The 72089-nt window shown below is 45.9% G+C and overlaps 1 protein-coding gene across 3 annotated transcripts; it reads right to left on the bottom strand.

The window, feature by feature from the left end:
• Positions 1–42290: 42290 nt before the first annotated feature.
• LOC133900968 (protein ACCELERATED CELL DEATH 6-like) lies at positions 42291–50340 on the bottom strand. Of its 3 annotated transcripts, none has more exons than XM_062342265.1 (6): positions 50253–50340; positions 49935–50161; positions 46469–46736; positions 45513–46028; positions 43286–43812; positions 42291–43126 (listed from the first exon to the last, which is right to left on the bottom strand). In XM_062342265.1, the coding sequence occupies exons 3-6, from the start codon at positions 46674–46676 to the stop codon at positions 42434–42436; spliced, it is 1944 nt and encodes a 647-aa protein (XP_062198249.1). In that variant the 5' UTR covers positions 46677–46736; positions 49935–50161; positions 50253–50340; the 3' UTR covers positions 42291–42433. The 3 variants fall into 3 exon arrangements, with proteins under 3 accessions (XP_062198249.1, XP_062198250.1, XP_062198251.1); XM_062342266.1 differs by having other exon boundaries at positions 42291–43123; XM_062342267.1 differs by having other exon boundaries at positions 46469–46670.
• Between the last annotated feature and the right edge of the window lie 21749 nt (positions 50341–72089).

Genomic DNA, 72089 nt, shown 5'->3' with positions numbered 1-72089 from the left:
TCATTATCTCCTTAAAAAGTTTGCAATATCTACACTGACCACAAAAGGTTCAATTATATCTTTACTCAAGCTGATCTCAACATGTTGCGCTGAGTCAAGGGAGCCCGGGATGCCCGATCCACTACCTTGAGCGATCAAGGGCCGGTCAGCCTCCGCATCCTCACCGGTCGGGGAACCAACCTAGGCCTCCCGACACTATAAATGGTGGGGGTCACCCCCCCCCCCCACAAAGCATCCAAATTTTCCACTCCAAGCTCTTCTGCTTCGTCCAAGGCTAGTTTAATGTAGGAGTAGTGTAGGCGATGCTGAGAAGGTTAGAGTCTAGACTCGGGCATCCAAGCCCTAGTTCAAGAGAAGTCTTCTTTGGAGTATCGGTACGAGTTGAATCCCTTGTATCTCTATGTTTCTTATGTATGCAATACCTTTTCTTATTTAATAAAGTGGTCCTTTAAATATTTTATTCTTGTCAAGTAACTATTTTATATCCCTAGCATTTAATTATGGACTTAAAGAGGAATATCATGTACATCTTCACGGGTAGCTCTTTGGTTCTAAGTTGTAGTCTGGCTCTTACTCCAACTAATAGTAGTGCCTTGATGTCGTATAAATGGCCTTGTGCTATGCGGCGATGCTTAAACGGCGATGACATCAAGGGGGGTAGCTTAGTTTGTGTCTCCAAGTGAGTTTATGTATCCGTGGACGGTTCATCCTGCGCTATGAGAAACACAAGGTAGATGTATGTCACAATGCTACATGGGAGCCATAGTGGCTTTGATCATTGAAATACTATTAAGGGCATGTGTCAATGTCGTGGTGCCAATACCATAAAGGTCCTCATAACTGAAAGTGCCCTGCTCCTTAATAGACATATAGGCCTGCAAGTAGCTATTCCGGACTAGATAATTAATCAAGTTTTGGCAATGCTTATACAAATGCAGTGGGCTCGACTGCATGTCATTTACGGTAAGTCTTCTGGTAATCGAGAGGCCTTTACATCTGAGGGTGAAGCTAAAGTGGTGACAACCCTTAGCCTAACTTCCATAACCGATTAATTCCTATGTCACTTCCACAGCTTGACATGCAAATAAAATATTGTGCTATTTGTATGACCACTAGTTTAGGAACCGTAATACTCTGACTCAGGTGTTATCTCCCATCTAGCCAGCTCTCTGAATCTATCTTGTAAGCTTAGACATGGACATTGGTGTTGGATCCCCTGTACCCTATAATCGTTTATTCTAATCCCGATCAAGAATATTGGTAATATTTAGATACTTGTTAAAATAATTATCGTAACCCATGATATTGCTTCGCTGTGAAATAAATATGATACCATGGAATACTCCAAGGTGAAATGCTACAACGGTGATTCCATATGTTTGCAGATATAAATTTGTGATAGGCATGGAAGGCCTCGTGAAACTCCACCAATGTGGCATGGTCAATGCCTGGCAAGTTACATGGTGCGAAAGTCCGTCTATCATGCATCGACCACACCTTGGAGTTGATGGGAGACATATAGGCCCTGTTTGGTTCAGCCTTTTCTGATAAGTTGACTTTTCTAAGAATCAGTTGTCTAGAAAATCTACTGGCTGGAGAAGCTGGTCGTTTGGGTACCCTGATTTTCTCTAGAGAGATTGTCCGCCCTTTGTGTGTAATGACTAATATGCCCCTAAATACTATGATGACTTGTTTGTTTACTGATTAATGTAGATATCGTTGTTTTTATTTTTTATTTAAAGATGAAACCAGTTTAGTATTATTAATTTCATATAAAGGTAAAGCTCATTCTCACCCTCTATATCCTTGTTTCCCAGTGCCAAGGTTAGCTCGTCCTTCTCCCTATCTGCCCTGAAAGAACCTTGGGGACTCTAGGCGTGGGCATCCACGATACTTTACATTACCTCTTGATCTTTTTCATTTGAAGCATAGTTGGCCTTCTTCCAAAAGAGAAACCCCCGGAATATGTATGATTGCCCCATATGAAGAACCAATTGTCATGTTGCTGACTATCTAAATGTACCCATTGCAACTCCTGTAGGAGGCTATGCCGCTCATCGTAAGCTTGTTGTGCAAGGGGAATATTGAATAACAAAATGATGTCATCCTTATCAAGCACAACTTTAATAGAGAGCCTATCATCCTTTACAAAAGAGTGTAGTCGAGGGAATTTTTGTTGCATGGGTTCATTGAGCCAGACATATTGCCAAAATAGAACTGTGTTTCCTGCACCCACTTCACATCGAGCAGTACCTCGGTAGATGACATTTAGTCTTAAGACATCTTTCAACTAGAAAGATCCAACCTCTCTAGATGCATGTGGAACTTTTGATTGGTAATATTTGTGCCATATAAGCTGAACCCATGGGATGTTTTCATTTCGATAGAATTTGTGCAAATGTTTCAAAAGAAGGGCATCATTCTTCAACCTAAGATCGATGACTCCAAGGCCACCTTTCTGTTTCGGCAGGCACACTTTGTTCCATGCTGCAAGATTGCTACTTTTCTTGTTAATATTATTTCCCCTCCACAGACACTGCTTTTGTTTGTTATCTATATATTCAATGACCCCAACTGGCAATTTCAAAGTGCACATAGCATATGTTGGCAGTGCTGATAAGGAGGTGTTGACTACTTCCAGGCTCCCAGAATACAAGAGAAGAGCTGTTGTCACAGTTAATCTACTTTCCACCCTGTCCATGATAGGTGTTAAGTCTTGCATTCTTGGCTTCGTTGTTCCCATGGGAAGACCAAGGTATGTGAGAGGAAGTGAGCCTACAGCCAAAGGTCAAAGTGAGCCTCTAAATTTTATCTTCAGGCATGTTTATAGGGATCATGAGAGACTTATGATAATTCACATTCAACCCTATAAACTCCGAGAAAGAGTGTAGTAAAGCCTTAAGGCAAAAGAGTTGTGGAGCGCCAGCCTACATAATTAGTAGAGTATCATCTGCATATTGAACAATTGGAAAGTCCAATTCACTTGGCTGAGGTATTGGAGCTTTTAGCAGATCCTGCCTAAATGCCTTGTTCACAATGCTTTGCAGTAAGTCAGCCGCAATGACAAATAAAAGAGGAGACAATGGGTCTCCTTGTCTCACCCCCCTTTTGCAGTGAAATTTCTTGCCAGGTATTCCATTTAAGAGAACACTTGAAGTGCCAGTGCTCGAAATGTTAGTAATCCACTGTAACCATTTCATAGGGAAGCCCATATGCTGCATAACTTGCAAGATGGCACTATGCTCAACAATATCAAAAGCTTTGGCAAAATCTAGCTTTAAAATGATAATCTCTCTTTTTGATCGGTGACATTGGTGAATAAATTCAAAAGAACAAGCCAGACAATCTTGAATTGACTTTGATTTGATGAAGCCATATTGGTTAATGTGGATTAGTTGTAAGATCAGTCTTTCTAATCTATCAGACAAAATCTTTGTCAACAACTTGAGATTGCAATTGAGGAGGGAAATGGGTTCGAAGTCATTCACTATTTCAGGATTATGCATCTTGAGCACTAGGACAATAAAGGAACTGTTGCTGCTCTCTAGATTGATTTTTCCCTCATAAAAATCTTGACATAGAATACAGGAATCCTCTTTGATGATATCCCAACACTTTTTTATGAAAAGCCCATTAAATCCATCTAGGCCGGGTGCTTTATCAGAAGGCATGAGTTTGACAATGGCATCAATTTCCTCCTTGGTAAAAGGTGCAATGAGACAATCCAGATTCTAATGAGAGCATGTCATAATAACAAGATCAAAGTGCATGGTGGGATTGGTTGTAACACCCATCCTATTTTTAAATGAGGTCCAAAAAAGGGTAGCTTTATCCTCATGAGCAACTATCAGTTGACCATAATTGTTTTTTAGTTGTGACACTGTGTTTCTCCTATAGAACTTTGTTGCCATGGCATGAAAGAATTTTGTGCATGTCTTCTTCCAATATATCTTCTGATAATGCAGGAGTAGTAGTAGATGCTTTTAATAATTGTTCTGAAATTCCATTATGGCCGTAGTAAAGGCCTAAGCTCCTCCAAAATGTCCATGAATAAAATAGCCTTGTTGCAGTTTTGAATTAGCAAAGACATGTTTGACAATTGTCTACTCCATTGTTTTAAGCTCAATCTTAAAGACTTGAATTTGGCAGTTATAGAATGTGATGAGTCCTTTCTTTTTCCCTTGTTCAACCATGCCCCTTGAACATTTGACACAATTCACATCTTATAAAATCATATCTTTTCGTGCGAAGGTGATACAGCTCGACCGAAGCCCACAAAGAAAACAGGCCTCACCAGAATACTACAGGGGTGAAGTAGAGGCAACTAGGGTAGTGGCAGGGCGTCGAGGAACCATGGTGGTAGTGGGGCGGAGGCCAGGTGATGGGGTGGCGAGGCACTAGGGTGGTTAGCGTCAGGGTGACTGGGAACCGAGGCATCGAGGCTGTGATGAATGGTGATGTCCTAAGAGAGGGGGGGGGGGGGTGAATTAGGACAATTAAAAACTAATGACTCCAAAAACTTTTCACAAGATAAACCTTTCTCAATTTCTATTTAAATGTGTTCTAGTTTTATCTAGTGTGTCTACTCTACCGCTCAAGAGGATTGCAACCTACTCTAGCAAGGTAAATTGTAAGTATGTAAATGAGAAAACGTAAAGAAGGTAGAGAGACAAACTCAGCACAAGGGATTTTTATCCTGTAATATTGGTGGTACATAAGCCATCCGTAGTCCACGTTGGAGTTTTACAAAGGATATGTTCCCGGTTGCCAAGTCTCTTTTGGTCTTGGCTCTTGAGTTACCAAGTCATTAAGACAAGGCCTCAAACACAATGAGCCACCAAACCACCAAGGTAAACTAACTTCTCTTTCAGTCACTTGTACGCCGTCTTCACTTCGAACCTTTAGTCACAATAACAAGGGCCTCCGTGTCCCCGCATAATCTTCTTGCCATCACTCCACACCAAGTCGGAGGGTCAACAAATTACCGGCGAGTCACCAAGACTCCAAGGTGCTGGCGTACCTCTCGGTATATGGTTGGATCACTCCTTGATCCACTCACTAGGTTGCACCACCTAACAACATTTCTCTCTAGGCCTAATAGCACTAATCACTCTTCTAATGGTGTGCTAATTGCCTTGGATGAACACTTTTAGCACTTTCATGGCTTTGATGTATTCTCAAGTGTATAAGGGATTATCTGAACTCCAGCAGCTTCAAATGAATGAGTAGAGGGGTATTTATAGCCTCAACCCCATGAACTAGCTATTGCTCCAATGGCTCAACTTTACTGTGAACATCGGATGATTCGGTGACAACTGTAGTACAAGCACCGGACCATCCGGTGTGTACATCAGTGGATACTAGCTATTGGAACCCCACTGAAACTTCTTCCGAACACCGAATTGTCCGGTGTATCCTTCACTTCCATCACTAGACTATCTGGAGTGTTGTCTTGTGTCAAGCCAAGCCACTTCTTCTTTATGCAATTAGTCCGGTAATCTTCAAATCACTACACTGGATCATCTGGCGAGTTCTTATCTCCTTCATCGAGACACTAAGTAAAAAATACTCCTGTGTGTTGAACTCCTCAACACTGGACCATTTGGTGCCTTGAACTTTGTCTCCCTTGAAAAATCCAGTGTTCTGTTAAATACTCCGGTGTTCACACTATCTTTAACACCGGATCATCCAGTGTACTCAACTTCAGTTTCCTTCAAAAACCAACCCTTCTGCTAAATACTCCGATGTGCTTTTGCTCCCATCACCAGACCATCTGGTGAGGTCAATTTACTTCTGCACAAAATATTAAATTGCTCCGGTGAGTACAATTCTTTCTACACCGGACTATTCGGTGAGAACAATGTCTCTGTGACTTGTCCAATTCAGTCCAAACTTTGTCTCGGTTGCGGTGGCTTCTTCATGTATTGCATCCATGATACCTACTAACATATATTCTTAACAAACATGTTAGTCCTAATGACTATGTTGTCATTAATCACCAAACTCACAAGAATAGCCTAATAGGGCTATTTTTGTTCTAATCTCCCTCTTTTTGGTGATTGATGACAACACAACCAAAGCAAAAGACAAATGATATCAATTAAGATAATACATGATTTCAAAATTTCACAAGGCCATATCTCTTTGCTTGGATGCATGGTAAGAACAAATTATGATACCAATTGTAAGGACAACCATGTTCTTACACATGATATCTCTCTTTTTGCTACAATTTCCTTCAACATTATGTCCCCCTTTTAGTTATGGCTATCATATAGATAGTTCTTCCTTTTTCTCCATTGCCACTATCTCCCTTGATCTACCTATGCAAGAGTTTCTTCACCTTTGTCAACCTGAGATGCATCCCCCCTTGTTAACAATCTACTCGATATAGTTCTTGCATCTTGCTTGCTTCTCTTGCATCTTGCTTTGGTCTCAAAATTCTCCCCCTCTGTCAACAATGTCAAAAAGTTTACAAACACATGTTGAACTTAAGGGAAAACATTAGAGCATTTGAGAGAGAGCTTCATAAAATATGATCAATATGAATGATACCACTTATGAAGAATTATGAGGCATTGATACCAATTGAAAAGATATACCAATTCTAAGGATAAGAGGTATTGATATCAATTAAAAAAGACAAACAAGGGTCATGATTCATGAAACTTACATGATATAATCTAAACTCCACAAGATAAACCTATTTCAATTTCTATCTAAATATTCTCTAGGTTTATCTAGTGTGTCTACTCTACCGCTTAAGAGCATTGTAACCTACTCTAGCAAGGTAAATTGCAAGTATGTAAATGAGAAAACGTAAATAAGGTAGAGAGACAAACTCGGTACAAGGGATTTTTATTCCGTGGTATCGATGGCATACAAGCCACCCCTAGTCCATATTGGAGCTCCACAAAGGAATGCTCCCGGTCACCAAATATCTTCTGGTCATGACTCTTGAGCTACCAAGTCACCAAGACAAGGCCTAAAGCACGATAAGCCACCAAGCCACCAAGGCGAGGTCTCACCACAAATCTCTCTTCCAGTCACTTATACACTGTCTTCACTTCGGAGCTTTAGTCAGAATGACAAGGGCCTCCGTGTCCCCGCACAATCTTCTTGCCGCCGCTCCACACTAAGTCGGAGGATCAACAAGTTACCGGCAAGTCACCAAGACTCTAAGACGTCGGCGTACCTCTCGGTACATAGTTGGAACACTCCTTGATCCACTCTCTAGGTAACAGTACCTAGCAACACTTCTCTCTAGGCCTAATAGCACTAATCACTATTCTAATGGTGTGCTAATTGCCTTGTTGGATGAACACTTTTAGCACTTTGATGGCTTAGATGTCTTCTCAAGTCTATAAGGGATTCTCTGGACTCTAGCAGCTTCAAATGAATGAGTGGAGGGGTATTTATAGCCTTAACACCGTGGACTAGCCGTTGGTCCAATGGCTCAAACTTACTGGGAACACCAGATGATCTGATGACAATAGTAGTACAAGCACCGGACCATCTGGTGTGTATATATCAGTAGATACTAGCCGTTGGAACTCCACTCAAACTTCTTCTGAACACAAAATTGTCTGGTGTATCCTTTACTTCCAACATAGGACTATCTGGTGTGTTGTCTTGCGCCAAACCAAGCCACTTCTTCTTTGTGCAATTAGTCTGGTGATCTTCAAATCACTACATCGGATCATCCGATGAGTTCATATCTCCTTCACCAAGACAGCAAGTGAAAAATGCCCCGATGTGTTGAACTCCTCAACACCGAACCATTCGGTGCCTTGAACTTCATCTCCTCTGAAAAATCCAATGTTCTATTAAATGCTCTGGTGTTCACACTCTCTTTAATAGCAGATCATCCGGTGTTGAAGTTTCCTTCAAAAATCAACCCTTATGTCAAATACTCCGGTTTGCTCCTATGTGAGGTCAATTTACTTCTGCATAGAACATTAAATTACTCCGATGAGTATAATTCTTTCTACACTAGACTATGCTGTGAGAACAATGTCTTTGTGACTTCTCTAATTCAATCAAGCTTTGTCCTGGCTATGGTGTCTTCTTCATGTATTGCATCCATGAGACCTACTAAAATATATTCTTGACAAACATGTTAGTCCCAATAACTATACTGTTATTAATCACCAAAATCACAATCATGACCTAATAAGGTCATTTTCGCTACAGGGGCAGCGGAGCACCTGGGCACTATGGAGGCATCGGGTGTTGGGGTGGCGGGGCGACATGCATCGACGTGATTGGTTGTTTGGGTGACGAGAGTTAGAAATTTTGGGTGTTGTGGCTAAGGGTTGGGGGTGTCAAATTTATACTCAAAAGTATCACTACCGGTTATATACTAGAACCGACAATGATACCCCTAATATCACTGTCGGATGTGAAGGGTATAACCACTGGTGTTAGTATAGAACCGGTAGTGATACTAAAATTGGCAGTGATGCTAGTTTTTTTACAGTTTATTAAAATAATATTTAGAGGCATTTGTAAGTTTATTCATGTAGTTTATTAAATCATAATATATATATTAAATCATGTCCTTAATATTCTGTATAGTATTTTTTACATTGTTCATATATTTTATTGAAATAGTATTGTTGGGGCATGAAACGTGCCCCAGATAGAGCGCGATGAGAGCCTCCCCCAATGGGGGCTCAAGCTTGGAGATGACCAGTGAGCCAAGAGGAAAGGAAAAGAGAGAGAATAAGAGGGAGAGAGTTTGTGGGAAAATGAGTGAATCAATTGCGCCCCCTTGAATGCCCCTTGGTGGGCTCATTTTATAGAGAGAAGTGGTAGGGAAAATTACCATCCTGCTCCTAAGGTTATGTTACAATATATACATGTGAGGCTATTTTTGGTAATCTTTTCTTCTCTAACATGGCTATATCAATTTGGGAATTATAGTTGTCATAGTATGCCGTTGTACATCATCGGGGTATCCATGGCTGGGGCATTTTCCCCAATAGCACCTCCTCATCCGCTGGTCTCGAGGTCTCGAGGGGCAAGAGGATGCACAGAGAACTAACTCTAGCCCCATCTCAGGGCCAGGATATCACAAATTGCTTCCCATCCTTGTAGATCCTCTCAGTGATGGCCGCAAGAGGCGACAACGAGGCTCGACAGAGCCGGTGTGGTCTAGAGGCCCACGAAGGTTGTTAGAGAAGGAGTCGACGACAGATCCAAAGATGGAGCTAACATCAGAGCTGAGGGGTGGCGTGGTGCAATGACCCCCTCGGTAGTTGCCAGAGGCGAAGTTGACATTGGAGACAAAGGCGGAGTCAGTGTCAGAATGAAGGAGCAGCGAGGCTCGAAGGAGCCGGTGTGGCCTAGATTCCCGTAGCTCTAGCTGGAGGCAGAGTCAATGGTGGAGCTGGAGGTAGAGCTGATGATAGAGCTGAGGGACGGCGTGGCACCGTGACCCCCTCTGCGGTTGTCAGTGTTAGAGTCGGTGTTAGAGCCAAAGGCGGAGTTGACGTCGAAACCTAGGACAGCGAGGCTTGACTGAGCCGATGTGGCTCGAAGCCCCATGGCTCTAGCTAGAGGCAGAGTTGACATTGGAGCCGAAGCCAGAGTCAACATCAAAACTGAGGGGTGGTGAGGTTCAACGGAGCCAGTGTGGCCTGGAGCCCCACGGCTCTGGTTGGAGGTGGAGCTGACATTGGAGACGAAGGGCGGTGACGCTCGACGGAGCTGGTGTTGTCCGGACCCCCACGACTCTGGCTGTAGGCAGAGTCGATGTTGGAGCCAAAGGTGGCAATGCTCGATGGAGCCAATATGGTCCGAAGCCCGTGACTTTTGCTGGAGGTGGAGTCATCATTGGAATAAAGGGGCGACAAGGCTCGATGGAGCTAGAGTGGTTCGGAGCCCCGTGGTGATGGCCAAAGGCAAAGTCGACATTGGAACCAAAGGCAGAGTCGATGTTAGAACCAAGGGGTGGCAAGGCTCGATGGAGCCGATGTGGCTTAGAGCCCTACAGCTCTGGCCGAAGGCAGAGTCGATGTTGGAGTCAAAGGTAGAGTCAACATTAGAGATGAAGGGTGGCTTGGCGCTGTGACCCCCTCAGCAGTTGTCAGAGGTGGAGTCTTCATCAGAACTGAGGGGCAGCGAGGCTCGATGGAGCCAGTGTGGTTTGGATCCCGGTGACAGTGGCCGGAGGAAGAGTCAACGCTGGAGCCAAGGGACGGTGTGGTGTTGCGACCCCCTCGGTGGTTACCAGAAGTGGAGTCGATGTTGGAGCAAAAGGTGGTGATGCTCGATGGAGCCAGTTTGGTCATTACCCCGTGGCATTTGTCACAGGTGGAGTGGTCATTGGAACTGAGGGGTGGTTAGGCTCGATGGATCCGGTGTGGTCTAGAGCCACACGACGGTGGTTGGAGGTGGAGTCAATGCCGAAGTCGAGGGGTGGCATGGCACCATGACCCCCTCGATGACTTTCAGAGGCAGAGTCGACGTTGGAGCCAAAGGCGGCAATGCTCGATAGAGCTAATGTAGTCTAGAGCCTATGGCTTTTGCCGAAGGTAGAGTCACCATTGGAATCGAGGGGCGGAGAGGCTCGACAGAGCCGGTGTGGTCCGGTGCCCTATGACGGTGGCTAGAGGTGAAGTTGATACTGGAGATGAGAGCAAACATGGCGCCATGACCCCCTTGGTAGTTACTAGAGGCGGAGTTGATGTTGGTGCTGAAGGCGAAGATGCTAGACTGAGCCAGTGTGGTCCAAAGCCTGTGGCTTTTGTTGGAGGCGGAGTCATCATCGAAACCACGGGGTGGTGAGGCTCGATGGAGTTGGTGTGGCCTGGAGCCTTGCAGTGGTGGTTGGAGGCTTGGTGCCGTGACCCCCTCGGCGGTTTTCAAAGGCGAAGTCAACTTCGGAACCCTGATGGATGATGATGATGCTCGACAGAGTCGTTGTGGTCAAGAGCTCCACAACTCTGGCTGGAGGCAGAGTTGACGTTGGGGCTGAAGGGTGGTGAAGCTCAATGGAGCTGGTGTGGTTTAGAGCCCACGGATTTTGCCGGAGGTGGAGTCATCATTGGAACCAAGGGTGGTGAGGCTCGACGGAGCTAGGGTGTTCTAGAGCCCCATGATGGTGGCCAAAGGTGGAGTCAACGTTGGAGCCAAAGGGCAGTGCAGCTTGACAGAGCTAGTGTGGTCCGGAGCCCCATGCTTTTGTTGGAGGCGGAGTCGACATTAGAGCCGAAGATGGAGGCGATGTCAGAGCCGAGGCGCAGTGTGGTGCCATCACCCCCTCAGCGGCTCCGCAGTAGTGTGGCCGTCTGAGCAGTCTATCTAGCGGCAAGTCTTTTGGAATCTGAACCGTCGCAACAGAGATTTTGTGTGGTGGTGAGATATTCTCGTATTTTTCTAGTGCAAGTACATGATGACGCAAGGTAATGGCAATGCGTCTGATGGGGTAATGCACCTGTTCTCCTAGGGTCTTGTGCCAACTGCCCTTGCACACATCGAAAGAAATCCAAACATTAAATGCAACATGACATGCGTGATAAAAATTGGGGCATCGAGTGGAACTTGGGAACATCACGAGGCTAACTAGGGTGTCGCCATGTGCCCTCAAGTAGTAATCGGAAAAGTTGAACCATCATTGCGATGACCCTGTTTCCTTCTCGAGGCACATGCCTATGACTAGAAGAGCTTTATAAATATAGGTTCACCTCACGAGCCATCTATTGCTGAGCAAGATTGAGAAATTCTCCCTCAGGTATCATGGCGTCTTCTCCCACTTCAGGTGTGAGTGATCCGTTTGGGTCACCACTGACGCCAGCGCCCGTTCCGCTGGCGTAGTGCCACTGGGAGCGGGCGATCCAAGGGGGGCATGTCCAGGGCTGGAGCCGGTTCCAGTGCTAGAGCCAATTCCAACTGCCTTGCTCCCACCATCACCGAAAGGGCCATCGCCAGCCGCCCCATCCCTTCCTCTGGCCCGATCGGGCTCCCCGATCGAAGTCATCGACGTTTCCTCAGATGATGAGGGCGAAATTTATTGTGACCTCCTTGAGGAGGAGATCAAGGAGGAGGAGAAAAAAGAGGAGGAGGAGACCAAGGTGGCAAAAAGGAAGGCCTTAGAGTACCCTAGCTCCTCTTTGTCCGATGGACATGGCGGTTCGGGGGCTGGCTTCTACCTTGTCCCTCACGGTGGGAGACACCTGAAGCGTAGGCGGCCACCATTAGGGACTTTTAGTGTCATTTTTCTTTGTTCTCTGTTCTTTCGAGTTGCTTGAAAAGCTAGGAACTCAGAGAGGTGACTTATGCAGGTAAGCATCTGTTGGATGTAAAAACCATTGGTTTGATGATTTTTATGAATCCTTGGCCATCTCCTTATGATCATCTTTTTCTATGCTCATGATGCTTTCCCTTAATTGAAACGGTGATGAGTGTTCGGGAATGACTTTTATCCAGTTGGGGAAAAATATCATCCCAAATCCTTAGGATAGGGAAGATTGGCTCTCCAGGATTCAAGTTTATCGGGATCTCAACCCTTGCATTGGTCCTGTAAATGCTTTGAAAATAATGCATTTTGACAGAGTTAGCGAAATCTGACAACTTGTGCAGAATCGGCCAAGCCTTTTGGCACGGGGATGTTGAGGCAGCGCGTCACACGACTGAGGCTTATAGTCTATGAGGTGTGGAGCTAATGCCACTGTGATAGGCTTTTTCCATCATCGTGGGCTTTTGCTGAGGAACGGGGCCGTCGAGGCAGTGCATCATGCAATCGAGACTTATAGCCTATGAGGTGCGGAGTTAGTGCCACTGTGATAGGCTTTTGGTATTGTTGTGGGCTTTTGCTGAGGCACGAGGCCATCGAGGTAGTGCGTGTTTTGCGTGAAAACATATGCAATGTAGGTTAGTCAGGTATATTTTCAAGGTCACATATTTTTTGCATGAAAACATATGCTGTAGCTACAAAATGTTCTAGCTTGACTAATGTTGTATTAGCAATAGCTGGACTGATATGGCGCATGCGGGTCTAAGCGAGGAGTGCTTCGGCAACTCGGCCTATGCGGAGGCAAGTGCCACACATTTTTGGTTGCGTGGCAATCAGCTAGCAGCAGCATGGAAGTATTTAATTAGTGGCCATCACCTTTAAGCACATACCAGGCAAGGTGTCTTGTGGTTAGTGGCACGGGGCCTCCGCTACAGAGGCGACTTGGGGACTCAGCTGGCCCAATTGCGGAGGGGGCCTTCAGAGGCAGCCTGAAGCTAGGGGAGGCTTGAAGCCGTTGGGTACCCTCGGAGGTGGCCTGATGCCAGAAGGGGCCTTGGAGGCAGCCCGAAGCCGACCGGGGGGTCGGCCGGATGGCTGCGACCCACCTGCACCTCTGCAACCCAGGGCGCCCCCATCCGCTACCCACACACATGTGAAGTGAGTTACTGCATTTGTGGTTAGTATCAAGGAAAAGGGACATACTAGAATAGAATAATCTATAGGATAATGTTGAGTTAAATGACTTCTGTACTCATGCCAGCAGAGGTTGCTCTACCGATGCATGCTAGGACACATCTAGCCGATAAAGGTGCAGTGAGCAGGCTCCACCGTGTAGTGCCACACCATAGCAAATGCGACATCTTTTTGATCAACAGCTTGTATATTGTCATACGTGTGCCTCATGACTGGTAAAGGGGCTAGCCGGCCAACAATTTAGGCAAGTAGGAAATAGATGTCACAGAGTGAGGCAACTGATACCTTGTAATTTTAGATCTCATGCGTCGCGGGTATGTCCCACTGCCAGGCACATCACAAAGGAACACCGCTACAGGCTAGCATTTGTGTAGGCAGCCAACTAGCTTAGATTATGGAAAAAGGAATAGTTATCTGTGTGCCAAGTACTCGGTACTTGCTCGATGATGCCCTCTGTTGGTGCTCTAAGCCACCCCTCATGTGGGCTGGAGGCATGCCTAGCAAGCATGTTGATAGTGTCCTTGCACGGAGGATGCGGCTGCGACCATGATGAAGGTAGCCCCGACCATGTCTTGAGCCTCCAAAGTGCAACGGAGCTTGGCCACTAGAGTCCGGCACCCTTCCTCCTGGGCCTCCAGAGCGAGGCCAGCCCATAATCTAAGGTGTGATAGGAGCATGGCCAGGGGCTCTGGTAGTCATGGTGGCTGTCGCAGGCCCTACTGTGGAGGTGGAACGGAGCCTTCCTCCAGTGCGAGGAGGCGGCTCGAGCCATGGAGGGGGCCTCTGCCCCTACAACAGAGATGAAACGAAGCCTTCCTCCGGCTGCAGCATGAAAGTGCATGGTCATGGTGCTGTTCATGAACATACTCGGACGAGGCCAAAGGCATATGATTAGTGCAATAGTAACACTTCATATTTCTTATAGCCTTGTCCCATGCTAGCAGAGGGTTGTAATAATGTCGCAAATATGATAGCTACCTTTGCACCAGTGGCTTGCTTTTGACCATGCGCTTGCTACATAAAACTTGACAGGCCTTTGGCCATGCCCCCTAGCTCAAGGCACGAAAGAAGGTGCACAACAGCTCATATGCATGCCTATGCCCATGCCCTGCCATGTCAAGCGTATACATGCCAGAGTCTAAGCATGCCAACCCACATAAGGTGTGCTGACAGGAGGACATGGCAAGGCACACAACGCATCCTTGTGCTTGATGCTCCATGCATGGTCAGTGTAGAAGCAAGTAGGTGCTAGCAATAAATAAATTAGCAGTACTAGCTTCCAATGTAGCCATGTTGCATGACCGGTCTATTGGCATAGAGATGAACAAATTGACAAGACATGACAAGCTGATGACACCACACTATGCAGAGCATGGCACGCTAAGGTAATAAATATGTCATCGTACCTACCGTGTGCAAGCTACTGTAAACACAATGGACTTCCTTGACCATGCCCATAGCTCATGGGTCCCTAGAATTTCAGCCTTGCCTATTAAAAATAAAACTAGCTGGTAGCTAGCACTATGCTCTCAGACCCTTCAAGCGATGCACATGAAGTGATGAGTGCTACAACCTTTTGCCTCCTGCGCTTGAGCAGTGCTACCCCGTGATGTATGCTGCACCCTACTGTGGGCAAGGACAGGGAGCAACAAATACATCTAGCTCTTTTGTTTTAGTTTATTGGTGTATGGAAGCATGCTATTCAGCACCTCCTGTGCAGCTTCGTGCGGACCAACAAGCCCATGAGCAGGCACGATGGCAAGCTCCCCATGGCGTGGCCTCAGTAGATTGGCCTGCCCGCATGTGAGGCAGTGAGTTAGTGGCCTCCTACTCATGGAGTCGGGCAATGGCAGGTAGCCATGAGCCCACGTGCGCACGAGGCACGACGCCCCCCCCCCCCTGGGCAATGATGTGGTCGACTGCGAGCCAGCATGCGTAGAGCCACATGACAACAACTTCCCATCATATGATTGGTGGTCTACTTTGAACAAAAACTTCAGATGTTCACACTCTCCTCTCATGGAGTGCTCTAGCCTCCCTTCCTTACACGGCTTCTTGTGCCGATGTCCCCACAGACGGTGCCATTTGTTGGGACATGAAATGTGCCCCGAAGAGAGCATGGAGAGAGTGTCCCCTAATGGGGGTGGGCCCAAGCTTGGAGATGACTAGTGAGCCAAGAGGAAAGGAAGAGAGAGAGAGAGAGAGAGAGAGAATTTGTGGAAAAATGAGTGAATCAATCGCACCCCCTGCACGCCCCTTGGGGGGCTCATTTTTTAGAGAGAAGGGGAAGAGAAAATTACCATCCCACCCCTAAGGTTATGTTACAATCATGTACACGTGGGAAGCTATTTTGGATCATTTTCTTCTCTGACATGGCTATCTCAATTTGGGAATTATAGTCACCATAGTATGCCGTTGTACATTGTTAGAGTATCCATGGGGCATTTTCCCCAACAAGTATTTACATTAAAGCATATATATCTTTTATTAATTAATACAAAACAAAATATCATTAATTAATAGAAATTTAAGCAAATCCTTAATGAATACATCAAATATTTTTTTTTTGTTAATGTTTAGACCTTTGTTATGATCATGGCATATGTAAGTAGCTTCCTCAGTGTCTTATATTTGACTTAGGTCGATGTTCTCTCCAAAAGGAGGGAGATCATCTAATTTATTATAGACTTCCTTGTCGATGACATTTTCAACTCTGACAATCCTTCTTTTTCCTTGAAGAACCATGTGGCATTGCTTATCAGCTGGGTCTTTTACGTAGAAGACTTATGTAACATTATTAGTAAGTACGAATGGTTCTTCTCTGTAACTGACGAGTTTGAGGTCCACGGTAGTCATACCGTACATGTCGATGTTAACTCCTCCTAGGAGTCTGACCCATTGGCATAAAAAAAGAGGGACATTCTGATGAGGACATCGCTCCTTCGGATACACACAATGTGAACCCGTTCTTCACTATTCATACTTTCTAGGTAAAGAATATGATACTACTAAGTTTTTATGTTGTTTTGTTGCTTAGGTACATGGGAGAAGCACAACAACCTTATCTGGGCATTACCCCTCAAAGGTCAAGTCTACTCAGACTCAAAGTCGAGCCCTAGTCAGACTCCAAAGTCTACTTGGAGTTTTATGATAGAACACCAATAAAATGGGCATAACTTTCACATCTAGAGTCCATTTGAGGTGTTCTTCGACTTGATGGAAAGCTTCTAGTCTCACCCTCAAATTCCTTATATATTAATCAGATTCATCGAAATAAAGTGTTGTATCACTGTTTTGGACCTTGTCGGGTTTTGTAACCATGTCGGGGTTGGAGTCTAGGTTATGGACATCTCTCCCCATGGTTGCACACCCCTAAGTCGACCTCCTCAGTCCCCCCTATATATATACATTAGCCATCATAGTTTAGGCTTGGGTTTTTGCTTAGATTATTCTGTTTTAGATAGTTCCGTTGTATATCGGATTGTGGAACCCCAACTTTGAGTTCTTTATTGGTAACCAGTAATATTCATGTTGCATCTATTGTGTTCTTGTTTATGTTCTTGATTCTCTTGTAGGAAAAACCTTCTTGGCGAGGTCAACCATCTTTTGGAACAGTTGATAACCATGAAGTAGTGGTGTAGTAGTTGCGAGGGTTTTTGATCAACGTCGAAACTCCACCAATCGACTTATCATATTACCTTCGAAAGATCGGGCATACTCCTATGAAGTGGTATCAATTATTCAGATGCTCGTAAGGTAATATTGTCTATCCCCTTTTGTTTAGTCATTTTCCATTACCTAGAGTCTAGAAAATTGCCCTACAAAAAGATTTAGATCTTAGTTTCTTCCACTATCCAAACCACTTTTTGCCTTTTGTATCAATTTTCATGTTGTAGAGTTTGAGTCCATCGTCAGTGTCTTCGTTGCTGGTCTAGTCATCATGTTCTAGTTTCCAGCATCGAGTCTTATCTGGTTTAGTTGTCGTGTATCTCTCTTACTCTTTACTGCATCCGTTGCAATTAGGGTTTTGTCTGCTATAGCCGAAATTGAGTCCATAGCCACCCATGACCACCTACTCGAGTTCAACCACTTAGTTAGATTTGGCCATCTACTAGGGTTCAACCACTCACTCGCGTTGAGCTCCACAACCCAGTCAGAGTTTATCTATTTCTAGTTGCCCTTGTACACCCCCACGCTTCCATCGTATCGTTCCTTGCCAGACAAAGTCCGAGTAGCAATTCAATAGTGAAAATAGAGCAAGCCAAAGTTCAGAGAGAGTTTGTGACCCACTCATCTCACTGGACCCATAAAAGGTAGTAGAAGAGTTTTGAGTTTGTGTCACATTCGCAAAAAAAAAAAGAAGAGAAGAGAAAAAAAAAAAGCAAGAAGCAAAGAGTGCCAAAAAAAGGAGAAAAGAAAGCAAGAAGCAAAGAGTGCCAAAAGAAGAGAGTACAAAAAAATTAGAAAGAAAAAGAAAGAAAGATAATTCAGTTTGTATTGTGAACTTTGTTCCATTGTGCTTGTATCTATCCTATTTTTCGGCTTGCTTGAGCTCGTTCTAGGAACGTGTTCGGGCTAGCAACTGTGACGAGTACTATAGACTTTTATTTAGCTTTGCTAATCTGATTTCATTATTGCTATTCCTTGCTACTAAATATTGCTTGTCCGAGCTCCACATTCACTTGATCATAAGAGTTTTCCCCTTGCAACCACCTCACTCACACCTGATAAGGAATCACGAACCAGTCACCGGTTGTGCCACCTATTGTGATTGGTAAAAACACTTGCAAGAGTGTGGTAAGATGGTTGAGAGTTATTGATTCCACCTCTACCTCCACCACCTAGTAGTTGATAGGGATAATAAGTTTTTGTTTTCTCTTGTTTGCTGCTAACCATGGCAGGTAAAACATTTGAGGAGGAGATGTGAGAGCTCATGAGGATCCAAGAACAAAATATCATACTTTCGGAGGAGAGCTACAATGCATTTAGCCACGACGTGCTGATGGAGGAGGAAGGATGTGATATTCGGCATTTTCACTCTCATTGCATAGTGGAGGAGAGAGCCATTGGATTCTCCATGGATGACAAGAACTCGATCAACGCTACTAGTATCGAGCTTGCCAATAAGTTGATGCTAGAGACGATGCCCCATCCTCAATCGTACCAGTTGTTATGGTACGATCATCCAGATCAATTCTAAGGTGAAAGTGTTATTTTCATTGGGATCCTACTCTTTTGAGGTGTCTTGTGATGTTATTCCAGTTCTTATGATTTCTTGTCATCTTCTGTTGGGATATGGTGTAAGGAACAAGCTGTTGTACAAGATTTTCACACCATGCAATGTTGTTTCCACTGGAAAAGGAAACGATACCATTTTGTGCCTATGGACACAGAACTATTTGTCATTGACCATGAGAAAAGATTGCTGGAGAGGAAAATATATGAAGAATCCAAAAATAAAGCACATAAGTTTCTTACTTATCAACAAGTTGAAGGCGCTTTTGAAGCAACTATGAAGCCACGGACGGCTCTGTTTCAAGCAAACTCTTCTTATACCATTGCTTTGTCTGATCCTATGGTTCAAGCTAACAATTTGCAGGATACAAAAGTCAACAAAAGAATGGATAAAGAGAAGTTGAACAAGGAGAAAGAGGAGACATCTGCCGCACCATGCATGCTACAAAAAGGTACAAATGCTAATGCACCTATATCAGCTGAGGAAGAGAACAATGGTAATGAAAAATGTGCTAAAATCACTCATGGTGAGAATTATTTTGATATGCATAATTGTCCACTAATGATTCTAATGTAGAACAAATGTTAGTGGAACCAAATCTTAATTTATCTTTATTAAATGATGATTTTGCTTGTTGTTCCTTGTGAGAAAAAAGAGTTGTATGATAATGCTTCACTTATATCGCAATCATAACTTGATCTTGAACGTGTTAAATCTGTTTTACAAATAAAAAGTGGTTTTTAAATTAAACATGTGAATTGCTAGGAAGCAAGAAATTGCTATCTTCTCTAAATACTTTAGGTTATATTGAACTTGATGTTCTTTGTGATCTGAATAGTTTAGAGGAGAATTTAAAACTTAATTCTGACTTGCTATGCTTGTCACAGAATACTTTTCATGTTATTGTCAAATACAATGATAAATTAGAATGTATGGTGCATCGAGTTTATATTTGTTCAAATCTGAAACCTTTTATTAATGTGCCACAAAGTGATCATTTAGATAACTGCAATAGCACTATTAATTTCATAGCAAATTTTTCTAGTTCTATTTGCAAACCACCAAATAGTTCACAAGAATGGGAGTGCTGTTAGATGCTACCATACACCACAACTATTGCTGCACTTTTCTTTGTACAAAATATGCAAATTGATAATAGGATGCTATGCAATATCACTTGTTTTAAAGAAGGGGTTCAAGAAGTAACACATGCATACATTGTACCAATGCTGTCCATTATGGAAAATTATGATTAGGTACAATCGTTGTAAAGAGAATTGCAATTGCTTGATAAAGAACTTATGATATTACATAACGAGAGTTCCTTGCGCATTTTGTTGCTTAGGAATATGGGAAAAGAATCCCAGCCTTATCTGGATGTCACCCCTCAAAGGCAAAGTCTACTCGGACTCAAAGTTGAGCACTAGTTGGACTCCAAAGTCTACTCGGAGTCTCAGGACATCACGTCAATAAAATGGACATAACATTCGCATATGGAGTCCAATTGAGGTGTTCTTGGATTTGCTAGAAATCTTATGACAAGACTTTTCTAATGGATCTAGTCTCACCCTTAGATTCCTTATAGATTAATTAGACTTAAGGAAATATGGTGTTGTATCACCGTTGTAGGCCTTGTCGGGTCTTGTAAGTGTGTCTGGGTTGGAGTCCAGGTTGTGTATGCCTGTTCCCACTGTTGCGGAACCCTAGGTCGACCTCCTCTTGTCCCCCTATATAGAGTAGTTGTCATATTTTATACTTGGTTTTTGCTTACATTATCCTATTTTAGATGGTTTCACCGTATATCGGTTTGTGTAATCCCAACTTCAAGGTAATATGATAAGTCAATTTGGTGGAGTTTCGACGTTGATGATTCAAAGGCTCCAACTAGAACAGGTCGAGAATCCTCGCAACCACTACACCACTACTCCGTGATTATCAATCGTGCCAAGACGCGGTTGACCTCACCAAGAAGGCTTTTCCTGCAAGCGAATCAAGAACACAAGCAAGAACAGGTAGATGCAATCTGAATATTACGTATTACCAATGAAGTACTCGAGTTTGGGGTTCTACAAACTAATAAATAGTGAAACTGTCTAAAATAAAATAATCTAAGAAAAACCTAAGCCTAAACTACGAAGGCTACTAAGTATATATAGGGGGGCGTGAGGAGGTCACCCTAGGGTTCTGTGGACCTGAGAAGAGGGGTAAACAACCTAGACTCCGACCTCAACTCAATTACAAGACTAGACAAGGCCCAAAACAGTGACATAGCACCTTATTCCTTCAACTCTGACTAAACTATAAGGAATATTTGGTCAAGCCTAGATTCATTGGAAAGGTCTAGTCATATGCTTTCCAGCAAGTCCAAGATTGCCTCAATTAGACTCTGTATGCAAAGTTATACCTGTTTTACTAACGTGTTGTCCTGAGATTCCGAGTCGAATTTGGAGTCCGACTTGAGCTTGACTTGTTGTTTGAGTAGACTTGGCACTAGAGTGATTACATCTAGGTGAGCTTGTGATGCCTCTCCCATATTCCTAAGTAATAAAACATCATAAGAATTTAGTAGTAATCCATCCAAGAAGGCATGAACGGCAATAAACTAGTTCACCTGGTGGTTTAATTATTGCGCACGTGCTCTTATAAATGGCCCTTGTATGATTTGAGTATTATTAGCAATGTTGCTCGTATCCAAAGGAGCCATGTCCTAATCAGTAGGTCTTCCTTTTTCCATTGCTATCGTAGGCATTGATACGTACACCCCTATTTTGGTATGTGCTCTTGTCATCTTGTGCTCTCATATAAAATGTATATCCATTGATGTTGTATCCTTGAAATGTAAAAATTGTAGTTGATGGTCCATGAGCAATCAGTTTCAACTAAGCATCCTCTGTATCCTTACCCATTATGTGTCTACATACCAATTACCGAAATGATCACTGTGCTCTCTTGCGATCCAATCCTCCGACTTTGTTAGGCTTATGGTGCATAGCAAGTTCACGTGCGTATCGACATATGGGGCCACTACAATTGATTGTTGCAAAACTATGAAATGTGCTTAAGTGAAGGAAACACGGTCTGTTGTATAGAATGATTTCACACCTATTGTCCCCATCCTCTGTAGCCTCCCCTCATGGCGAGATACAACCACACCAATCAGTTTGACATTCATATAGTCAACATGGAACTCAATGACCTCCTCAGTTCCCCACCCCATGGCAATGTGACCTTCTTGCCGACCTTAGTTATGAATACATTTTTTTAGAACCCTCACCAATCACTCGAAAGGATACATCTGATGAAGAAACACGGGGCCAAGGATCTTTATCTCTCTTACGATGTGAACAACAAGATGGGTCATGATATTAAAAAAATATGGAGGGAAACACATCTCAAGCCGGCATAGAGTATGGATCACATCATCCTACAGCTTTTCTAGTTTTAATGGATCAATGACCTTCTGTGAGATCACATTGAAGAATAAACACAACTTTATGATCAGGTCTTGGACTTTCTCCAGCAACGCCCCTTTATTGCAACTGCAAGCAACTGTGTGATCATCACGTGGTAGTCATGTGATTTCATGCCAACTAATTTCAAATGTTTCTTTGATACTAGTCTCTTTATGTTGACGGAGTATCTAGATGGAACTTTGACTTCATGCAAGCAACCACACATACTGCATTTCTGTTCCTTGCTTAGAGTGTAGCAAGCCATAGGTAGCCGCTTTCTCCCATTGTCCAGTTCTTCAGGATTTAGGTCCATCTTGAGTTTCATATCTTTCAGGTCTATTCGTGCTTGGAGTGTATATTTGTTTTACCTGGTATGTCTAGTAAGGTACCAATCAAGCTATCAAACATGTTATTCTCGATGTGCATGATGTCGAATGTGTGTCGGACCTCTAGATCTTGCCAATAAGGTAGGTCCCAAAATATTGATCTATTTTTCCACATAGGAGCTACTTTTTCACTCAAGAATTTTGTACTTCCTCGCCCATTTCCAAGGACAACTATAATATTCCTTACCATCTCAAATACTTGTTTTCCTATGCGAATCTTCGAAGCTTGTCTAGTCACCCTTGTCCCATCAAAAGCTCTTGCATTGATGCGGTACGAGTGATATGGGTGAAGGAACCTACGGTGTCGCATTTAAACCATTTTCTGAGACTTCTTCAGCCACTGGCCCATTGTATCTTCTAACACTAGACACATCCATTGTATCATTTTACTGGCTATCCTGATAGGTTACCAAGAGCAAGCCAACCTTAGATTGTTACAAACAACATTGCGCGTAGGGTGAAGTTCTCACTATTTGTAGTCATCCCATACCTGTACGCCATAGTTTGACGTTATAAGAAGATCTTCAACCAACATAGTTTGAAGTACAGATCGATATCATTACCAGGTTGACTTGGCCCTTCGAACAACAATGGCATCATAAGGTACTTCTGCTTCATACACATATAAGGTGGAAAGTTGTAGATACATAAAGTCACGAGCCAAGCGATATGACTATTGCTCATGTTGCCGAAAGGATTCACCCCATATGTACTCAACTCGAACCATATATTCCTCACATCGTGTGCAAATGTCTTATTGTATTTTCTATCGATGTTCCTCCATTGCATGCCATCATCAAGGTGTCTGAGCATTTCATCTTTCTTGTGCTCTTCGACGTGCCATCTCATTAACTGGGTATGCCTTTGGTTCGCAAACAATCACTTCAAATGGGGGATTATAGGGAAATACCACACCACCTTAGTGGAGGGTCTTTTCTTCATATGGTTAACCCCCACGTTATCATCATTGTTGTTCCGCTTGTACCGTGCTACTCCGCACACTGGACATCCATCCAATTATGCAAAATCTTTGTAATATAGTATGCAGTCATTTGGACATACATGTATTTTCTCTACATCTAATCTCAACGGGCAAACAACCTGCTTGGCCTGGTACATGGTTTCAGGCAATATGTTCCCCTCCAGTAGCAAGTCACCTAAGAATTGTAACAACTTGTTTAAGCTCTTATCCGACCAACTATTGTTAGCTTTCAATTGTAGCAGTGTCAACACTGTATGCAACTTTATGTGCTCATCCTTACAGTTTGGGAACAAAGGTGTTTTAGAGTCCTCTATCATACATTGGACTTTTGATGTTGTCTCTCACTGGTGAAGTACCCTTACCCATCACGCAAAATCATCTATGTCATATTTATCAATTATTATAAGTCCATTGATTTAATATGAAATACTTTCAATTTAATTAATTATTATAAAAATAAAATATAGTGATAAATAAATTCATACCTAGAAAATGAAAACCTAAAATCGATTATCTTAAATTCACTAAGTCAATTTGAGCTCTAGCTCCTTGAAAATTCATCATCATGGAACAAGTACCTATTTTCAAAATCTAGAGCAATCTAGCAAGTAAATCTAAGTACAATTAAAATGTAGATAAACTTACTAACCTAAATAATATAGATCTAAAATCAATTATCATAAATTCACTAAATCAATCGGAGCTCTAACTACTTCAAAATTCATCATCATGGAGCAAGCACCGATTTTCAAAATCTATAGCAATCTAGCTAGTAATCTAAGTACAAATAAAATGGAGATGAACTTACTAACCTTGCAGCATCTAGATCACATGGATTCTACCAAATTTTGAAGGCTTCCCACGCAAGGTCGCCACAAAGAGCCACCATGCACCGAGCAGAGCCGCCGTTCTGCTCGGGCTTGGGGGCAAAAAGAATGACTATATACTATGAAACATCATTGTCAGTTTTAGGAACCAAACGACAATGATACTGCTGGTCCATGACACCAACCGATAGTTATTCATCACTGCTGATTCTTGGAACCAACCAGTAGTGATAATGAAATAACATTATCGGTCCACTACACTAACTGGCAGTGTTATATCACTACCAGTTTGTAATAAAAACTGTTAGTGCTTGTGTGTATCACCGCCGGTTCTCAAAGGCTCAATGATTAATCGACCGTTGGGCGTTGTGAATCAGCAGTGATACCTTATCATTGCTAGAATTTTTTTAACCGGTAGTGAAGGGGGAGCACGTATAACCCTTTCTATAGTAGTGTATCAGCATGCATGTTCTATGATCGACCTAACGAATATTGAATGAGAATCTTCATGAAAGCAAATAAAATATGATTTACACATGTAGCAAGATGTATAGATTGAGTGATTGACTTGATGTGGAGATAACTTCTTACATGTGCCACTATACTGGTGGATTAATCGCTCATCAACTTTGAGTACTTGGAAGAATACCCAAAGCCCCAACTACCACTACTACAGAATTGTCTTTATATGCTAGCCCATCACTACCGGATTGCCAAAAACTGATAGTGATACTGGTATCACTGTTGGTTCTAAAAAACAACCAGAAGTGATAATGACTTTTCACTGCGAGCTCATACTAAAAACTGGCAGTGGTAGTGTCACTGTCGGTTGTTAATTTGAACCGGCAGTGACAAGTCATTTGGACTAGAAATCTAACTTCAATTCATTTTTGGCGAGCAATACTCATGTCTGGATCCAACTCCCTCTCTCTTTCTCGCTCAGCATGTGGCCACTATCTCTGCCTCCCTTGCTCCCTTTCTCTGTCTCTCTCGCCCTCCTCCCACCCCACCACCCTCGCCACTCCTCCTCCTCCCCCATCGGCCTCCCCATCGGCCTCCTCCCCTACCTCCTCTCCCACTGGCCTCCTTCTCCTCTTCCCCTCGCGAGATCCACAGTAGGATCCAGTAGGGATCTGGCCATGGATCTCACTAGGGGCAGAGATAGCTGGCGGTGGCGATGGCAAGGATGGCAAGGAGGATTTGGAGGCTGGCACACCATGCAGCTACCCCAATGGCGGTGGGTCCAAGGATGGGGCGGCTTACTAGGGCACAACAGCAGCGATGGGCAGTTGCAGGTGACCAAGAGCGGCACCCATGTTGTGCGCCTCAAGGGTGCAGAGCGCGACGGGCCCACAGGCTAGCTCACTATGGCCACCTAGATCTTCAACATGCCACTGTCCATGCTCGTAGTCGATGTCAAGAAGGACGGCGGTGACATGCTCGAGTACCACTCCTTCTATAGCAAGGAGCTCCGGCCGGCGCTCAGTGTCATCTACTACCTCTCGTTCGCAATGGTCTTCACCATGCAGGGCGCAGAAGGCGACGACAAGCAGGGCATGACTGTGTGTGCTGTGGTGGCTGCCTTCATGCCTCTGTGTTTTCTTGTGCAAGGCGGAGTAAGGCAAAGTTGGCATAATAGTGGCAGTGGAGCGCGTGGTGGTGGCAGCCGAGCTGGCTCAATTTTGACCCGGCTTGTTTCCTTTTTTGGCTCCTAGAACCACTTTCACTGTCGGTTGTACAACTGGTAGTTATTGGGGCATGACTTTCACTGCCGATCAATCACTACCGGATGCAAAACCGGTAGTGAAGGCCACTTTAGAGCCAGCAGTGAAGGCACTTTTTGTAGTAGTTTACACCATGATCTATGGAAGAACTAGGTGATTATGGCTGAATATGTTCGTATCGTGAGAGTGCGTCGTGATCTGTTACCTTACCTTTTACTAGGTTTCACCATTGCAAGTGTGGAGACTCTGGGCCGACGATGATATGTAGCAGATGAAGTTTGAGGAGCGAGTGAAGATTTGATTCATCAGCTGGCTGCGCAACCCATGGCTATAAATCATGTACATGTGAGGCGGTTAATTAGGAGATGTGATTAGGGCAAGTACATTGATGCAATCTTATAGGCTACCTAATACATTGACATGTTCTTAAGATGATTTGACAGATAACCTCTACAATTAAGGAATAGGTGTTGAGGGGAAAATAAAGCAGCCTGAGGGTAATGATCGAAGATCACCATCCAGGTCCCTCGAGAGCCTTGATCTCCAAACCCCCTGTTAAAAGCCCTATCTCCGATATCATCAGATCCTTTTACGGTTCCCCTTCGCGCCTACGAAGCCCTCCCTTGGCTTCGCTGGTTCGACCTCCCGAAGCCTTCCAAAACATGGCCTCTGGGGTCCCACTTTCCAACATCTTCATCTCCCTGTTCTATGCCTCTCGAGGCCCCTGCCTCGGGATGATCGGGCCACCTTCCCGAAGGCAGCGGGGTGAGTCAGCAGGCCCTGGGAAGATCTGCTGAGAGGGGAGCCTCGATCGCGCTTTGGCTGCAAAGAAGTGACCGGCATTAAAGGCCTAGGCTGAATAGATGCCACTCGGACACCTCGACGTGATGAGGGCTATCCTAACACCCCTGACAGTGCGGCGCCGAGCCGCAATGGGTGACCGGATCACCCCCTTCAGGGGGCAGGCACCACGATAATTACCACGTTGGATATTTATCTCCCGACAGGATAGAAGGTAGTTATCCGGGATAAGGCTCAATAATTTAGCCGGATCTCGAATAGTTGTACATTATGATAACTTGTACGCCAAGCTACGCATGGCCTTATAAATAGGAGGCCATGGTCCTCTGGGAAGAGGGAGACAATAGCAAAAAACAGAAACGCATCACAGCGAACACTGTGGTACTCCTCCCAGAGTGATACATTTTTTCTATCATTAATATATTTATGGTGTTCCTTCCTCTCAAACTTTGTCTCAAAGCTTGAGTCTCCTTAGAAAAAACTCTCGCCGTACTTGCTGGGGCAAGACGAACTCTTGCTCCAACAGCACGCCGTCCGTGGGGACTCGAACACAGAAGTGCTAAGAGAGGTAGGAATCCACCAAGAAAACCATGAGAGGATCAGCTAAAACTGCCATACCCACCGTCGCGAGCATGCAACCATATGCATGGCTACCTCAGCCATACGCACCGTATGCATGCTCCAGTCCTGCTGCCGTATGGGACAGCGTTCCTCCGACCTTGGCCAACTCAGAACCCTGGGTCGACACAGGAACTCCAAACGGCGCAGAGGCCTTCCAGCCTTTGCGCGACGAAGACCTCACCGCCTCAGGAGAGGATGCGGCCGAAGCCATAGGCAAGAAGGCCACCTTCCAATGGTTCTGGGCGGTCCAACCTAGGAATGCTCCTACCTGGGCTTGGTCCCTAGGTGTCCCCTTCGACCACACCTAGGATACCCTGAGCGAGCCAACATCTTTAGAAAGTCTATCCACCCAGCGCCCTCCTTGGGCCCCTCAGGCAAAAGAGGGTTCCAAGGAGACGGAGGGCTTCGGGGTGTGCGGACCTTGCCAGTGCCTCTGATGCCGCCCTCGCAATGCCAACCGCGCACATGGAACCCCAAGCCCACCTCGTCTGGTGAGGCATAGTCAGAATCACTTCGGCTCCAAATGCCGATTCACCGAGCAGCCCCGATGGTCTCCCAAAGGGGAAGGAGCCCATGGGGAAACCATAGGCTCCGGGACACACCGCCTTCGGGAGCGACCCCGACGACAACTCCAAGCTTCGGCGCTCCCGGAGGCACATGGGTGCATCCTTCACGGACCAGGGCGCAACAACAACACCAACGACTGCCGCACCCTCATGACCTTCCAGGAGGAATACCTTGGAAGGCAAGCAGAATACCTGGCCACAGAAGGAGCGGACGAGGGATGACACAGGGTTTGAAGGCCTGGGGCAAACTCCCGAGAAAATCCCCGGCCCCTCAACCTTGCACCGTCACTACCAACCCTACTACCAACGGTACCACATCCAACAACGAGAACTGAGTCATGGACACGCTGTCACCAGGCCCCAGACGGAATATCTCCAGAGCCGGGTAGAGGCCAAGAGGTCAAGCACCGCCTCTCCTGACTAGCCTTCTGTTACGCCTCCAACATGCCATCGCTAGGCTCCGGGCGGTATACCTCCGGGGCCGGGCAACGGCCAAAAGGCTGAAGGGGTCAAGCACCGCCTCTCCTGGCCCAGCCATAGGGTTCGAGTTCACCAAGCCTCACAATAGAGGCCTTATTCCTACAAAGATACGCTCCTGTTAAAACTATCAAATAGTTTACCTAGTGATCTGTCTTTCATACGACAAGGTCAGAGTCTGTTGGAGGCCTCCAACCTTACTGCTAGGAGTCTTTTTTCAATAGATAGCCACTAGGTAGAAGCAGTAGAACTTAAGTTACATTTTCACTTAGCATGAACAGTTATATCACTTAGCTTTGTTTTACGCTACAAATAGCTTCTTATTGCCAATAGTAGATTGCAAAACTTAGCTAGTATAACCATGCAAAATCCCTACACTCCCGCAGACGCATCATGCCTAGGCCGCCTGGGGAGCGGGTCTGCCCAGGTTTCCTGGAAGGCATTATGCGGCCTCGGAATCGTAGTTGCCACGTATTAAGGGATTTCCTTGATAGACCGTGTTGCGGCGCCACCCGTAGGACATCTTCGGGTGGCGTGACAAGCCCACGTACCACGGACGTAGCATGCCTTGGTCAACTAGAAGGCAAGACTGTCTAGATTTCCTGGAAGGCATTGCGTAGTCTCAGTAGACAGTGAGGCCCACACACCGCGGGCGCCGCTTATGCCTAGGTCACCTGCAAGGCAGATTATGCCCAGGGTGCCCTGGAAGGCATTTGCATAGCCTCGGGTGTTGAAGTCACGCCCGGGGGATGTCCCCGGTGGCGGAGTTGCGGTGCTTCGAGGAATGCTGTTGCAAGGAATCCTCGTTGCAAAACATGCCTACACACTACGAGCATAGCATGCCTAGGTCACCTGGAAGGCAAGACTACCTAGGTTTCCTGGAAGGTATTGTGTAGCCTCGATAGTGTGTAGATGTCGATTATCAACGGACTTCCTTAGTAATGTAGTTGCGGCACCTTCGGGGGATTTCTCCAGAGGCATGACAAGCCCACGCACTAGTAAGCATTGCTTGCCTAAACCCAAGGTCACCTAAAAAGGTTTCCCGGAGGGTAGGCATTGCCCTGGTAGGAAGTGGAGCCCACACACCGCGAGCGTAGCATGCCTAGGTCACATGGGGGGCAAGACTGCCCAGATTTCCTGGAAGGTATTGTGTAGCTTCGATAGTGTGTGGACACTGCATATCAGGGGACTGCTGTGCTGTGAGGATGCGGTGCTGTGAGGAATGATGTCGCAAGGAATCCTCTCTGCACGACATGCTTATATATCGCGGGCGCCGCTTATGCCTAAGTCATCTGCAAGCCAGATTATGCCCAGGGTGCCCTGGAAGGCATTGCATAGCTTTGGTCATATAAATGCCACGCCCTAGGGACATCCTTGGTGGACAGTGTTGTGGTACACCCTGGGCGTTCCCTGGGAGCACGACATGCCTACACACCGCGGGTGTAGCATTCCTAGGTCACCTGGAAGATAAGACTGCCTAGGTTTCCTAGAAGGTACTACGTAGCTCTGATAGTGTGTAGGACCTACGGCATTAATACATGCCAAGGAGTCTTACCAAACCTTCGATAAAAATGGAGAGTCTTACCAAAACCTCCGACAAAAATGGAGAGTCTTACCAAAACCTCCGACAAAAACGGAGAGTCCTTCCAAACCTCCGGCAAAAATGGAGAGTCTTACCAAACCTCCGGCAAAAAGGGAGAGTCTTACCAAAACCTCCGACAAAAATGGAGAGTGTTACAAAAACCTCCGGCAAAAACAAAAAACCTTACAAAACCCTCCGGTAAAAATGGGAAAACTTTACAAAACCCTCCTGTAAAAACGGAGAGCGTTAGCAAAACCTCCGGTAAAAACGGAGAACGTTACCAAAACCTCTGGTAAAAACGGAGAGCTTTACCAAAACCTCCAGTAAAAATGGAGAGCTTTACCAAAACCTCCAGTAAAAACGGAGAGCTTTACAAAACCTCCGGTGAGAACGGAAAACCTTATCAAAACCTCCGGTAAAAATGAAGAGCTTTAGAAAACCTCTGGTGAGAACGGAGAGCTTTTACAAAACCTCCAGAGAGAACGGCAAAAAACAGAAACGCATCACAGTGAATGCTGTGGTACTCCTCCCAGAGTGATACATTTTCTATCATCAATATATTCGTGGTGTTCCTTCCTCTCAAACTTCGTCTCTAAGCTTGAGTCTCCTACTTAGAAGAAACTCTTGCCGTACTTGTTGGGGCAAGATGAACTCTTGCTCCAACAATAGGTAACAAGGATAGCTCATTCATTCGAATAGATTCTATACCAATTACAACCTGACAAATTATATACCGACACATGCAACTCGACCTACATAGATAATAGCAATATCCATCCTCAATGCATTAAAAAAATAATAGAGCAATATGGTAGATGCTTATGGAACGTTCCCGTTCGCGTGCATCCAGCAGTTGCCTTAACTTCATTTGCTTCACCCTCAAAAGCCACCTTAGGTTCATCCTTAGGCCCACCCATGTCACTCTCTGGCTCCTTGCTCTGTAAAGAATGAAAATGATGCATCACAATGAGTATGAATGAAATTCCATGAGATATGCTCCAAATTCCATGAACATTGGTACAGATGCAATGCACAGTTATGATAGCAATGCAACAAGGATTACCTAAATTTGAGTTCACATGCTCCTTGTATAATCGTTTCAGCACAGGTCTGTCCAAAAGGGTAGCATATAATTTAATCGGGAAAAGAAAATAACTCATGTTAAGAATAATGTTTTCATGCTTTATAATATTTTTTCCTGTAGGATGTAACTATTCAAGATTTTTAGAAGTGATTTCATAATATTTCGGTTTTCATTAATGTCTGAATGAATTCTGCAAGTTGGAAAGGGCACCAATGGCTTCAGCATTCGACAGGGAGTCACCTAGGTAGCATGCAGGCATCGGTGGCGAGCAAGGTGAAGTCGATGCACTACTATAGAACCGGCCATATATACCGGCCCATTACTGTCGATTCAAAAGTCGCGCGAGAAAAATCAATCATCGTGGCTTATGAACCGGTAGTGATCAGGGTCATCACTACCGGTTGAAGCTACCAATCGGCAGTGATAGCAAAACATTACTGCCAGCTGGTTATATGAGCTGACAGTGATGTCTCGGCTATATAAAAGTGATCCTCTCCTTCCCGCAGCACGAGCACAACAGAGAGGAGCTTTGTTCTTGCTGGATGCCAGTCATTTTTGGTCACCTAGTTCTTTGGGGCTTCAAAGTTTTAAGGAATCCTCATGGCCTAGGTGTTCCAAGGTATGTAACTTCATCTCCAATCCATTTCTAGTTGAATTTTATTTGCTAACTTACTCTAGATTTTGAAATGATGGAGATCAATCTATGGCCATGATGTTTTAAGACAATGTAGATGCAATTATAACTCATTTATGATATGGAAGCTTCCATTAGTAGTTTATGGTGGAAAATGTCTTTATTATTGATTTACATTAGCTATAGGTATAAGAATATTTATTTTTAATTTTTAATGAATTAGAAAAATTACCATAAAATTAAGGTATATATCAAGCTCCAATTATATTTTATATTTTAATTAATTAGCAAGTTCCAATATAGAAACTTTAGGTATGATCATATTTATTTATAATTTTAATAAATTAGAAAAATTAGCCATGATATTTACGTATGTAGCAAGCTCCACATATATTTTTTTATATTTTAATTAACTAGCATTCTCCAATATGGAAACTTTAGGTATGAGCATATTTATTTTAATTTTTAATGAATTAGAAAATTTTAGCCATCATATTTAGGTATGTTGCAAGATCTAATTATAATTTTTATATTTTATTTAAATAGCAAGCTCCAATATAGCTTTATGTATGAGCATATTTATTTTTTATTTTTATTTAATTAGTCCTACATAAGGGTTGGATAATAAAAAAAAATTCTAGGGATGGTATAAACAAACACTCATCGGAAGTGGACGCGAAAGCATAAAAAAAATGACTCCTCCAACCCGGGCCAATTGTCAGTAGGAGATAGCGAGGTAATTTATCTATTGGTGATTGCAAGATCTTCTAGATATTTTGAACATGGATTTACAATAATGATATAATTGTAGATGGATAGAAGATGAATGTATGATGTGAGCCGTGTGAGCATAGAGTACAAGGACAACATGGAGTATTTTCTGGTAGTAGCTGCGGTGCACAAGTCAAATACACTGTCTCAATACACGTGTTGTCCATACGTCAATTGTGAAAATAAGAAGCAGTTTTCCACCACCTAGCAGATACATTCCCACTTGATGCCAAGGGCTTTATGCCTGGCTATACCCGTTGGACCGAGCACGATGAAGCTGAGATCATAGAAGAAGGGCAACACATTCTCAGAGAAGATGAAGACTTGCACACCGATATGCCGGCTGACGAATACACCGATATGCCGCCTGTCAGAGATACGTTGGTTGATTATGATCTAGAGCAAATGTTGGCTGATGACGACAATGATGATTTGGAGTAGATGTTGCACGATGGGGAGGGGAACTTCACCGATGAAAGAGAGTTTTAAAAGTTTCATCGTATGGTAGAGGACTCTAAAATACCGTTGTTCCTGGGCTACAAGAAGGAGCGCAAAAAGTTGCATATCGTGATTTCACTGCTATAATTGAAGGCAAACAATGGGTGGTCTGATACAAGCTTCATAGAGTTATTACTGTTCTTGAAGAAATTACTTACAAAGGGAAATATGCTGCCAGAAAACATGTACCAGGCCAAGCAGGTTATGTGCTCATTGGGGTTGGGAGTACAAAAAATACATTCATGTCCAAACGATTGCATGTTGTATCATGAAAAGCATGCAGACTTGAAAGCATGTTTGGTCTATGGTGTAGCACGGTAAAAGCGTGATGGTGATGATATCGATGGTGAAAGAAAGAAGAAAAGTCCTCCCGTCCAGGTGATGTGGTATTTTCCTATAATCCCTCATTTAAAGTGTTTATTTGTGAACAAAAGGCATCCCGAATTGATGTGATGGCACGTCGGGGAGCGCATGGATGATGAAATCCTGAGACACCCTGTTGATTCTACACACTGGAGAAACATCAATAGGAAATACAAGCCCTTTGCATAAGATGTGAGGAATATAAGATTTTGGTTGAGTATGAATGGGATGAATTCATTCGGTAACATGAGCAATAGTCATAGCACTTGGCCTATGACTATATCTATAATCTTCCTCCTTGGTTGTGTATGAAGAAGAAATGCATTATGTAGTCTCCTCCTCACCCCTTTGCTGCCTCCTCGCCCTCTCACCGTCGTCGTTGAGCCCTCCTCCTCACCATCACCGTTGTCGTTGAGCTGTCGAGCCCTTCTCCTCGCCGTTGCAGTCGAGCCCTTGCCTCCTCACAATCGTTGCCCTCACCCGCCTGACAGAGGACAAGGGACCCCGCCAAAGAGGGACCGTCGGACGTCCTCGTCTCCATTGAACCCCCAGTCCGCATTGTCAAGCCTGCCATCCGCACTATCCAATCCGACAATAATAAAAGAGAAAATACATGGTGGTGGGAGCGGCATCTGAGCTAGCTTGGAATCGAGCCATTCTGAGCCAGCTCAGATGCCGCTCCCGTCGTCGCTGCCGCTGGATACACAAATCCACACAAATATACATAGTCCAACACATATCCACACAAATTGATACACAAATCGACACAAATTGATACACAAATCCGATGTTTTGTTGGCTCTTCTTCTCGGAGCAGGTGACCGGTGGAGATGGCGAGCGCCGTGCAGACGCCCTTGCCGCTCCCAGACATGTCCTCACCGAGTAGCAGCATTGCGAACCTCTCCTTCATCATCTCCATCTCTGCTAGTCGAAACACAAGGGACGCACACATTAGACTACTTCACCACCAAGATGCTGCAGTTAGAAGAAATCACACACTTGAGGCTACTCTGCGCTTATGCTTGTGCTGCTGCTTCGCCATCTCAGTGTCGGAGGCGTAGCAGCCCAACTTCCTCGTCGCCACTAGCAGCCACTCATCGGTGGAGGCGGTGTCGGAGATAGAGCTGCTCCCGTCGACCAAGTCTGTGAACGAGGGGCGATGGGCGGTGGCCGGTGGGGAGGGCCGATGGGGAGGGGCTGGGGAGGGGCGATGGGGAGGAGCTGTTGAGGGGCTGTGGCCGGTGTGGAGGGCGGTGGGGAGGAGCTGGGGAGGGGCGGTGGCTGGTGGGGAGGGCCAGTGGGGAGGAGCTAGGGAGGGGCGATGGCCGATGGGGAGGGCGGTGGGGAGGAGCTGGGGAGGGGCTGGGGAGGGATAAAGTTAGACCGGCATGGGGAATAGATAAAGCTGGAGCCGTACTTGAGCCTGTGAGCCAAAATAAGATCGATGAAAGGAATCGAGTCTGATCACTTCACTGCCGGTTGGTTCTGGAACCGGCACTGAAAACTAACTATCAGTGCCGGTTCGTGGCTGGAACCGGCACTAATGTATCAGTGCCGGTTCTAGCCATGAATCGGCACTGATAGTTGGTTTTTAGTGCCGGTTTTTAGGAGTTTAATCATTATTCACATACAACAGATTAAGAACCGGCACTGATAGCTTTTCAGTTTCGGTTCCGGTACAACCGATACTGATGAGGCGCTACTTATTGCATGTTGTATAGTAGTGCCAGTGGAACTAATAGTGGTGTGTAAAACCATAATGTACATTGTTGTGTTGTTCTGTATGAGTCAATTTTTCCATGTCTGTAATATTTGTTGTCTTGCCTTTTGGCGTTTCATGCCATGTAGGGTGGATAAGCAAGTTCACTTATTTTTTGGGACAGAACATTGTGACTACCTCATTAACTAGCTTGGGCCCTCTATTTCTGTGTAAAGACACAATAGTTATGTTTATGCACGAGCATATCATGCGAAAAGGGGATTGCAGCAAGTACTGAATCACAAACCTCAATAGAAACATTAGCGTAGACTGTACATGAAGTGAAATTTTCCTGCTCAACATGTGCGTACATAATGGTTGTATAGGTATCAGAAGTGTTGGCTGCTTGATATTACCAATCACTGTTCTGTTTGTTCACCTTTATGTTTATCCTTAGAAAATCATGATCAAAACTGATTGTGCTAGTACATATGGAGGGGAATGAACTGCGATCTTGGTTTGTTCTATTTAATTTAACTCCATGGAAGAGAATGCCCAGCTAGAGGTCTTTGTTTTACGTTCGTGCATGCCGTCGTTCTATGAAACCTTCTGTGAAGAAGCTAAAGTCTGCGAGGGATGACTAAACATGCTTATAAGTTTTCAAGAGCTTACATGCTATTGGAAGAAGTTTGAGGCTTATGTAGTTTGGTAGCTTGTTTGCCTCATAAGTTTAGTCATAAGGTAAGCCTAATCTAGGGCTGGGCCATGCAGCCTAATCTAGGGCTGGGCCGTGCTGCCCTATTTGCCTGATAAGTTTACTCAAGATAAGTTTACTCATAAGGGCGATTGACCGATGAGCTATGCCTTTGTGCCACCAGCCCAAACTCACGATTGTTGTATTCACACTAAAACATGATGGATTGGAAATGCTATTTTTTGTATTCTTTTAACTAACCAGATAAATACGTTTAAATATTGAATTTGATCTTTTTATATATTTCCTTGAATTATTCTAGCTTTCAACAGATAGCTGTACTATGCACACAATTATCTTTCTTTGGAATTAGTCAACTTTTTAGTTGAGATCACCTTGTGTTCTTTCACACATATACCAAAAATTGCATCCTTATGGCTCTATATCAACATTTATGCGATCAGTAGTTGTCTACAGGATCAAATGACTTACATATATATACACAACTTGCCGTACATCTTCATCATTCTAGTGTAGTTTATACTATTTGCATCTTTGCATGATTCTGTATCTGTAAACAAGTAGCGCGTTCATTTATTTGATACGGCAGAAATGAAATAACAACTAGGCCAATTGATTACGATGGGTGAAATTTTTTGGTGATACTTTTCTAGACTACTGTGACAACTCAACAATAATGGGAGTAACAAATTAACTTCAAAATCAATTGGAACATACAAAGTAGACAAAATAATCTACAAAAGTACTGACTTCAATTTCAAATCTTCACTTCATTTATCGCAAAAAAATCAGTTCATGAGCTTTCCCTATGCAATAATTTAAATATTTACATGGATACATGACAGGTGGTTGCTACAAGTTTTTTTGCAATCATTTTTTTTATATTTTCTAAAATTTAGGACTGCTATAATATGGTATGTTGTCCACCGTGGTCGGCAAAGTGGAGTGTTCTCCAGTTAGGAGGCATGCCACACACAAGTTAATGGATTCAAATGAGCATGTTACAAAGGATATAAGTACAAACATGAAGTTGTTGCGGCATACAACAATCAAGTTATCTAAGCCAAGCTAAAATTGGTTACCTTTGAAAATAAGGAGAAGAAGTGTGGTTCACTTGTAAAGATGTCGTAATCCTAGTTCTGGTTGTAACCATCATTATTTTGCTATGTAAGATGATATGAATTGTTAGATCAACGTGTCACTTGTCAGTACCTTTGTACCTATTTTGCTATGTAAGCTGACTTTTTTGTTAAATATGGTCATAATGTACTCAATTATAATATTGTATTTGCATGCATTCTATCTATCAACTCCTTCCTGGTTATCTCACTCTTTCGACAGCCTCTCTCCCTCGCTCGTTGGCTTTCTCTCTATCTACCTCCTTCCTTAGCCCTCTATCTGTGGAATACTCAACCGCTCATCATCATTGTATGCAAAACTCTCAGGAATAGATGGCACTACCAACCGTCGATCCGGCCCAGATACCAGAAGAAGATGTGTTGCCGTCAAACATTGAAGAAGATCCGAGCCACTACTTCTGAGTGAAGTTCAAGTGCTCGTATGAATTGTACCAGGAAGATACCATCGCGTGTCCATAGTCAGAGCATGGACTCTGTAAGTGACTTATATATATAATTCATGCTATATGATTTTGTAACTTGAAATTGCATAGCTAACTTCTCTATTTCGTAGAATGGAGATCTGCACATACAGATAAGAATTAGGTAATAAAGTAGAATTCATTGATCTTGAGCTTGTCAACAAGAAAATGTATGGACGAATCCAGATTTCACTAACGACTGCTTATTAAAGTGCCTGCTTCACCACCAATACAAGAAATTTGTACTCTTACCCTACAACTTTGATTACATGTTTGTGCGCCAGTGCATTCTTCTTTTATGGGCACCTCAATTCTAGTACTAATTTGCTATGGTGTGATATATTTCTGCAGCTTTCATTAGATCTTCCTTGTCATCCACCCAGACTTTAGCAAGATTATTGTCTTGGACTCACAAAAGAGAAATAAGACAACTAACCAAGACCTCATAGACATACTAAACAGGTAAACTCAATCATTTAATCTTTACGTCAATTGCATCTAAGTTTAATTGGTATTTATATTCATATATAGGGCATACACAAGATACTAAAAAAGAGTATAGTCTACTTTCCATATAGGAAATAGTATGATGTAAAAAAAAACTGATTTTTCGGTACGCAGGGAATATTCATGTCTTGCATTTTCTACTAAATAAAAAGGTTCAATTCATTCCTTGATGAATCATTTCCTCTTGAAGTGTATAAGGCAGCTAGCCGACAACAATCTCTGCGGGTTCTATATTCTTACTTTCATGCACGCATTTAGTAGAGACGAAGACACTGTTAGTTTTAATGATTACAAATTGATTCCTTCTTTTCAATTTCTATACGTGTTCAAGGACTAATTCTTCAAATTCTTCAAATGTAGCGCTTCAAATAACACGCAAGTGCGATACTCCCCATAGAAATATATTTCATTCAAGATTAGATCGTTGGGTTCTTTATCAAATATGTTATCAACCAAAATAGCAAGTTTCATGAATTGATTGTGTCATCGACGCGTGAGAGACTTTTAGATAAAATCATACCTTCTAGTAGAGAGTATGCGATAAGTAAGAAGTCTATCAGGGTGTTAGACAGTATATATTGTTAAGCCAGATTAAGTAGCTTTATTTGCATATTAACGAAGGACATGAATTACTATGTATTAATGAAGGACATAAATTAATATATATTTATGAAGGTGTCTTTACTATTGATTTACATTAAATATGTGTTTCATTGTACGCATGCATTGAGAGGGAGAGAAACAGAGAGAGGAGAGAGAGGAAGGAGAGGAAGAACAATACCGACTCAAGGATTCAGCCAGCAGTGATTCTACATGCATCATTCTGACCAAAATCACCAGTCGGCAGTGATGTTAGGGCATCATTGCCGGCTCAAGCCTTAACCCATTAGTGTTCACCACTTTTATTGTCGATCCCCGGGCCAACAATGATAGTGTGATACTATCACTGTCCGTTGCCCACCGCCAACTCTAAAACTAGTGGTGAATGAGGTTTTGGAGCTAGCAGTAATAGCACTTTCTGTAGTGGTGACAGCGACAATGGAGCCACGGCGGCCGCAGCTATGGCAATGGTGCTGCACAGTGAGGGAGAGAGGAGGGGCACCTGAGGCTTACTTGATCGCAATGAAGCTTGTGGCGGGATTAGCCAGGTCTGGGAGGGGGCGAACATAAGAGATTGTTGCCTCGTTAGCATGGCAGTGTTTGTGCTCCTGGTCGGCAATGGATGAAGGAGGAGGCGAGCTCGGCTCTCCTGGACGGTGGATAGCGACTATGACTGGTAGAGCTCATGTGGAAGCTTTCTCTTGCGGATCCAGGGGCGGAGAGAGCGAGTAGGAGGGAACTTCTACTTCAGCCATTGGTCGGGTGGGAGTAAGAGAGAGAGAGAGAGAGAGAGAGTCAGTTATTTTTTGTTGCTGGTCTTGACGGAGGTGGCGATGGAGCACACGAGAGGCAGAAAAGGAGCGGCTAGGGTGAGCTAAAGGTGTCGGACTCAGCTGTTTTGCGCGACAGCCAAGCTCGGCCGAGTGGGGATGAGTTCCTGCGTGCGTTCAGGAGGGTAGCAAGTGGGCCCTGTGGCTATAAAGAACAGGTAGATATTTGTTTCTCTCCCTCTTCCCTAATTCAAACGGAGGTTGTCTACGGCTTTAAAATTCAAGAAAAATATTTTGAACTAGTGCTATAGTCTCTAAAATTATCTTCAGCCCTAAGTTGTATGCAAATGTTTGAGTGGCTTCACATGTCATCATTTGTTTATTAAGTCACTATTTGAAATTGAAATTGAATTGAATTTAACTATGCTCAATAAATTTAAACATGATGTCCCTAATGAATATGAGTGCTCAAGTACATGATATGCAAATTTGGGATAGTGACACAAGACCACCATGCCAACTGGGCCATTACAGGGCCCATCCAAATCGAGCAGCCTAGCTGGCCTGGCTCAGTGTCGTCTTACTTATCACCAACCTTGCAAGGGTACATGGGTGGCGGGGTGAGAGAGGAGCTGCGGCCAACCGAGAATGCTATAGGCTGCTTATGCGGATCTAAGTCCACCTGACACAAACCTCACCATCCTTCTACATCCCTTCTATCCGGCCTCCCCTCCCTCTCCCTTGGCCTCCACTATTTGGGTCACTACACTTCCACCCTTTTTGCTCATTATCATACGATCACTTATTTTGAAATCTTGTGTGGGCCAGAACTCATCGGCACCAGAGAGGACGCTGACAAGAGGAGAAGAGTGGTTTATTTTGTGGTGGGAGGTCGTGGAGAGGTGGACAGGTGTGACAACGGAGTTGGCACGATAACAATGGAGAGAGCATGCCCCATAGCATGCCCCATAGCCAATGTGGTTGGGGATGTGTGATGCATCCTCAATGTGGCATATAGCATGCCCCATAGCCAACGGCTCCCAGCCCTAAGCACCTAGTGCACGTAGGGTTCTAGAGGTTAGCTGCCCTGGTGCGGCATGCTCCCCCACGCCTACAAGATGGAGCTGAGATCCCCTTTTGATCCATTTTCACACACGCTACTTCTTCTCCACCCAACTCTGGTGAAGTGCCGGTGTGCTCCTCTGTTTCCCTTGTTGCCTTGCATGGCGTTGCATGCCCGGCCATGCTATGGCATGAGCAGTGGCAGCAACTCTGTGTGCAGGGTCTCAATGCTGCAATGGTCTTCAGTATGGTATTGAGTTACTATGCACCGATTTGATGTAAAAAGATAGAAAATTAATTTATACTTCAAACAGGAGATACATATAGTGTTTAACAGACAGCTGACAGCTCGCGATGGAGAGACTTTCCAGTTGACAGAAGAGCGATTGCAAGAGATAGGGCACAGCTAGACGGATGGCACACAGATTTACTTATAGCTTAGTTTCCTATCGTGGAAACTTAGAAACTAGCTTGCAAGAAAAGCTAGAAAAGGAATTGCGGCCGTAGACAACACTCCCTCACGTGCAAGCTACCTCAAGCCTAAAATGTGGTACATGAGTCGTTTGTTATTTTTTTTTTAATTTGCGTCAATCAGAACTCAAACTCCATCTTTAGCTTCGATACCACATTGTGTTACTGTGCACTAACTAGTTTACCAGAAAAAACCTGAGCTGGCCGGAAAAGTAGGATAATTGACTTATACTTTAATACATGGCACTCTCGTCAGTTGTCTTGGTAGTGCGCTCGGTGTTGTGTTGCGTGCAGTCTCGCATTGCTGCTCCTGAACGCAATCGCGTATGTGCGGGGCGGTTTGGTTCTCTTTGTGCACCGGCTTGCCGACTGCTGTGGTAGTCCTGTGCGGGCGCTCGCGTGCACAAATGCGTTTTGGCGGTGTTGGCCGTGTTCGCGTGGCTCTTCTCGCCTGTGCATCTGCAGTGAACTTGCTCTGTTGCTGATCCGTGTGTTCTGTGTATTTGAGTGCTTTGGTGACTCTGTCCCTTGGGCTGGGTGTTGGGATCCCCGCTGTGCAACGATCCCCTGATCTTCAGGTTCGTTCTATGGTCGTCTTCTCAGTGCGATTAGTGGCATTGTATCTCCGCCACTGATGCTGGTGATCCTTGAATGAAAGGGGCATCTAGATGTTCAAAGAGAGCGCCATGTGTGTGTCTTGCCTGCTCATGTGGGACAAGTAACATGTAATAAGCTCATTTACATTGTTTCTTATTTAATCATTGCAGGTTGCCACAGTAGCATGATTATATGGGCTAAGAGAGGTGGCATTATGACTGTCTAGATCGATTCTATGGTGGTTACTTTGCTAAATTGTTGTTGTTCAGTTAATTTCCCTGATTAGTGCTGTATACTTGTTTGAGAATATTATCCTGTTTTAGGGCTGATTTAATTTTCTTCATTAGATCAATTATTACTAGATAATATTTCTGTAGTCTAAGCACTAATTATTATGCTAAAATCCTAAATATGGTATAGTCACTATCACATCAAGCTCAAGGATCATAGAAGCCATTTTGGCGTTGGATGGTCTTCAAGTAGGCAATCTGCTCTGAGAGCACTAAAATCAATTAATGTTCAGCTATGTTGTTAGTCTTAGTCCATCTTGTGTTGTCAATTGAAATATTTTTCTGTGATTTAGATTTGAGTAGCTTGATGCTACTAAATGCAACAGAAATGCTCATGTCTTTAGTTACCGTGTTATTTGTTTATCGCAATTATGCTTTAATCAATATAATCTATAAACTTCTTAACATGCATTTCCTACAACAAACACTAGGATTAATAAAAAATGAAAGCCATTAAAAAAATATGATACACTTAGTTTGCAGTGACCCAAAACCCGGAAGGATACTTCAAAGCGACGCGCGGGTGTCGTTCTGCTATAATCTCTTGTTGGTAAAAAGGAGTATTGTTCTACAAACTACATACGCTCATGATTGAAAACAGATAAGTCACCATACAGTCGTGATTGAAAACAGATAAGCCACTGCTGACCATCACACCTAAAATATCTTGATGCCATGGCCTCACATCAACTCAGATTACCAGTTGTGTCAACAGCAGCAAGTGCTATATTACTTATGACTATTAACAAAATTATGTTGAAGGAATACATTACTATAAAGGGATACTGCCGATTGATGCGCCTCTTGACATGCCGTTGTTGTTCTGAGAAACCTCCTAACAGAAACTGCAAAACTCCTCTAAGCGATCCAGGCATGAAGAGGCTTGTGAGCACCGTTATCAAGATGTACGTCCCAGAGTAGATCAGCCTAGACAATGCAGTCCTCATATATTTCTTATCACTCGTTGCGGCTATAGCTGTGAAGAATCCTAGCATCATGCTGAGAAGTGACAACCAAAGGAAGTGCATTGAGACGATGAAACTCAACCAAGAGCGCTGAGACCGCGAAGCTCTCCCGTAAACAAGTAGTATTGTCGCCATCACAGCGGTGGTCACGGCAATTGTGTCCAGCACAAGGAAGGCAGTATACATGCGATTCCCATTCAGATTTGCCTTTCCATCTGATCCATATGAACCAGGCACGTTGAATGCTGCTGAGAAAGCAACTGTGGCCACAAGAGTGGAAACAATTGCGAGATTCTTTGATGTTGCCACTCGCCATTTCACAATGTCCTGACCAGCCCATTTCTTTATATGGTCTTGCCTCTGTGGCCTGAATTGTGCTCCATAGACATATAGCTTCACCAGTAATCTTACCTGCTGGTTAGCGAATATGTCATATGCAAGATCACGAACTCTACTATATCTAACTTCATTCAATCAGTTTCCATTATTAGCAGCGTATACATTATTACACATGGAAGAAACTGCATTTTTGCTACTGTTGATTTAAGGACAAAAGATCGAAATGTTACTTACCATTGAGTAGAAACTTGTTGAATTCTCTATAAGGTCTGATGGGGTAAGGCCTGCATTGTTCATAATGTGAGCTTGCACTTTTCCACTGTACAACAGCTTAGAGACAACTTTGTATTCCCCTGCCTGCACAGCCAAATGTAGTGCCGTATTCCCTTGCATGTCTTGCTCATTCAAAAGATGTTCGAGCATTCGGTTCTTTATAACATGGGAAACGATGGAGGAGTGGCCTTGCATAGCTGCAGCATGCAGAAAGCTTCTGCCATTGTTATCACGGATGTCTGCGGAAGCAGGGTAGAATTGCAGCAGCAAACGGACAGCAGGTCCATTGCCCATTAATGCTGCAGCATGCAGTGCTGAGAGGCCTTCTCTATCCTGCAAGTACGGGGTGCTGGGTGGTGCATATGTTAAGACCTCTTGGACGATAGAACAATCGCCGTCAGATGAAGCAAAATGTAATGGGCTGCTCTTGTTGCTGTCAAGGTCAGTTGCAAGTGTCGGTCGCCATCGCAATAGCAAAGAAACCATTTCTACAAGAAATGAAATCTTCCATAATTATGTTGGTGAGCTTGGGACACATAGCTGAACAAATGTAGGAGGAATAGGAGAAGAACAAAATCCATATGAATAATTTTGTTTTCCAACAGCATACATGTTGCTAATTTAGGGGAGGATGTAGTATGGGAATAAGAACTACTACAGTTGGTAAAGGCTCAAGAGAGGAGCCGGCCGGCTGGGGCTCAAACCCCGGCATCCACAAAAGCCTCCAGAGAAGGTTGGGTCAAAGACCCTTTTTTAAAAAAAATAAAAAATATAGTATGGGAGTGGGAGTGGAAAGAGATAGTAGTTGTTACAGGTCCAAGGTTCCTAGATTTAAAGATGCGATGATATGTGTCTAACATAAAGACCTACTCTCAGTCACGTTTTACTTTGCAGGGTGAACACTTACCCAAGCGGTTTCTTCTATTTTTGACAAACGAATAAAGCAATTGTGGCTTCTGCTTTATTTGGAGGAAAACACTTTAAACTTTGTAAAACCAGTATCTTGTGATTTATGCAAGTCGATGTTGAACAGAATTATCTGGAATTTTATATATGGCTTGCTAGCATCTACGAGTAAAGAAGGGTTTCAGCAACGAGCGCAACCTCTATAAAAAAAAACTGTTAATTTTTTTTTTCAGAAACGAGACCCACACTCATCCATTTGCAGAGGAAATGAACGAGCACCCCGGGGGAGCGCTGGGGATCGAACCCGGGTCGCCCCCTGGAGCTGCCTCCAGGGACCAGTCGGTTCGACAGCCCCCCCTAAAAAAACTGTTAATGTTGAAGTATTAGTGAATTTCGTGTCTTTTCCCACCAGCTGGTGCATGCAACCCATAGCAAGATGTCTTGATTCGAGTCCATGTCGGCGCCATTTAAATAAAAATTTGTTGCCTAGTTTTGTTGCACGTTTAGAGGCCAAAGGAAGCCTACACCTAATAGCAGAGCTGATCTCTCTCAACTTATATTTTGCTATCCCGCCAAGCCAGTCTGTGTCCACACCATGAAAGCACCGATTTCAGATTATAAAGTGACAAGATGATTTGCGTGGCTCCGCTACTTATCTTTTCATTACTTTAATTTAAAACCAACCTACGCGTGGCACATCGAAAATCGTCAACTCTTCAGTGTTGGGATTATTGTCCATTCTTCAATGTGAACAGATCATTGTCAGTCCCATTCAAGGAATTTGACCAAGGATCCTGACCGGCTCGTTCAGCCAGTTTCCTTGTCCAATTAACCCACTGTTTCGATAAGAGGAATTGCATCAGTATTTTTCAGGATTTGGTTCAATTCAATATAATACGCCATCACAACTAAGTTACATGTATTGAATAGGTTGATCCCGAAACGTTGAATTCCTTCGACCATGATAAAATTATATTTGTGAGATCTAACTCTGGGTGTGAATCATGGCCCTATACATTGTAAAAATAAATTGCCCACAACTTTGTCTCGCTTTTTATTTTTGAGATCAAACTTGGTTGTCACCGAAGAATGTCCACATGGCCCGCTACATTGTCAAGAACAATGGGTACACACAGAATTGTTTCATTTTACTTCAATAGTGGAGAATTCAAACAAACATTCTTCTTTTATATTGGGCTTAGTCTTCTAATGAAAACTGTGACCGGAATTGGCCTTAGGTTCAAATAAAAAAGAAAAAAATAATAAGAATCGACGAACTAACCTGAACTCTGGAGAACAGCAGCGTGCAGCGCGTTCTGCGACATCGGTCCCGCGGCAGACGCGTCCCTGTACCAGACAATAGCAGCGATGCCGCGCACCGACCTGCTCATCACCGCCAGGTAGAGTGGTGACACACCAGCAGCGTTCACTTCTGACGCCAGCTCGGGCGCCAGGTTCATCAGCGTCTCCACCGTCGCGCCGTGGCCGTGCCTTGCAGCAAGGTGCAGCGCCGTGTCTCCGGCCTGGTTTTTCCAGCCTAGGAACCCCCGCAGCCTATCCTCTTCCACGTTATCCAGGGCCAGCCGGATGATGGCCTCGACGGCGTCTGCCTTCCCCGCCCTTGCCGAGCAGTGCAGTGGCGTGTCCAGAGAAGAGTTGACCAAAGAGAGGAGGGCGCTGTCCCGGAGACAGAGCTCGGCAATGAGGTCGACGTGCCCCTGACCGGCGGCGATGTGGAGAAGCGTGCTCCGCTCCGCGGTAACCTCGCGGGTGCTGCAGCAGGGTCCCGGATGAATCGCTGAAATTGAAGGTAAATTGCACTTCCAGCATTCACGATTTCCACTTAAGAGTCAAAGAAATGTAGAAGAACAGCATTTTCAGCATTCACGATTTGCTCCATTCAGGTGGGAGCAAGTACTAAAACTTTTAATTTTTTAGAACTAAAAATCACATCACCTACCCTCCTTCATCTTCCTCACCAACCCTTCCATCTTCTCCTCTACTCCGCTAGTCATTTTCTGTAACGAATTGTTCCATGGACATAGTATCTCTGGGAACAGACAACTATAGTTCTAATCACATCGCATGCAGAAATTGCAGTTTTGTTGCATCGACATATATAGAGCTCTGCAGATAATCGCAGATCGCAAAAGTAACTCCATGCCTGAGCCTCCCTGTTGTTCTCCTGATTACCACATCTTTGCCTAAACTGTGAAAGGGCTAGTAAGGTGGAAGTACCATTTTCTCGTGCTCTCGGGGATGGCCAACCGTTTCCCTCTGCCGCCGTCACGTCGCTGCTTCCCGTTAGGAGTCCGGTGATCTCATCCGTCCTGCCCTCGAATGCGGCGATGTAGAGTTTAGAGCACATGAACAGGCCATGAGGGGCCTCGTTGCAGATAGCTGGCGCACGCTCCATATACTTGGTATTTTTGTTTGAAGTCTGCATGAGCAAGCACTGGCTTACCGGTCCAAATTATAGAGGTATCTGGAAGATATGGGACTTCACCTGGAGAAGGATATGTTTTTGCATTCTTAGCAATTGTTGATCTGTTAGACCACGTGTATAATTTATAACATATCTTAAGTTGAATAGGATGGACAGACGGCATAGACTCAGCCAATCAGAATATATAATGTTCACATACTTTGTAAAACAGTATTAATATAATATATAACCCCCTCCCGTCACAAGTATTGTTCTCTTATGGTTGACATTTCGCGTGCAGCTAACATGTCGTATTTTGTAATTCTTCATCTTTGATTGTACGTGGGATAACGCTAAAGCGTTGTTCTAGTTTATTTTTTACCTCATCCACCATTAGTCTCCAGTTTTTGTTGAAAAATTCTCTCTTATTTTATATATCACAGTATAATAGCATGATTACGAATAGATATCTTAAATGTACTAAGGATGCCCAGGTTGATGCTTCATTAAATGTCCAGTACCATTCATCATCATTGTTTAGTAAGCCACGAGCTGCACATGTATTTTTATACGTTTCGTATACAACCCCTTTATATGTTCTGATGTCTTCATAGTTTTTAGCTCCTTTAACTATCATTAGTAACATTTGTAAATAAAAACGTTCTCCTTCTATAGGGTTGACATAATAAAATCTCCCTATTTTTTTTTCATGTTCTCATTTTGTCCATCTATTATCTTTTTTTTTTCCATGTCCATTTCTGTGGGAATTCACAGTACGTTAAGTCGCGTGCTTCAACATATTTTTATTTGCTTCAAACCACTCTGTTAACATTGTTGTTTTAATTTTTGGATTTTTTAGTAATTTATTTAGTGCGATGTTCTCATCGAATGTTACAGTATTTAGATAAGGAAGATGAACTGCTAATCTTTCTACAGCGGGTTGGTGATGATGTATATCGTAACCAAATATTCTCCAAAGGGCATCTTGTTCGCATATATATCGACATTGTAAATACTCTTTAATCTCATCAATTTTATTATTATCTTCTAGATATCTATGTATATTTTCTTTTTTGTTTACAGCATCGAAAATTACTTTTGCGGTATCAGGCCCTTTATTGACATATTTGCACAAATATTTTAATATCCTACTTTTGTTACAATATTCAACATTTATATGAGTTTGATATTTTTTTATCAAATATAAGTTGTGTGGTACTATCCATTTGTTATCAAGATTATGATCATTTCTTCGTATATAAATACCAATATCACGTCTTTTATATACAGTGAAGCCATTATCATCAAATATCGTTTCATTTTGAAACTGTTTGGGATAGTGTTTAGAACACTTTCCTTTTTTCATACATGGGCAATACATGTTTTCAGTGCCACATGGTCCATGCATCATATGTTCTGCAATTAATACATATCCAAGTGGATCTAATTTAGGATCAGGAATTTCAACTGATATAAACTTGTCTATCATTTCACATGTGAATTCAATATTTGATTTATCGATCCACACTAATATATATACATGAGGTAAGCCTCATTTTTGAAACTCTATTGAGTATAGCAGTGCGTTTATAGGTCCAAATAGCGAACCTAAATGTATATCATTTAATAACTCTTCTAATTTCATATGGAATACACGTACTATTATATTAGCTCTATCAGTTGGTTGTTGTCCGGGTTCTAAACTTTCTAATATCTCAAGCCATTTGGGGTTACATGTGAAAGTTATAAAAAAAATCTGGTGGTCCATAGATACGATATATATCTATACCGTCATGATAATTTTGTATCATATATCGTCTACATCCTGTATGGCTTGATGGTAATATTACTTTTTTTTGCCAATATCATTACCGTGTACAAAACCTTTTTCCACATCATCAGCTATACCTTGTAGATACTCAACTCTTAGTTTATCCTGATTGTTGCTTATGTAACGTAGTCTATCTTCATCTATACAAGCACATGCGTCAACTATTATTTGCTTTGATAAGCGTCCATAGCATAAATATGGATTATGTTGATTGTTTTTATAATGCATGTGATATCTGTAGTAATATTGCATTGTTACCCTATTTCGTTTTTGTATTTGTTGTTCCACTTTTTGATTTATTATAGTAATAAATACCAAGGTGGTAACTTTGTTCACCATATGGAAATAACAGAGGGTATTGTAATGCCATCGATGCAGGATGTAATATAGAAATTTGTTTTAATCCTTCATTCTTACTTTGCATGATGATATCTCTTTTATAATTTTCTATAGAAATGTCACCAATTATAAATAATGCTAACTCGTCGTTGATAGGTGTTTCATATTGTGTCGAACCATCTTTGTTACATCCTATTATTCGGATGCTTACATCTATGCCGTTATGTTCTTCGAGTAAATCCCTTGCATGCCTAAACTGTTTTACTAATAGGTTGTATTCATCTAACATTTGTGTAAGTCCTTTTATAATATCACAGTTTAGATCTATAGCTTCAGGATCTTCTTTTTGGATAGCTCGTAGTCTATTATTTATCTCATTCTCAGTATCGTATATATAAAGTTGTGCAAACTGTGGCATCTTATCTTTATCTGGTAATAAGGAGCCAATACGATGGTGTATTTGGCCATTTATTCAAAATACATAAGGTCCATTCCCTTCATTTATTGTTTTATCTATATTAGCATCCATGGATGTAAAAGCAAATAAACTATTGTATTGTCTAATTTTTTGTAAAAATTTCTTACAGTGGGTATCACCATTGTAATTAATTAAATCTGCGAGAAATTTTGGAGGTTCTTTAAATGCTGGAAGACGTATTTTTCCTCCTTTGGAACACAGATTGTAAATGATGTTTGATCTTCTAGATTTAGACTTGTGTTCAATTCTTTCTTCATACCAGAATATAGCATCGCAGTATTGACATCTGTATTTTGGACGAGCATAATATGATCGATTTGTATAGCTGTTTTTTAAGTACTGGATATACTCAAGAGAGAATTGGACCATACCTTGATATCTATTTAGATATCGTATCTTTTTTTCGATATTTATTTTTCGTCGTTTGTTTCAATTCTCTTTGGTCACATCGTTTTCCGTAGATATATTACCAAATCCCAAAGTTGATATGTTTCTTTTAGAAGCTCTCATTTTTTAAAAATTTATTTTCTATAGAAAAGCATAACAATGTTTAACAAATAAGAATACATGATTAGTATGGAAAGTAAGGACGGAAAATAAATAGATCTTACAATCATCTTCAGAAATTTACCTGTCAGACAGAAATAAGGATGGAAAGTAAGGACGGAAATCAAGATTGACTGCTGACTCCTCCTTTTCAAACTGTACCTGTCAAATAGAAAGATGTTATGTGTGTGTATATATACATATATTTGAAAGGGAAAAATATTAAATAGTTGTTATTTTTAATAATCGCTTCCATCATGTGTGCTACTTCCATCTACGTGTCACGTCGATCATATCTTTGTTAATATAAACCTGCAAAGTATATATTGGAGTTTAGTTAAGCAGTAGCACAATTTGTTGAGATTTTGATGAGAAAAATAATGCATCTATTTGCTAAGCTGACCTTGATGCAAAGGACTTTTCTGTTGGTGGCAGAGCCGACGACGATGACTTGGCGAGCTTCTAAGCTCCACAAAAGCTTCTAGGTATCTGAGACAGCTTTCGGAAGAAAAGTATCGTCAGCTAGTCATCGAAGTTGCTAGTTTCTGAATGTTAATTCAGCATGTAAAAGGACAATTATCATGAACCTAGTTCTATTTTCTGTATTTTTGACAGGTCAAAACTGGAGTAACATAAGCATTGTAGATCATAGGAAATCTTAAAGTTCAATGCAAATTCTGTTTCCACGAATCTGGGTATTTATTTATAATTTGGACTAAGAAGATCAATGACCATGACATTGTACTTCGCCCTTGAAGAAGCATGTATAGTTTTGATTCATAATGAAACTGAGGAAGCCTTGATTTGACATTTTTTTATTAAAACATGAGATAAAAGAAAAAGTTAGGTATCTGTCGGTGTATCAGGAACCGGGGGTCCCTTGGTCCCGAGGCCCGGCCAGCCATCCGCCACATGGCGTCATTCCACGAGGTCCCTCCTAGAGGATGAGAAAAGCTCAAGTCCCAGGAGAAGATGCTCGGAGCCACAGTCGGTGGGCCCCGAGCACCCCAGTTCCCCGATAATCCACAGAGCCTAAAGTACAGGGAAGAAAGTGCTCGGGGAGGTGCCCGGTCACCCCCGAGCACCCTAGTCCCCCGACGATCAAAAGAGCTAAGTTCCGGGAGAGAGTGCTCGGAACTGCGTGCGGCAGCTCCCAAGCGCTCGGTTCCCCGAGAATCCGTGTAAGAGTGCTCGGGAGAGAGTGCTCGAGGCTACACGTGGCAGCCGCTGAGCACTCGGTTCCCCGAAGGATCGTGCAATAGTGCTCGGGAGAGAGTGCTCGGGGAGGTGAACAGTACCCCCGAGCACTCGGTGCCCCGACGACCAAGAAAGGCCCCCCAGGGGCCCGCCGATGAGGTGTCCACCAGTTAGAGGTCCGAGGCCGCATTTAATGAGCGTGCGTGGCCTGACATCTCCAACTGCTCCCGCCGCGGTGTCAGTTCCTGCCATATTTTGGCAGAGAGGCGTGGTGCTATTAATTGCACGGGTCCCGTCCCGTATCATCCGGCTTGTCTCGGGATAACATCGCGAGGATCAAGGTGTTCCGTCTGCCGCCCTGCTGTGGCAGAGGAACAAGACAGGACGGGCACGCCGGGTTGATCTGCGGTTGCCCGGTGGGCCCTCTCCACGGCGCCCATTGCCAGGGCGTTTATGGTGACAGGTGACCGGACGTGCAACGTTTTTTTCACCCCCGGTCATTTCACCTAGAATAGATGATGACGCCTTTCCCAGTCATGGCGTCTTGGAACTTGTGCCCCCTCCTTCCCGTTCGGCGCATGTCTCGACCGGCAGGTACTTAAAAGAGTCGGCAACACAGAAGAGAAATCCATCCAACAATAGACCACAAGGATCGAAGGGATAGATCCAGAGCCAGAGGATACGCAGAACAACACAAGGCACATGACACAGTCCTTGCCGAAGAACAAGGAGCCTCAGGCTCTTAGTTAGGCCAATATTCTTGTAACCAGCAACATCCTCAAGGAATTTCCTCAGGACAGTTATTGCATCCATACAGGAGTAGGGTATTACGCCCCCGTGCGGCCCGAACCTGTCTAAATTCCGGTGCATTTACTTCTTCCTACACTAGGTCATCACCCCCACCACCGGTCGTTGCATTCATTCCATTTATTTCTCCGATGAACTTATTCAGGATTATCCCCCCGGCCGAATCTCTAAAAAGGGGTCTCTCGGGATCCCTGCGACAGGAGTTAATCCTCCGACAGCTGACGCGCCAGGTAGGGGGAACATCCTTGGATCTGTTTGTTTGTTTTCTTCCACAGAAAAAATGGCCGGTGGGCACCGCCTCCTGCCTTCCGACTCCAGTTCCAGCGGGGAAATGCAGCCCGTCGCACAGGAGGCCCTAGCCGCTGCTGCGTCCCAGTAGCAGCCGCGATCTGCACGCGCGGTGTTCTGTTCCCAAGGGGACCAAGGCGCTGGGTCCAGCAGGGCCGCCGCCGCCACCGGTGCACCATCCGACCCCCAGCTGGTGGTCGAAACTCCGGCCGCCAGGTCCGCCTCTGGACAGCGCCGGGTGCCTCTCCGACGTAGGCTCGCTTTCAGCGAGGCCGGCCCCGGGAGCGCGCTGCTTGTGGCGCACGCTCTCCTCAGGTATGCGACGCCGGAAACCCCGGAGGGCCGCTGGATCCAAGAAGTCGCTGCCCTGGTCGGCACTGCTCGCCGCCAGGTGCTGGCCAAGAGTTCTCGCGCCACCACCCAGCGTGGCGCCACCAGAACCGGCCCATCAACGGGCAACGTTCGCACAGGCCGGGGGGCCTTCAGGTGGAGCGCCGCCCCCCTGGCCGCGTCCGAAGCCCAGGACCTCCGCTTGCATGTCAACGAGCGGAGGGGCCACGAAGATGTGCGCGTCACTCTCGAGCGCCAGCGGGAGACCTGGCAGGAGGCCGAGGCTGAGGACCAGGCTTCCTCTTTGCCAGCCCACGATCGCTAGGATTCCCCGGCTCGTCGGCGTTCACCGCCAAGGAACGCCACCCGCGCCACGGGGTACGGCACCGGCTGCCGTGCCTTCTCTAGTGAGCTTCGACGGGTCAAATGGCCCTCCAAGTTCCGCCCTGAGCTGTCGGAGAAGTACGACGGGTCCATCGACCCCGTTGAGTTCCTCCAAATATACACTACGGCCGTCCAGGCGGCCGGTGGCAGTGAAAAGGTAATGGCAAATTATTTCCATGTTGCCTTGAGGGGCTCTGCCCGTTCTTGGCTCATGAACTTATCCCCAGGATCTATTAGCTCCTGGGACGACCTCTGCCACCAGTTCGTGGCTAATTTTCAGGGCACATTCACGCGCCCCGGCTTGGAGTGCGACCTCCGTGCCGTCAAGCAGCAGGAGGGGGAGACGCTGCGGCACTTCATCCAGCGCTTCAGCCAGGTCCGCAACACCATCCCACGGATAGCCCCCCATGCTGTCATCGTCGCCTTCCGGGAGGGCGTCCGCGACGAGCGGATGCTCGAGAAGCTAGGTACGCATGAAATCGAAACCACTGCGGAACTCTTCGCACTGGCCGACAAGTGCGCTAAGGCGGCAGAGGCCTGGGCTTGGCATGCTCCGCGCCCCGAGCGCCCCGCCGCCGACCAACCAAGTTCTTCCCGCTCCGACAGGCGGGAAAAGAAAAAGAGAAGAAAGCGTGAAGCCGTTCCTGTCGAACCGGCCCAGGAACCCGCCCATAGGCCGATCCAAGAGCCCGACCACCGGCAAGAACGCCGGGCGGCCGCCGACAGACGGCCTGCGCCCGCGAGAGCCCCGGCCAGGGCCCCTCCTAGACCGGCTCCAGCGAGGGCCCCGGCACCTGCAAGGGCACCAGCTCCCGCAAGAGCCCCGGCACCCGCCTGGGCTCCTGCTCCAGTGAGGGCCCCCGCTCCCGCGGGACCCGAGCCAGGCAAATGGTGCCCCATCCACCAGACCAGATGGCACGATCTCACGGAGTGTCGTACGGTCAAAGGCCTCGTCGAGCAGCGCCAGAGGGAGCGCGATGAGTCCCGCGGGGGAGGCGATGTAGAGGCCGCCCCCGGCAACGCCGAGCTTGGCTTCCAGGAACCCGAGCATACCGTCGCCTTCATCGACGGAGGCGCTTACACGCTTTCCTCGCGGCGTGGCATCAAGACCATGCGGCGCGAGGTGTGCTCGGCAACCCCGAGCGAAGAGGCCGCCAGGCCCCTGAGGTGGTCGGACGCTCCGATCACGTTCAGTATAGCCGACCACCCCTCCAGTACTGCAGGCGTGGGGCGACTACCTTTGGTAGTGTCCCCCGCCATCTGCAATGTCAAGGTCGGTAGAGTGCTGATCGATGGGGGCGCAGGCCTCAACCTCCTCTCCAAGGAGGCCTTCGAGAAGCTGCAGGTGCCCTCCAGGCGCCTAAAGCCGTCGCTTCCATTCTGCGGAGTGACACCCGGGCACTCCCTGCCCCTTGGGCAGGTCGAGCTACCCGTAACCTTCGGGAGTCGGGACAACTTCCGCACGGAGAACATCCTTTTCGGCGTCGCGGAGCTTCCCCTCCCCTACAACGCCATCCTCGGGCGTCCGGCGCTTGCCAAATTCATGATGGCCGCGCATTATGCGTATCTCACGGTCAAGATGTCAGGCCCAGCAGGCCCCATCTCCGTGACCGCCGACTCCGGTGGCGCCGTTTCCTGCGCTGAGCAGTCGTACCTGGCCTTGGCCTCGGCTCAGGCTAAGGTCGAGGGTCGCCAGGGGGACCCGGGGCCCTCTTCATCCAAACCCCGACTCACCGCCGACGCCTCTGTTCCCACGAAGGAGGTCGTGGTGGGCGAAGACGCCTCCCAGGTCGTCCGTATCGGCGGTGACCTGGACGGCAAATAGGAAGGCGCGCTCGTCACCTTCCTCCGGGCTAACGCTGACGTGTTTGCATGGCAACCGTCCGACATGCCCGGGATCCCTAGGGAGGTGATTGAGCACCACTTGGCTGTGCGCCCGGACGCATGCCCGTGAAGCAGAAGGTCCGGCGGCAGGCGCCTGAGCGCCAGGAGTTCATCCGGGAGCAGGTCAGCAAGCTCCTTGACGCCGGATTTATCCGAGAAGTCCTCCATCCCGAGTGGCTGGCGAATCCAGTTATCGTCCCGAAAGCCAACGGCAAGCTCCGCATGTGCGTGGACTACACCGACCTAAATAAGGCTTGCCCTAAAGATCCTTTTCCCTTGCCCCGCATAGATCAGATTATAGATGCAACCGCGGGATGTGATCTTTTGTGTTTTTTAGATGCAAACTCTGGATATCACCAGATTCGCATGGCCATAGAGGATGAAGAAAAAACTGCTTTTACCACAATACCTTTTGGTTTGCGCAATGCTGGGTCTTCTTTCCAGCGCGCTATTCGCATCACCCTTGATTCGCAGGTTGGCCACAACGTCGAGGCCTACATCGATGATCTCGTGGTCAAGTCCCGAGACCGTGCCACCCTGCTCGACGACCTTGCCAAGACTTTCAACAATCTCCGCACTACCCGCCTAAAGCTCAACCCCGAGAAGTGTGTCTTCGGGGTACCCGCGGGCAAGCTCCTCGGTTTCTTGGTTTCCAGCCGAGGAATCGAGGCCAATCCAGAGAAGATCCGGGCCATCGAGCAGATGCGACCCCCGGCTCAACTCAAGGAGGTCCAGCGTCTCGCCGGCTGCATGGCGGCCCTCGGGCGCTTCATCTCCAAACTTGGGGAGCGGGGGCTCCCTCTCTTCAAGCTTATGAAGAAAACCGGTCATTTCGACTGGACGCCGGAGGTCGAGCAGGCCTTCCGCGATCTGAATAAGTACCTCACCTCACCACCCGTGCTGGTGGCTCCATCCGAAGGCGAGCCACTACTACTCTACGTATCGGCCACTCCTCAGGTCGTAAGCATTGTGCTGGTGGTGGAGCGCGACGAGTGCGCGGGGCCAGGTGCTGGGTCCCAGCTCCCAGCCGCCCCCGGGCACTCACCCGTCCTCGCGGCTCCCCCCGAGCAGGGGGTCGAGCCTGAGAACTCGGCTCCTCCCGACCAGGGAGTAGAGCCCGAGCACCCGGTCAGCCCCGATCACGCCGCCGAGCTGGGGGCTGCGACAGCCCCTCGGGTGAGGCCGCAGTCCGGGCCCGCCGGGTACAACGACCGGTGTACTTCGTCAGTGAAGTCCTCCGGGAGGCCAAAACAAGGTACCCCCAGGCTCAGAAGCTTCTCTACGCCGTGCTCATCGCTTCCCGGAAGCTGCGCCACTACTTCCAAGCGCACAAGGTCTTGGTGGTTACCACGTATCCACTGGGACCTATCCTCCGGAACCGAGAAGGCACCGGGCGTGTTGTCAAGTGGGCGGTGGAGTTGGCGGAATTCAACTTGCACTTTGTCAGTCGCCAGGCAATCAAAAGCCAAGCGCTCTCTGACTTCGTGGCAGAATGGACACCCGTCTCCGAGGTCGTCCCAGAAGAAATTTCTGCATATCCCAGGCACGATGCGCCCGGGTATTGGATCATGCACTTCGACGGTTCCCTCTCACTGAAAGGCGCGGGGGCCGGAGTGGTTCTCACCTCCCCAACGGGTGAAGAACTCCGGTACGTCGTGCAGCTGCAGTTCCGCGCATCCAACAACATGGCGGAATCCTATCGCTCGAGTTGCTCAAGTAGTAGTCCGGAGCCTAGGCCCCAGGGGCGGGCTGTCGGTGCTCGGTCTAGTCTGTCATACCCGGGCGCCACCGAACCATAGGACCTCTGGGTTATGCCTCTGTCCGCTCTTGTCCGCCGATCTGGGTATTCGAGAGGTCTCGGGTCGAAAACGAGAGCAGTCTATAACAAGTACCGCACTAACAGAGCGCACCAAACAAGGATTTTCTCCATTCTCTCTTAAGTCACAGATCGATAATCAAGGCAAAAGCAGCTCGACCGTGAGGGCCTCGATGCCTAGGTCGTTGCTCGGCCCCAAGGGTCCTCGGGTGGTCCTACTGCTTAAGCATGAGTGGTCGAGATCACCCGACCCCAGGCTCCTCGCGCGCCCCTTGATGCTCGAGCGCCCCGGCTAAGGGAACCAAGTCCCCGGGCACCCCGAGCTCGGAGCGCATACCCCTCCTGAATCGGTTGGCCGAAAGGCCGACAGCTGTCCGGTGAGTGGTTAAACTCAGAACGAATTTACGTTCAATAATATTTTGTTCCCGAGTCGTCCTCGGAGGCCCTCGTATTCTAATATGCCCGGTGAGATGGTCTCCTCGCGCACAAAACCCTACCGTGTGTCCACTTTTTCCTAGAACGACAGAACGGTCCGTAGAAAGGTGTACCGTACGTGCGGTAATGTCTGAACGGACTCCGGCACGGGAATGAAGAGCCGGGGGCGCTTCCCCCGGTCCTCCGGCGCCGCCGCCGCTCCGCTGCCGGCGGTGCCTCCTCCTCCGGTGCGACGGCTGCTGCCTGCAGCGGCCCCACCGCTGGCCTGCGGCTCGCCGCTCGCGGCGCCCGGGCCACCGGTCCGCACCGGACTGCTCGCGGCCCCCTCGCTGGCCGCCTCATCCAACCCAGGGAGCTCGGGGGCCTCGGGGCTCCGGCTCCTCGGCCGGTCGACGAGCCCTTGGGCGTCGAATTCCGGCAGCTTCGCCTGGATCGCCACGCGCTCGGGGTTGGCGCAGAGCGCCATTTCCCTCCACGGGAGCTCCGCCCGGCTCATGTCCTCCACGCCGGTCACCACCCGGATCATGCCCCTCAGCTCCGCCGGGCCTAGGTCCTAGCTTGCACCGATTTGGGTCCGGGTGATGTCTTCGGGCCCGGTGTAGAGCCAGCAGGGCCGGGCCCGCTCCCGCAGGGGCGCCAGGAGGCGGCGCAGGAAGTCCGCCACCACCATCACCGAGGTCAGCCCGGCGTCGCGCAGGAACCTGATGCGCTCGAAGACCGGCTCCAACCTCACGTCCGATGGCGGCGGTACCTGCCATGTCAATTTCTGGGGCTCCGCCGCCACCTCCGGTAGGGCGAGACGGTCATGGGGGTCGACGTCGACGTAGAACCAGTCCCGCCGCTACTCCTCCCATTTGCTTCGCAGCACCTGGGGGATGTACCGCTCTCCCATGCCGTCCCGCAGCCGAAGGTTGCAGCAGCCCGCGACGTCCGCCGTGGAATAGCCTCTCTTCTTCCCGACCGATCGCAGGGTGAAGAAATGCCGAAGAAGCGTCACCGACGGTGCCACTCCCACGAACATCTCGTAGAAGTGCACCACCAAGACGACGACTGAGTTGGGGCTCAGATGCACCAACTGAACGCCGTAGGTGTCGAGGACTTGAAGAAAGAATGTCGAAAACGGCGGCACCAGTCCCGCCACCACGAAGGATGTAAACAGGACGATGCGCCCGGGGTGAGTCGTCGCCGGCGGGAAGCTCGACGGCGTCACCTTCAGGGCCCCCTGCTGGCCCTCGGGGACCAGCAGCTTCCTGACCCTCTCCGCCACCTCCTCGTTCCTCAAGCGAGACTCCGGTAGTACGCTGTCGGGAGTCCTATCGCGGCGGCTTCCCCCAGCTCTCAGCATCTCGTCGGAGGGGGAGGTTGTCTGGGTGGTGCAAAGAGAGAGTAGTGCTCTGATCGCCTAGGGGATTCTAAGGGCTCAGGAGCGCGAAGGAAGCAAAAGCAGGATCGCGAGATGGCGTTGTCGGAGGGTGAACTCCTGTCGCAGGGATCCCGAGAGACCCCTTTTTAGAGATTCGGCCGGGGGGATGATCCTGGAAAAGCTTGTTTGGGAAATAAGCGGGAACGGAAACAAATGCGATGGCTGGCGGGAGATGATTGCCCTAATGCGAGGAAAAGATAGGTGCACCGGGGTTTAGACAGGTTCGGGCCGCACGGAGGCGTAACACCCTACTCCTGTGTGAGCGCTATATTTATCCTTGAAGGGAATTCTTCAAGGATGTATCTGGTTCTAAGGGGAGAGCCGTTTACAAAGAGCTTGAGGCTCTCGTGTTCTAGCTTGGCTTGAGCTGGTTCGAGCGTCTGCGTCCTCTTCTTCACACACTTTCGGTTCCTTCGGTCTTGTTCGTCGGGGGGTCTTCTTTTACGTGTTCTCCATCCTTTCCTTTTATAGGCGCGCCGACCTCAACATATCCTGAATGGGAAAGAGGGGATGCGAATGCCAAGGTGCAACGGAGAAAGGCGCAATCATTTCGTCTTGGCGAAGTGACAGGGGCGGTGGAGAAATGCGGCGCGCATCCGACCACCCGCCACTGTGGAAGCCCTCGGGCGCCATAAAGGGGGCCCACCGGGCAGCCTCAGAGGTGCCCGGTGCGCCCACCCTGTCTTGTTCTTCTGCCAGGGCAGGGTGGCAGGCGGAGCGCTTCGATTCTGGCAACGTTATCCCGAGGCACCTGGATGAAACGGGACGGGACCCGTGCATTTAATGGACCCACGCCCCCCTGCCAGTGCATGGCAGGGTCTGACACTGGGGCGTGGGCAGCTGAGAATGTCAGGATGTCAGGATGTCAGACCGCGCGTGCCTATTAAATGCGGCATTGGGCCTTTGACTGGATGACACCCTGACGACGGGACCGTTCGGGTCGTTGAAGGATCTTGCGCGAATCTTCGGGGAACCGAGTCCTCGGGGGCTGCCACGTGCAGCCCCGAGCACTCTCCCCCGAGTACTTGAGTGAGACCTTCGGGGAACCGAGTCCTCGGGGGCTGCCACGTGCAGCCCCGAGCACTCTCTCCCGAGCACTTCGGTGGGACCTTCGGGGCACCGAGTCCTCGGGGGCTGCCACGTGCAGCCCCGAGCACTCTCTCCCGAGCATTTCGGTGGGACCTTCGGGGCACCGAGTCCTCGGGGGCTGGCACGTGCAGCCCCGAGCACTCTCTCCCGAGCACTTCGGTGGGGCCTTCGGGGCACCGAGTCCTCGGGGGCTGCCACGTGCAGCCCCGAGCACTCTCTCCCGAGCACTTCGGTGGGGCCTTCGGGGCACCGAGTCCTCGGGGGCTGCCACGTGCAGCCCCGAGCACTCTCTCCCGAGCACTTCGGTGGGACCTTCGGGGCACCGAGTCCTCGGGGGCTGCCACGTGCAGCCCCGAGCACTCTCTTCCGAGCACTTCGGTGGGACCTTCGGGGCACCGAGTCCTCGGGGGCTGCCACGTGCAGCCCCGAGCACTCTCTCCCGAGCACTTCCTTCTTGGTATTTGGGCTCTGCGGATCATCGGGGAACTAGGGTGCTCGGGAACCAGAGGCGGCGGCCCCGAGCACCTTCTCCCGGGACTTAGCTTCTTCTTACCTTGCAGGGTGGTGACATATGGTGGATGGCCGGCCTGGCCTCGGGACTTAGGGACCCCTGGTTCTGAATACACCGACAGGCGTAAAGAGGGGGTCGGATCGCTCCCCTCCCCCTTTTATACCTCAGAGAATTCAAACGTCTCCTGCCACGGCGCACTCGGCGGGACGGTTTCCTCGATCGACGCAACTGCCAGGCGAATCTCCCACAGGTCGTGCGGTGTCAGCGGTTGCCAGGCGTATTTTCCTCGATCTGCGCGGCAGCCGCGCGTGCCGCCCGTCCCGTTGTCATGCTCGTCGGGAGTTGTGTGGGCGCGTGTCCATTTGTCTCCCCGTTGGGCCATACCAAAGGCCCAGATCGAGGGGGCCACCATCTGAAAGCTTGCCAAGTGGCGTCCGCGCCGGCTTCGACCTCGTTCACAGACGAAGGGCCCATCCGCAGTCTCCGTGCCATCGCTTGCCAATGGGCCCGGGGGCTACTGTCGGTGTATCAGGAACCGGGGGTCCCTGAGTCCCGTGGCCCGGCCAGCCATCCGCCACATGGCGCCATTCCACGAGGTCCCTCCTAAAGGATGAGAAAATCTCAAGTCCCGGGAGAAGGTGCTCGGGGCCACAGTCGGTGGTCCCCAAGCGCCCCAGTTCCCCGATGATCCACAGAGCCTAAAGTACCGGGAAGAAAGTGCTTGGGGAGGTGCCCGATCACCCCCGAGCATCCTAGTCCCCCGACGATCAGAAGAGCAAAGTTCCGGGAGAGAGTGCTCGAAACTGCGTGCGGTAGCTCCCAAGCGCTCGGTTCCCCGAGGATCCGTGTAAGAGTGCTCGGGAGAGAGTGCTCGGGGCTACACGTGGCAGCCCCCGAGCACTCGGTTCCCCGAAGGATCGTGCAAGAGTGCTCGGGAGAGAGTGCTCGGGGAGGTGAACAGTACCCCCGAGCCCCCGGTACCTCGAGGACAAGGATATGCATTCTCGGGAGAGAGTGCTCGAGGAGGTGAACAGTACCCCCGAGCACTCGGTGCCCCGACGACCCAGAAAGGCCCCCGAGGGGCCCGCCGATGAGGTGTCCACCAGTCAGAGGTTCGAGGTCGCATTTAATGAGCGTGCGTGGTCTAACATCTCCAACTGCTCCCGCTGCGGTGTCAGTTCCTGCCATGTTTTGGCAGAGAGGTGTGGTGCTATTAATTGCACGGGTCCCGTCCCGTATCATCCGGCTTGTCTCGGGATAACATCGCGAGGATCAAGGTGTTCCGTCTGCCGCCCTGCTGTGGCAGAGGAACAAGACAGGGCGGGCACGCCGGGTTGATCTGCGGCTGCCCGGTGGGCCCTCTCCACGGCGCCCGTTGCCAGGGCGTTTATGGTGACAGGTGACCGGGCGTGCGGCGTTTTTTTCACCCCCGGTCATTTCACCTAGAAGAGATGATGACGCCTTTCCCAGTCATAGCGTCTTAGAACTTGTGCCCCCTCCTTCCCGTTCGGGACATGTCTCGACCGGCAGGTACTTAAAAGAGCCGGCAACACAGAAGAGAAATCCATCCAACAATAGACCACAAGGATCGAAGAGATAGATCCAGAGCTAGAGGATACGCAGAACAACACAAGGCACAAGGCACAGTCTTTGCCGAAGAACAAGGAGCCTCAGGCTTTTAGTTAGGTCAATATTCTTGTAACCAGCAACATCCTCGAGGGATTTCCTCAGAACAGTTATTGCATCCATACAGGAGTAGGGTATTACGCCCCCGTGCGGCCCGAACCTGTCTAAATTCCGGTGCATTTACTTCTTCCTGCACTAGGTCATCACCCCCACCACCGGCCATTGCATTCATTCCATTTATTTCTCTGACGAATTTATTCAGGATCATCCTCCCGGCTGAACCTCTAAAAAGGGGTCTCTCGGGATCCCTGCGACAGGAGTTAATCCTCCGACAGTATCGTTCTGATACTAAACGGGAAAGTAACCAGACAAACTCTGCAGAAATGATTGAGTACTCTGTCGTAGTGAAAAGTCCAGTATATCTTAGAGCTATGAAAACCATTTGCTAATACATTATTACCTACATTTTCTCATAGTATAATTTTTGCTTCAGTCAAGCCTGTAATCTAAGGCATAGAGGGGTAAAAAAAAAAAATCAAAATTTAAGAATGCCTTAACATAGACTACCAGAATTAACATCCAAGGTTAGAAAGATGATAGTGGCATATGTTAATAGTCATGCGACAGTGCTCAGGGGTCTACCGCGCAATGTTTCCAGTTGATTTATGAACCCAAAAGCTAAGCACAGACGTTTAGTGTACTTCACCAAACTGAAACAGCATGTCAACAATTTCGGTACCTACCCACCCTACCAACTCAGTGTTTCTTTGTGGAGCTAACAGCCAACGCTGAAATATAATTCAAACATACAAATTCTAAATGTCCAGATAGATAGGTTTGTCTTTGACTTAGGTTTTTTTTTTCATTGCTTCGAGCAAAAGAACCAACAAAATTAACCACCGGCTAATATTTGCAAAGCTAGCTCAGTGTCACTGCATAGAGGTAACGGTCAACAATTTGTTTGCACCAATAATTAGTATGTCTAAGCTAAGAAGATATCAACAACAACGTCAACAACAAAGCCTTTGTCCCAAGCTAGGAAGATATAATACCTATAATTTTAGATACTTGAAATTCTGTAAGTAAGAAATTGGAGGATGCAATGAGAATGAGCAAAAATATTCTGTGCACTTGATTAGTAAAATTGTAAATTAATAGTCGATTTTCCAAATACTGTTCTATGGTTATATGACAAAAGAAGAAGTGTTAGGAGGCAGAGTATGGTATTGAATTATAAATCTGCAGTGTGTTGATAGAGAAAGTTATTTTAGGGGGTGATAATGCTAGATCATGATATTTTACGAAGTTTGATAAACACACAAAACTAAGCAACTGTTCGTGCTTTGTCTACCAACTGAGTTATTTGGTATGGTGGTGTCATTTCCTTGCCTGGCAATCCTATACACAGGCATATTCTCAACTTCTTTTTGTTTATGGGCAGAGGTTAGTTTTGTTGTCATCGCACAAGATCTCTTCAGCTGAGGTCATTTTATCATCTCTACTTATTTTGTGGACTTCTCCTTGCCTTCAGATGCGGGCTATGCATAAAGAGATCTAATGATGGTAATGACCAGCAGCACAATGAAGCAAAGGTCATTGGCTTCACAAAGTTGGAGGTTTCATGAGAGTGCCAGGGCAACTCACGTCCAGAAACTCTAGTTCAATTTACTACCATGTGACGACCCAACTGTACGCATCTATGTTTACTGGGTGGTGTGGATCACTTCATTCTGCCAGGTTAAGAAGAGATATATTAACCACTTCATGGGGCATTGGCAAATTCAAACTTACTTGGGAAATTGATCGAACAGGTAGTGAGCGTTCCTAGTATGCATGAGAAATTCAAGCACCTGGGCATTTCTTTCTTACTCCTGGGCATTTCTTTCTTACTCGAGAAGACGGCACTGGATATTAACGCCTGATGATGAAAGAGAGAGAAGGAGGAGGAGGCTCACCTCACTACAGGTTATCAGAACAAGGTAACAAATTTGTAATTGTATGATTTGGAAACCTCTCATTCCCTCTCAACCGTATTTCTAAATATATGTAGACTGCAAGCTCAGCAAGCCAATTCAGAATCTGCCTATAGAGGAATGTCTGATGTATTCTGGAGAACCCTACAGCATGAGGGTATTTCTGGATTCTACAAAGGAATTGTGCCGAATCTCCTTAAAGTGGTGCCTGCTGCAAGTATCACGTATCTAGTGTATGAGGCAATGAAGAAAAATCTCTCTCTTGATTAAATTCTGGAGTTGTTTTGCAAAAATCAGCCATCATTATTAACATGGCTGACTGTAGAGATAATGACAATACATGAATTTACTGGTTGAATAGTTCCTTTTTGAAGTGAAAGATGGTGCCTTCGGTATAGAGCTGGAAGCTATGGTGTCATTTTCCTCATACTTTTGATTCAACAGAAATGAAGTGATAATCATGAGATGTCGAGGCATCATGGCTGGCATACTGGTAACAGTCCTACAAATTACCAATTCTCACATGGGCAATTGATCGAACAGGTAATAAACGTTCCTAGTATGTATGAGGAATTCAAACACCTGGGCATTTCTTTCTTCCTCGAGAAGACGTCACTGGATATTGTTTATAGCGTGGACGATGGGAGTTACAGAGTATGAGACACTTGCCTTGGCGATGACGGTGTCGGAGTCGCCGAGGGAGAAGGTGCAGGCACCGTCGTGATAGCTGCCGCTCCGGCCACGGTCTACTGCCTCTACCTCCTCAGGACCAACCCTTCCGTGGCAGCGAGCTCCGGCGCAGCTCCATGGGTCTACGGCGTTGCGTTCGGATGCCTCGGGGCAGTGCTGCTCGTCGCCGCGGCCTCGGGCTCCTGCTTCCTGGTGCAGTGGAGGCGAGCGCGCGCGGCGGTGGAGGCGCTGGCGGCGGCCACAGCGGACAGCAGGAGCAAGCGCTCGCCGTTCGGCACGGCCAGTTAGGCGGCCTCCGCCGTGCAGAACCGCGCGTCCACCACTGCCAGCGCCGCGTGCACCACCTCCATCTCGCCGCCGAGCGCGCATAGGCACAGACACAGATAGGGAGGGACCTACGCGCCCGCACGTCGCTGGCGCGCTGCTGCTGGTGCGAAGGCAAGCAGGCTCGAATGGGACGACGGATCGGACTGGGCCCATCGTGAGGTCGCCACAGGCTGCAGGGAAGGACGACGCGGTCTGCATCCATTGGCGCACCGCCGCCGCTGTGTCAAGCCGCCGTTGCAATCGCGTCTCTCCGCCACCGATCTGTATCTTGCCCTTTGCATCTTGAGTTATACCTTAGTGTTTCTTCTGGCTTGCAACCGATCTTCACCAAAGCCTCACAGAGTCACAGTGGGTCACGATTTGGGAACACAGCCGATCGAGGGTTTGTTTGGGAGTTCTCAGCATAGGAGCAACGCGAAGTTTCGCAGTGGGCACACACAATTTGGGGCATTGGCGTTTGAGCTGGAGCCTTCTAAAACAACCTAGAAAGCAGCGCAGGTCACCTCCAGAGCGCCGTGGCACGGGATGTTGGGACGGGAGATGTTCCGCCAAACGATTTTGATCCAACGGCCCCCATCTGGTGGGTGACGTGGCGCAATGAGGGAGCGAGAAAGCGTAGCGCTTTAATATATAGAGATATAGAGATATACAATATCTGTTTGCAAATAATAGGTGAATTTTTTTAAAGTCAAACTTTATTTACTTTGATTAACATTTAATCAAATTATAAGAATGTCTAGTGTATAAAAATTATACAATTAGATTTACAATTTAAAATGATTTCACACTATATATGTTTTGTAGCTATAAATGATATATTTTATAAGAAAATCTTAGTCAAAATCCAACGTCGAAGACCAAACTCAAAATAAACACGCATACTATTTCTGAACAGAGGGAGTAAAAATTTTAGATTTTTTGATCAATTTTTATACATTTTGAAATCAATTTTGTTCACTTATAAGGTAACATATTATATTCCTAGAATACCATAACAAGTCGTGTTAGGAGCCAGATTAGAGAGACGAAATGAGAGGTTATGGCATGGCGAAGGGGCGATGGCGTTGGCCATGGAGGCGATGGCCGGACTAGGGACAATGAGTTGGTCTGTGCGAGCGTAAGGGGAGAGAGAAAGAGAGATAGGGAGAAATTCCTCTAGATCTCTTTATGTTTATTGATAGATCCATCCTTATATAGAGATGGTAACTTAACCTTTAAAAATCAAGGTAACTTAGATCACTAAATACCTATCACATTGGTTCTTATAGATTGAATCCAATCTAATTACTATCCCTTCCTTTAATTAAAAACCTTCCTATTTATTAAATGTGTGGGACACCTAGGCTCACATGGCTGGACTAGCCAGCCACTTCCTTGCCGCAGCTCCCCTTGTGACCCTCCCTACCTGTTGAAGCAGCTCGTGCTCAAGCTGCAAAGATGGATATAATTGACGAAGTGTAGAGACATCCTCCTAAGATATTTTTTAAGCCGGTTGATCCTTCCATTGTACCGAGACCTGCAGGGGTACCTCCGGAAAACCTTGCACGTAGAGCTTTGTCTGTACTTGACACAACACATCCTTCATGAATAAGGGGAAAAGGTGGAGGATGATCTGGAGGCTGTACGTTGTGTTTTTTAAGAATACCAAAATATGGAAGACATTGTGAATATGGCTGTTGATTGGAAGCTCAAGGCAGTAGGCCATCAACCCAATTTTGTCAAGAATTTTCCCTTAGGAGCACCGCTATTGAAACTGTTGTGCGGGATAACAAGCGAAGCCACATCCGATCACCTGGACTGAAAGTCACATTTGTATGCTTGCGATTATAATATTTTTTAGTAAAGTTCCGTGCTTGAATTAGACACTCTCTCACAGTCAGTTACAACGCATCACCATCATCCAATGCAATAGTGTACCTAAAACTAGAATTCTTGCTTCACCCGTATCATAAGTGCGAAGAATATGAGGGTTTCCTTAAAGAGTAGAGTGATATTAAGTCTTGTAGTATATTCCGTCTATAGAAGCCATCATACCCAATATTTGGGTTTATCTCTAGTCAAACTATGAAGATATTTTTTTTTTCTTAACAGTACGACTCCATCTGCACGGTCTTCGTTGGAGACCTGGAGCTAGGTGCGGAAAAAAAATTAAGATGCATAGCAATCACATTATTGACAGCTTTCGATTGTCCATCTGCTTGTGGTGGTATGCTTAGTTCATATCTAGTCAGATGCCGATAATTCAAAAAGTTCCTTCTAAATTTTGCTAGTGAAAACCACATCACTGCCCCTTAGAATGGAGAGTGATATCCCATGTAAGCGAGCAAGGATTGCAGCCATGTATGAATGATGTAGAGGTATGAAGTGAGCATATTTGGAGAAACGATTCACTACAGTAAGGATAATTGATTTGCCAGCCATCCTTGATTAGATTTTAATGAAATCCATAGCAACATCCTCCTAAATTTGACGAGGAATGTCCAGACTTCGAAGAACCTACTGGATGAAGATGGCTGGTCTTATTTTTCTTGCAAGTGACAGTCACGGATGTAATTGAGAACAAGTTGATGTGCTTGCGGCACATAGAAATCAGCACGTGGGCCTTGAAGTGTATTTTTTGAATACCTTCATGAGCCGAGTCATGTATACCATCCAAAATTGTCTTGAAAATGAACGTCAAATTCATTTGCTTTCTTGCCGATGATTTGTAAATCACCAATCTTACAAATATGTGATTATAGTAGGAGATACTCCATCTTGCCGAATCGTGTATTGAAAGACAGAGATTTATACAGGCTGAGGCCTTCCGAAAGATAATAGCTCTATATTGATATTTGAGACAGATTATTATAATAGGAGTCTTGGTTAGCCTAGATGAGATCTAAAGCTAGTTGAAGGCTCATTGCAGAAGGCTCGAGGCTCATTGATCGTGTGTTTCTAGCTTGTGTCTTGCTCCCTCTTTGCAGGGTCCCCTAACTTCATATATGTATGGGGGTTTTTATGTAGCCTCCAGATTCCTTTCCAAGTAGGATTCTGTCATTCTTAAACTTAGGGATAGATTCTCTTGTTTAAAGGTACCCTGAAACCTGCGAGCAATTTTCATACATCTAGGGACTCCTTTCCCTTATACAATCCAACTGAGTACAGTAAAAAAAAATGTTGCATTCTTGAACATATTTATCCTAATTTCTAAAATATTTTATTTTTACAAACATGCATGGTTATAATTTGTCAGGAATCCCAAGAGTTTAAGCTTTACCCTAGTTTTCCCTTAACATCCTTGTCACTATGGTTTGGTTATGTTTTTGGGTTGTGAAAGGGTAGACGATGCTTATCTTTGGTTTGTAATGGTGATCAGGATAATGACTCTATGAAAATTTGATAATGATCCTATGCAACAATGATAAAAGATGAAGGTATAGTTTTTGTAGCAACATGATATAGGGATTTGAGTAATGGTTGGTGAGACTGGTACATGTTGTACGGTTGGGATGCGGTAATCTTGCTTAAATTTAAGCATTGGTCGTGCAGTGATCTTTTTGAGTAAACAGTATAACCATAAGCCTAAAATAGGACAGGCCTATCCAATTAATTTGCATACTCTCAACATTGTGCAAACCATCTGGTTGTGTGGAAAGAAAGGGTGTACTTTCAGGTTTCTAATGGCGCAAGAGAGGGCTTTCATTGATGAGGTGTATTCATGTGGCGGTTTAACCTTAACGGGAATGCACGTGCTGGGAGATGCATTGTAAAGGTTTTGTAGTGATCAACTTAGCGGACAGCTCAGAAGTGTGTAAGGTATTGATGGGTACCAGTAACAGAGTATGATCATGACTTATGGGTAAAGTGTACAATCTTTGCAGAGTGTAAACTGGTTAATCAGCTGTACTCATGGTTATGAGTAGTAAGGAAAACCTCACATGAATAGAAATTGATAGTTTGATCGGTTCGATCAATCATAGTGGTATGAACTATGATTGAGGTGTTTTTTAACTTTGGTGGTTGGAACTTTAGTTGAGGTGTTGGAAGGTTGGGTAAGTCAAGATGGTTGTTTATTTACTATTATTCACTTATTTATTACTGCTTTTTGAAAGAGTTTACTTAAATGTTATTGTATGCAAAAGATCCATATTGCTAAATTTTTGTTAAGCCTTCATTTACATATTATTTTCTCACAACTTGCTGAGTACAACATGCGCTCACTCTTACTTTTATCACCAAACACTCTGTTGGAGAAGGAATTGAAGAGTTCATTGAGGATGGATCATTCTAAGATGCTTTCTATGTTGGTTATACATGTGGAGTCATCATGAAAGATTAGAGTCAATATATCTACACAGTGGTATGAACTATTATTGAGGTGTTGTTCAACCTTGGTGGTTGGAACCTTGGTTGAGGTGTTGGAAGGTTGGGTAAGTTAAGATGGTTGGAATCTTGAGATGGTTGTTTATTTACTGTTATTCACTTAATCATTACTTCTTTTTAAATGAGTTTACTTAAATGTTATTGTACGCAAAAGAGTGGTGTGCCCCCGAAACAAGTCCCTCATGAGGTCGAACGGGGGGTCCAAACTAAGCTTATCCTCCTGACTCAGGTAAGACGACTGCGATGGTGTCGCTGTCGTCCATGCATAATCACTAGAGGGGCCTATAAATGGATGAATATATTAGATACGGTAAATATGAAAATGAATGTATTTGTAAAAATGCAATGTCATACCTGAATGGTATGTAGGGGCAACTGTAGATGGCCAGGCTTGAGTGCTGAAGTAGGGTGCAAATGGTGGAGGTGCAAACAATGGAGGTGCGAATGGTGGAGGTGCAGATGAGGACGTTCTGGCTTCATCACTGTAGTAGCCTACAGAAGGATGATTACATTAGATATAGTATTGAATGCAGCAGTATATTGGCGCCCATTACCTGAGAGGCCTGCGAACAGTGAAGATATCGATGCTAGCCATGGTCTAGGTGTCAGCGCTGATAAGTGTGTAGGTGCACCTGATATAATTTTTAAAATTAATACATTAGTAACAAAAATGATATTGCTAAACACCGTGCGTATGAAAAATGTGTACCTGTTGTTACCAGCCCTGGAGGTTGTGAAAAATATGTACCTGTTCTATAAGACCTACAGGTCCTTTTGTAATGAATCTTATCGTTATGTAATGACACTGTTATGTTATCACTTCTAAAGTCACCGCATGTATGAAACCTGATCCTAGCATACATGTGGAATGCATCTGGTTTCCTTAACTGTTCCCAAAACATTTCTCGCTTATAGTACATTCCTACTTACCACTGTGGGCATTTTGGTCCATTTTCTCCACCATCCATCGGACAACTGTGGCACCTTCATGACCTATCTTTGTCTCGATGCAAGCTTCGCGATGATGCCATATGCACTCCATCCACCCACGGTTTTGTGGCCAAACCGGGAAACCAACTCTCACGCTTCTTAAGGTGTGACTCACAGCTACTTGCTTTGACCTCAAGCAAGTCTTCCAATGTTGACGCGTGTCCTCTGTCTTGCGATCTTGACCACCGGCAAGTCTCTCCCACTTCCGATCCCTTGACTTTGTTAACACACCACCTTTATCAACCTTCATCTCTTGCTTTGCTTGACCTGCATATGTATCGTTAGGATTATCCTTGACTCCGCCTATCCTCCTTGATCGTCCGGCACTAAGCACCCTGCTTAGCTTCGATCACCCGTCGTCGATCGCCAAGTTGCATCCATCACCTGCACACCATGATCATATGTTAGTCCAAATAACATCATCACAAGTTAGTCCAAATTGAAATCAAGATGAAAAAGATCAGCACGTAACAAAAATGTGAACACCGGGTGGTCTGATGTTCATGCCAGTGCAACACCGGATCATCCGGTGACTACAACTCTACTAGAACCCGGTTTGCATTCATTTCTGGAAAAATTAGTCTGGTGATCACAAAATCCCAACACCGAACAATCTTGTGAACACCTCCACATTTTCCTTAGAATTGAAAAGCTCCGGTGGTACTCTCCGGTGTTCACACGCCCATCATTGGACCATGAGTACATCTTCATTGGAACTTAGTTTTTCAACCTCTTTGGAAATCTTTGTCCCGTGAATCCTCCGGTGATCACCCGTGCACACACCGAACAATCCGGTGAGGCTACCACACTAGACTTTCACATTTGCACCCTTCTCTAGAAAAAAATAGTCTGGTGCTCACTCTCACCCACACCGGACCTTTCGGTGAATGAATTTATCTCTGCCTCTGCACTGAAAAGCTCTGGTGCTCACATCTACCACACACTAGACTATCTGGTGAGGTCAAAAACCCTTACACTAGACTATCCGGTGAGTGCAAACTTCCTGCATCGAGACACCGATATAAACTCCAATTCTTTCCAACTTTGGTTAGGCAAAATCAAAAATGCAGTAGGTAACCAAGCATATGCTGACCAACAAAAGCCACACAAACGTCAATCACTCATCATACAAGATAAATCAAGGCACATCTCAACTTGTTTTCTCAATCTTCTCCTTGATGAGTGCATTGCAACATCACAAAGAACAAAGTAAGGTTTGAAGATTGCACAAGAAGCTCATCCAAGTGACCAAAAACTCGAGAAAGAGCAAGAACATAGTACTTGATATATGAAGATTGCAAAGGCTCGAAGAGAAGAAGAGACTAGCCAAAAAAACAAATAAAAACAGAAAAATGCAAAAGATACTCTCCCTATACATGTGCATTCATAGGGAGAGAAAATGTAACATGTGCATTCATCAAGGATAAAATATTATGCAATGCGTGAAAATCAAATCCTAATGAGCTTTCATAAGTATACCACAAAGCATTTGCAAGAGCTAGAATTGTTAAAGGGCTACGAAACTGAGAAGGTGGTGCTGACAATTGCATAGAGGCTCAAAAAGAGATACTGACACAAGAACATAAAGCATTATAAGCTAAACCAGAAGATTTGGTTGGTGCATTGAAGTTCACATAGCCAAATCATGTTCAAAGTGACCACCACATAGGTATCCGCTCATGCTGAGGGAATACAAGAATGAAGAACTAGCCAATTGCAACCTCAAACTAGGCAAACAAGAGTTTAGGAGATAGGGCTTTGCAAATGCTCATATATGAAACCAATATTTAAAGCGATCAAGTCGTTAATAAAGGATTAACATTTAGGCACATTTCTCTCTTTTTCAATTTATCCTCAAGTTGCCTCTTATACAAGCAAAGTATCACGCGACTGGGTACAACAAAGATCTTGAGGCTTCAAGACAACCGTATTGGATCACATTTTAGCAAAAGAGACTTGATTTTTCATGATTATTCAATTTGCATAAGATATCAAGATGATCACAAGATCAAGTTTAAGTAGTGTCTTTGTAACACAAGGAACACATGTTCCCCCAAGGTTTTATCATGAGCTAAACATTTAACAAAGACAAAACATAATGCAAT

The sequence above is a fragment of the Phragmites australis genome, chromosome 19 (assembly GCF_958298935.1).
Source record: "Phragmites australis chromosome 19, lpPhrAust1.1, whole genome shotgun sequence".
NCBI lineage: Eukaryota > Viridiplantae > Streptophyta > Magnoliopsida > Poales > Poaceae > Phragmites > Phragmites australis.
Note: the sequence above shows the minus strand (reverse complement) of the source record. Positions and strands in the feature narration are given on the sequence as shown.

Bases quoted from the DNA above. Each gene is read 5' to 3' on its own strand.
- LOC133900968 (XM_062342265.1), bottom strand. From the start codon at position 46,676: ATGCAGACTTCAAACAAAAATACCAAGTATATGGAGCGTGCGCCAGCT. The intron at 46,029-46,468 runs GTACTTCCACCT...CTTCAATTTCAG, and splicing joins CCCGAGAGCACGAGAAAATG to CGATTCATCCGGGACCCTGC. The intron at 43,127-43,285 runs GTAAGTAACATT...TTCGCTAACCAG, and splicing joins CAACAAGTTTCTACTCAATG to CAGGTAAGATTACTGGTGAA.